Source organism: Chrysemys picta, chromosome 22, assembly GCF_011386835.1.
Source record: "Chrysemys picta bellii isolate R12L10 chromosome 22, ASM1138683v2, whole genome shotgun sequence".
In the NCBI taxonomy this organism is placed as follows: domain Eukaryota; kingdom Metazoa; phylum Chordata; order Testudines; family Emydidae; genus Chrysemys; species Chrysemys picta.
Window position 1 is genome coordinate 5,540,669 of NC_088812.1, and position 60,948 is coordinate 5,601,616.

The window sequence follows — 60,948 nt, forward strand, 5'->3', positions numbered from 1 at the left end:
GCAGGGGGACCAAGGAATCATCTTACAGTCCCTGTTAAGTCCCATTCTGCACCCTGGTTACTGGGGGAGCCTTAAATCCAGAACTGAAGACGGGATAGTGAAATAGACACACAATGAGCTGTAGTGCTCGTGAGTCAGATTTAGGTTCTGGTGACTCCAGATTCACACCAGTATCTTGCCCACCTCTGCACTACATGGGCATCCTCCCAGCACCAACTAGTCTCTCAAATCCTGTTCCCAGCAGGCACCAGGCTCAATTTAAAACTTAAGGTGGATTCTGCCTCAGGGCAGGATTCCTTCTGCAATGTCTTGATGAGGAAACTGAAGTGGGGTCATCCCCAGAATATCAAAAGACCTTTCATAGTGAGCTGCTGTGAAAATCATTTTACCTCAGGGTCAGCAGCTGAAATCCTGCCCAGGTCCGTAGCAATCAAATGTTATTTTTAGGTCCCCATTAGACTCTGTGATTTGGATTCACACGGGATTATAACTGCCCCCTCACCCCACAAACACACATCAATTTTGATTCACATCAAACCATCCACATCTGACACTGAGATTTCTGTTTACAAAGCTCAATCGACATTTTTCAAATGACTGTAAGTATCGAGTTCCCCTCAATCCCTCTTGAACAGCAAGCAACATCCAACAATATTTCTAAATTCCTGGAGAACTTGGGCCAGACTGTGATCTCAGTTACGCTGGGGTAAATCTAGAGTAACTCCAGATTCACCCTGGTGGAACAGCAGAGAATCTGGCCCCTTGAGCTTAATTCCTTCCATTCTGCATGATTCAGGATAGGAATCTGAGTGGAACTCGTCCTGCACCCTGCTCAAGACCTCCTGGAGTCTGTCATGGTCCCTTCTCACCTCAGCCAGGTCCTTCGACATACTGTGCGTTAGGTTCCTTTTCTCTGTCAGGGAAGGCAGGGGATAGAAAAATGCCACTGGAATCAACAGATTGATATTTCTGGGCTGGCTCAGACCTTCCTTCACAGCAGCTGGAAATTTCTATGTGTCCATCCATCCGCAAACACACTCTCCGTCTGCATTCACAGCCTTCGACTTATCTATGCTCTGATACTGGAGTCCACTATTATATTATCTAAGCATCTCATTGATTTTCCTTCAAGCCAACTGTTGTATTCAGTGAGTGAATTTTTACCTCAGTAGGCTCACAATCAGGTAGCCCACACTCCACTTTTGCATCACAGGCCTCTTCTATGGAAGTCTAAATCCATAGTCATGGCACTGACACCAGCATAACTAAACTAAAATGGGATTATCCATACATGATTACCTGCTCCATCCTCATACTTCCCCTTTCTCATCCTCCTTTTCTCCTTCCATTTCAGCTTGCCCTCCACACGTGAAGATCAGACCCTGGAGTCCCTCTACAAGGAAGTAGCAGTGATCAGGCGTTGGAACGAAAAGGATGTTTCTTACCTATAGCGTCCTGGAGATGTGATTGGTCTTTCACATGATCAGCTTGGATCTCCTCAATCCCCAGCCTAACCCCAGCCAGCTCCTTGGACACTGCAAAGAACAGGGGCAGAAATCAACTTCTGCATCGAAGGGAGAGACCCCACCCATGTGCAACCCGCACAATTCTATTTCATCTGTTTCTTCAAGTCCCAGCTCCAGGATTTATGCAGTTAGGAGAGAGTCTCAACTTTCATTAAAAAAATTAATTTCTACTCTTCATGGTATCAGAGAACCGCTTAATAAAGTGATGCAAGTGTGACCCTAAAGGCTCAGAAACCAGAACAGAAATAAATCAAGCCCAACATTTATTGTATTTCAAAAAATTTAATGATTTTTAAGCCAGTCTCATGGGCTTCACTCATGATTTTTGAATGCTGGGGTTGGCAGTACAATGGGTACTGTTAGTGTTATATGTTGAGGATTGCATGATTAAAAGTGTTCCTACTCTCAGTCGCAGTAAGTCTGAGAACCAGAGAAGGGTTTAGCATTCCTCTCTCCACCCTGGTTGACCAGGAAGTGTGTCAGGTGGATCTACCCCCAGTTGTAGCAGGACTGGGCAATAGAGAAGTTGGAGAAAGGGGAAGAGTTGTGTACTTGATAACTAGAATCGAGCAATTAAGAGCATAGATCATGAACCAGGCAGCAACTCAAACCTACACCCGTGGCAAGTTAAAAGCCTTGAGACAGGACTTCCAGGCAGAAAAGGAAGCACTGGCTAAGCAAGTAGCGATCCATCAGGGACTTGTCAAAATTTAACCATTTGTGCTCAGCATATGCCGTAACAGCAGTGTGTTTTCCACAAGAGAAAACTGAATAGTTAAACGCCAATGGGCCATGCGTTTTAGCCCAGGTGGCAAGTCTCATGAGGGAGGGCTCGGGTAGCCTTGTGAGTAAGACTGTTTAAGGGAAGAGACCAGGAAGGGTGGGGACTAGTTGATAAGCCCACCCTCCTAGCTAAATTGGTAGTGGTAGTCAAAGCCAGGAGAATAAAATATTTTAATTTGGTTTTGGGTAGCAAAATAGCAGAGAAAAGATCTGGTAAAGAGAGAGAAGGACAATGCCCCTGGGTCTGTGTGGTTGAGCTGTCACTTTACTAGGGGTGCATGGAGATTTTGTAAGCACAAAAGAAACAGTTTCACCTTGTGTAGAAATGAATGTGACTAGTGTTGTGGAAGTTGAATTATGGAGGAAATGGGCATTTTCCCAGAACGTGTGCAGTGTATATTGTAGCAGGGGTAAAAGAAATGCAAACCGACCATGCTCTTTAATTAAAATCATATTGGAACTCCAAAGGGAGCCACAATAGGTTGTGTTGTCTTTTTCAGATCACTGTATGTTTGAAAACAGGAGTTAAAAGTTAATTGTGTCCCTTTTTAAGTAAGAATCTTTGAGCTGTGGATAGCTTTGGATCCAGAAGCAAGCCAGAAAGCATCTGTATTAATGCAAATTATCTAACTGATAAGGTAGAAGCCACTGAAACCTGGGCTGCCTATAAAACAAATACAAAGAAATATGGGGTAATTCCTCTGTTTTGCCTGAAATCAACAAGATTATTTGTATATAAAGGAAATATTTTAAGCAATGACTGACTACCCAGAAGGGGTAGACCTCTGTTCTTTTGTCTTTCAGATCATCAGAGAAAACTGATGCCAGCTGAACAGCATTCAACATGCCATGCATTTACTGGCACAAAAGGAATTATTTCTGTGTTCTATGTTCTGTCTTGTGGTATTTGTCTCGTGGCCAGAATTGTTGTGTTTAATATTTTCATAAGACAGTCAGTCTAGTTCAAAATTAAATAGAAGGGTTAAATCAAAAAGCAGATAGTCAAGTTGGAATACAAAGTGTTTGGATAAATCAGGAAAATGTGATATACTAAAGTCTAATACATTTGCTTAAGTAAGAAAAAAGAAACTTCATTGGCCAGACCTTGTCATAGAAAAATTGTTGTTAAAATTTGCATACCAATAGTCTTTGGAAGCAAGGACACGAAAGGTTAACCCACTCCCCATATTGCACATGGGATCCTTCTGGCTACCCCAGATTTCTAGCCGGAGAGCTGGGGAGGGAGGAAAGCTATTGGACACCAGCGGTTGTACTGAGTGGACTCCTCAAAAGTGGGTGTGCTTGTCCTGGTTTGTTGCTCCAAAGCTCTGTAATAAAGTTATTTTACTGGAAGGGTGTACATGGCATACATTGAATAATAAGACTAATGTACTGTATAATGGCAATGTGTAAGTGTTCATTGTTGAGAAAAGGTGTATGAGTGAAGAGTGGATGTTTCCTTTGTAGGTTAAAAGAAGCCAAGAAGGGGAGAAGGAAAAAGAACAGAACGAGTTAACTGGAAAACTATAGCTAGCAACCTCAGTCCAAAGATAAGACGCTGGCCCCAATTCAAGGACACTGCTCACAGCTAAGACTTGGCTGACAACCAAGAAAAAGGGAGGCTTGAATGAGCCCAAGCAGCTGTAAAATCTGCAAAACACTGCCAGGCATTGATGAAATGTGTTAGGTTTTTTCCACAGGTAAAGAAGCACTACCTAAAGACGGTAGCAGTCCTGCCATTCACTGAAACCAGGAGACTGAGTCTACGTAAAGTCCATCAACGAAAGACTGCTTTGGCTCCACACTGGAAAGGCCCTTTCCAAGTCCTGTTAACCACCAACACCGCTGTGAAGTGCCAAGGACTGCCTGCCTGGACCCATGCTTCTCACTGTAAAAAGACTCCTCCACCTTGGGAGGACTCTCCGACTGATGATAAGCCTATTTCTCCTTCTAGCTCTGCTGTGCCTTTTGGGCAGCAGGGAAAAAAAGACAAGGTGAAGTGCTAGTAACCTCTCCCTTGTCCACTGACAGACCTACTGTGCCTTTGGATTTTTCTAGAAGAAGCAAAACCATTACAGGGTGATGTGCTAGTAACCTCTCCCCTGTATGATGCTGAACCACGACTGTTTCAGGAAAAGAGAAGAAGGAACACTCGCTCCATAGAAACCACCAAAGTCCAGGGATTCCTGCCTACAAAAGACATTAAGAACTGACGTGGGTGAAGAAGCAAAGAATTATACACTGGCAGGAAGAAACTTGTGGGACCCATGCTTGGGAACGTGGTATTGATTGGATTTTGGGGGTTATTCTACAGGCTGCGCCCTGTGTTTTGGATAAATCCTTCAGCATGTATTGCCCTCCCTAATTGGATTTTAAATGACAAGTACCAAAGGCACCTTGTTGCCACTGCCCCTGCCATCTCCTCCATTACACTATTACCCCTGTAACACATCCAAATAGAGACACTGCCATATATCTGATAAAACCAATGGCCAAGGCCTTCACACTTTAGTGATTTATTTAAATATAATTTGAAGAAAAAAGACTGGACAGAGGAGATAAAAGTATATAATATCACGACAAATGAGCTTCAAGAATTTGAAATTAAAGTTTTATAATGGAGTTAATATAATGGCCATTCCAAGGGTCTGTATTGTTATTGGTTACCCAATTAGTAAATAATCAGACTCGTACTCAGAGAGTGTGTTCTGCCACTGGAAATTTTATTTGTATTGAGATGGTCCCAGTAATTAATAATCTAACCTGTACCATATTACAATATACCCCTCCTATGCTATTAATGTTAATGCCTCTTGAAAGTACCTGAGAATAGTTAAATAACTGCTATGATATAGTACTACATCAAAGAGAGATTTATTAGGATACCGATGGACTGTGATTAATACTACACTGGGGACTGTTAAATTTACATTGCCCTTATCCAGTTTCCAGATCACCTCTACATACCCAAATTGCTCACAGGGAGCTACCATTAGATTAACACAACAGAGGGCCTGGGTTATTTCCTCTAGAAAGAAGAGGGACTTGACTGGATCCCTATGAGATGGGGCCAATAGTGCAGCAGCAATTTGGAATATTTTTAAAAGCCAAGAACATGATGAGAAATTGGGACAACTAGAGAAGGCCACTGGCCTTATTTCTAGGGCACAGCTAACCCAGGTACAGGCTGGAGTTGGTGAGTTACATGTTATTTCAGCCCTTAGTTCTATGACCCAGAAGTTGCTGACGGAGATGGTATTGAATATCACTGAGGCTGGGAAGACATTGCAGTGGGATCTAGCATGTTCAGAAATCCAAGATTTCCTGAATGACCAGCTAATGGCCATTCAGGATGATCTTGAGCACAAGGCTTGGCCCACTGCTCTTAGAGACACATCAGGAGTACCATCTGATCTGTGGCCATGGAGACATACTTGGAGATTTTCTGGGTGGAAGTGCGGAGGTTCATAATGCTCCTTCCAAGCATATGGACCGGTTAGGGGCGTGTGGGCTCCCATGTACCGAATCCTACCGGGTCCATGGAGAGGATGCATGTGGGTTTGGGTAATTCACCGAGACATCTGGGAAATTAGACTACCTGGTATGCCCAATCGATTTTTAGTCAGTGCTCCTGGGATTACACCTGACATTTGGATGGGGTTAGGGAATCAATGGACATTTTTGGCCGTTAGAACCCTCACAGCTTCAGGGTATCCGTAAACTGAAGCCAGGAGAAGTTGACACTGTTCATGACTATGTTTGCTGGGAAGGTAGGGGACAAGGAACTACCCTGACAGGACACTTACTTTTTCAAGCTAATGATAGCTGTGTGTGTGTTAAAGTCACCACATTGCGAGATATACATTTTAATCTTACTACTGCTGCAGGCAATCATATTATTTACTGGCCAGCGGATAGAATCTTACAAGTAGTCCTTAGGTTTCAGATACCCTTTAATTGAACTAGTTTAGTACTTGGTCGGTTTCAAAATTTGCTTTCATTGTTACCAGAGGTTCAGAGAATCTCTGAAGTACAAGGGCAAATCCACATGCTTCAAAATATGTATCAAGTTGAAAAGAATGCTTTTTATACAGCTTATAGAGTGTCTACTTTATGTACTAAGTATGATGTATTGTGCTTTGTGACTAAACTGTACAACAACCCCATTATATTATTACTGTGGGAATGATACTGCTTTAATTGTTGTTATTGGTTTAGGATTATGTCGTTGTTGTAAAGAACGTGATAATAGTAATAACTTTCATGTCCATGCTAATCATGCATTGTCATTGCATCCTGTCAAAACCCCTAAGGTGGAAGTATTTGATGGAGAATCTGAAATCCAAGGCTTAATGCAAATGGAGGTTTAAGGATGTTAGTTGTACTAGAAATACAAAACGGGCAGGGGGTGGAGGGTGTTGTGGAAGCAGAGCAAGGCCTGACAGGGATTTGAAGGGATTTCAAATGCAAACAGTCTTTGTTAGCAAGAGTCAGGCTAACTGTAACCCTAATAACGTGAGACCTGTAGAAGCGAGGATTGTGTGAGGCGAGTGGGAAAGAACTGTGTGAGAAGTTGTTGCAACCTTGTGTAGATAAGATGGAATGTGGACTAGAGTCTAAATAAGTGAGAAAAATAAGATATCAGGATGACCTATGTATAAACAAAATGCAGCTGTTGCTTATTATTGTCTGTAACAAAAGGTATAAATGCTTGCTGTAATTGTTTACCTGTAGAGAGACCTGCCTAGGAGGGGGAAACCATGTGTCCTAGTGCATTCTCTCCCTCCACGCAATTGCTTGAGGTAATAAAGTATCTGACTTTGCTGCACCCCAAAAGAGAGTGAGAACTGTGTTTTTCTCCGACACAGTGTTTAGTGTCCCAGAGGAAAATTAGGAAATCAATGTCCTGCGTAGGGGGACTGTGGTAGAAAGAACAGGTCAGACTCAGGACTGCATTGAGGTAATCCGGGGGCATCAGGGACACCCAGCATGGTCATTCCCATTGGCCCTGCCCCTGTAGAATGGTTTCAACTGTAGGTGGATTGGCAGGGACCATCTGCTGGATGATTGGGGACCCACCACCACACTTCTCCCCCATCCAGATTACTGCTTCCTTACTTCATTTAAACTGGGATCTGTCCTGGAGGACACAGGTCTCTGTTCCCACTCACCCAAGCAGTGGCTATTTATGGGAGCCCCAGGGACATGCCTACTCCTGGAACAGTCCAATTCCATCTATGCCAAGGCTTCCCCAGCAGGACAACACTCTCAGCCAATGAGACACTGGTAGAAATGTGACTTCATCAGAACAAAATCTCACTGAACAATCAGTGATCCTAGGAGCAGGACAATGTTGTCCAGCAACTTCTAAGAGCTGCTTCCACTTCCTGTGGTTGTCCCACTCCTCACAATAATCTACAGTCCTGTTTTAGTGATGGTCAGATCCCCAGCTGATGTATGTCTGCTCAGCTCCACTGAAGTCCAAGGAGCTACATCAACTTTCACCAGCCCGACTCTCCCCTCCCTTGAGGCGTAAAACCAAAAAAGATCAGTCAAGTCAGACGAGGAATAGAAACATTTCCTTTATCCTCTTGCCTAGATTGTCATGGCAATCAGATTTCTCTTGGAATCTCTTCTTATCATATCTTGATCCAGCTGGGTTTCGGCGAAACCCCGGGACATTGTAGACATGAGAGTTTTGATTGCAGAGTAAAATTTGTCAGGAGGGGAAACCCATATCTGTGGGGACAGCCGTGCTGCTGTAAAATGCACTTTCCTCCCCATTACTACCCCAGACTTCTGATGTCCAAATCCCACCGCTTTGAAAATCCTGTCACCTTAATTCAGCGGTGAGTGAATGTTACCTCGCAATGGCAACTGCTCCATAAATAACATTGCAGCTGAGCCTCTATTCGCTTTCCAATTTTGTGCTCCACTGCTAAAATCCACCAAAACTAGTCAGAGCAGCCTCACTCTTGGCAGGTGAGATCTGAGGCCGAGGTAGAAACGAACAGGAGACTTTCATTTCCCAAGATTCACTATGATGAGAGCTGTGGCCGCTGCAATGCAAATCGCCAGCAGGAGATACGGGATCACAATGGCCTTCCCTTGGGCGGAGTTGGAGAGGCAAAGAGCTGTAGGAAGCAACACTGGTTAGAACTCTCAATGCAGGATCAACCCCACCTAACATTTACTTTGAGGGGAGACTCCAGGCACTGAACATGGTTTCCTAAAAGAGATGATAACTGGACAAGGGGAAGGGAGGGATTCATCATAGGGTAAATACCTTGAAATAGTTCTCAATTTTCCCTGTGTTCCATTTTCCATGTTGGGAATCGCTCTCTCTTTTGGCAATATGGGGAGGGCAGGGTGAGTGTTACCTCCAGATTGAGAAGCCCCTGCCTTAAAGGCAAAATGAGAACCCTCTCAGGCTCTAGTGGGAAGATATGGGCAGGCTCACAGGACCAGTTTTGTCCCTGGAATAGTAACACTGAAAGCACTGGAGTGACCCAGGGATGAGTTTGCCCCATGATAAAAATTGATTTTATGTGGATGATGGGAATATCCAGATTTAACCAAGATGCGAATTGGGAGAGAGATAGAGAAACTATCCTGATTGTTGGCACCGGCCAACCTCAAATTAGCAAAGCCAGGAATCGGACCCAAGCCTCCTGACTCCCAGGGTAGCTCCTTAATCACAAGCCCACCCTTCCTCGGTCCAGCTCACCTTTACCGCCTCTCCCAGGTGCACTGCTCTGAATTGTCCCATTTGTGGTAGGAGCAGTCCAGATGCATGGCTGTGGATGTCTCTGTTCTGCTCCTCTCGTCGGTGCAGTTTATATTGATAGGAGCCGTCATCATGCCTTTCCGGGGGAACGGATGCCTGTGGTCACACTTCCCATTTTCACAATTGTCAGGTCAGGGACCTTGGCCCAACCATTTCCTCTCCATGTCAGTACAGAATCATAGTGTTGTTGGGATATGTATCATTGAGGCCTGGTATGAATGACGCAACCGAAGCACAGACTTAGGTCAAGGACTATTAAAACTCTTTGTGCAAAAACAGTCTTACGTTCCAAGAAAAATATAGAAAATCATCAGATAAGGAAATAACACCAGCTGGACTGATATAAAATTGTATAAGAATTGCAGGAAATGGCATGCCTTTGGTCATGGAGGCCTGCCCAGGATTATTTCTCTGGAATTTTGCGGGTAGAAGGCCTAGTAAACAAAGGCAAAGAACCCATGACGCGACTGAATGGACCATAAATGGATGCCTGTGATTTCTGCAAGTCGGAGTTGTTTATTGATCCAGAGTCCCGTGTGGATATAGATGTGGCTTTGCCGGCTCCCCGCATCTTATGATCCTATCCTGATGGAAGGAAACTAGACTGGCAACTGGGACCATTCTCACCTTTGGACTCTGGTATAGTATGTTTTGGGTGTGAATGTGAAGTGAGCGAGGTTTGTTTTGTAATCCATAAAGAGTATTTAGAGTATTATATACCAACACTGTGTCCAGTATCTGCTTGCTCCCCATCCCGTAGGGAGACCTCTATTGTGGGTCTAACAAGTGGTGGAGAATAATAATAATGCGGAGTGGGGGGATTTATTAAGTAGTGCTGGATTTCGAGATGGGGTCTTACAGTATTGGGGGAGTCCTTATTTAAGACTAATAAGGGTGACTCCTTTTTGTGAAATTTGTAAGAAATTTGTGAGGAAAAAAAATGTGTGGGGAGATACCGCGTGCTATTAGTGTAATGATGTTTAAAACACTGTTTAAGAAATGAAGTAAAGGGGGGGAAGAAGAAACCCAGTGGACCAAAGTTAAAGTCCCTTCTCTGTTAGAGAAGGAGATTAATGCATTTGGGACATGCACTTGGATGAAAGGTGCAGTGGAACCGGATGTAACATTTGATACCTTAGAAAACAGATTTGAGAAAGATGTACAGATGTACAAGCCGAATGCAAGTAAAAAGCAAACTGCCGTAGTATGGCTGTTGTGGCAAGCTGTAAAAAGGTAATTGCATGTAAGGGGGAAATACATGCAGAGTTGCAAACATTACAAGAGAATTTTAAAACTTGCCAGGAAAATTTGGAGTGGGAAGTGAGGCAGGCACAGATAATGCAAACTCAGTTAGAACCAATGGGGAAACAAAATAGGGAACTGGAGAAAAGAATGATGGATTGGGAAAAGATTAAAGCAGACAAAGATAAATTAGATCATCAAGTGGTAGGAATGAAACAGTTATTTTGAGATTTGACTAATGGAAAGGAAGAGGAGATCACAAGCGTTTCTCACAGTTGGTGCCAGAAAACTATAGCAGGACTGAAAAAGCAAGTGAAAATACAGGAGCTGCAAGTTGCGGATGTGTGTCAAAAAGAGAGAGATTTGGATTCGGATTTGGATTCTAATGATATTTGGTATGCAGAGGATCTGCGAGGCGGTTATGAGAAAAGGGAACCAACCGTCGAGAGGGGCTTTATACTAAATTGAGGTAAGAGATTAGACAGGCAGCAGATCAAATGAAAAATGTTTTGGACAGGCAGCCAGAAGCACATCAACTGATACCATGATTTATTATGCTGTTAGGGAAAGATAAAGATTAAAGACCCATGAAGATGTTATCCAGTGCAGATCACATGGAGCCTGGAGATTCACCCAGGGATTACCTGTTAAGGAGAATACCATTGAGATTCTTGGCTGGAGAAATACAACCAGTGACTAATCCCAGGGCGGAGGTCACCAGACATGTCACACCTGATTTTTTGATGGCAGTTGATTTGACTCAGGGAATTATGGAATGATACGTTTGAAGGATTGGACAGAAATTTATTAGTGATGTCTACTAATTTGGTGAACCAAGCAGCCCAGGATGAGGGGTTAACTGTTAAGGATGCATTGCAGCACTGGATAGTATGCCAACAATTGATGAAAGGTGGAAGCCAGGTCAAAGGACTGAAACCCAGAGTACCTTTTGTTGAAGCAATAACATATTTAGATGAGAGTGTTCATAGATCAAGATACCGTGAGAGAGGAAAAGGCCGTGGTAGAGGACAAAACACCCCACCCCAAGAAGGTAGAGGGTGGAATAATCAAATGAGCCCCAGAAGGGAGTAGATGTGATTCAGAATATCGCTTGGAGGTATTGAAATTGAGGGGAGTAGATATGGATAAGTGGGATGGGAGACGTGCTGATGAATTGATGAAAGAAATGCAAAGGATGGAAGAAGAAATGTTTAAGGAGCAGAAAAAGGTTGCAGCTATGCAAACTGAGGGTTCAGAGAACCCTGGTCTATAGGGAAGCCCTGATGATGGGTCCTCAAGAGTGGGAGATGGTAACTAGATTAAGATGGGATTCAAATGGAAGGCCTAGGACAACTGTCACTGTGGAGATAATGAACCCAACGATGCCCTATTGGATCCTAGAATCATAGAATATCAGGGTTGTAAGGGACCTCAGGAGGTATCTAGTCCAACCCCCTGCTCAAAGCAGGACCAATCCCCAACTAAATCATCCCAGCCAGGGCTTTGTCAAGCCGGGCCTTAAAAACCTCTAAGGAAGGAGATTCTACCATCTTCCCAGGTAACCCATTCCAGTGCTTCACCACCCTCCTAGTGATTTTTTTTCCCTAATATCCAGTCGTGGATAGTGGGGCATGTGTAAATATTGTAACTATAAGTTGTGATTTGACTCAATATGTGTCCGAGATTATTACAGCAGCCTCCTTTATTGGGCAATGAGTGACAGGAACAATGGATCATTCAGCAGAAATAGCTATACCCAGAGAGAGAGTGGGGGATTTTTGTTGGAAAGAACAAATGCTTCAGATAGATCAGGTGGCTGAGCCAGTAATACAGGGGACTCCTTTTTCGAAGAGGAATCAGTTAGTTTGGGATTTAACCAATGGAGTTCTGTGGCATGTGCCCGGCTGGATGGAAAGCGTCCTGACAGCAGGGACATTCCAAGAATATGTGTTGCAGAAGCAGTGGAGGAGATTATACTAGATCAATGGGATATGTGGGTAAAGGAGTTTCCCAATGTATGGATTAAGGAAAAAGCAGAATGTGGTAAAATGGAAGCATGTGTTAAAATCGTGGGGCACGAAGTGCCACCGCAGAGACAATATAAATACCCTGTGCAAGCAGAGGCAGGAATTGAGAAAATAATTGAATCATTAGAAGAGGGGTGGCTAACCTGAGCCTGAGAAGGAGCCAGAATTTACCAATGTGCATTGCCAAAGAGCCACAGTAATACGTCAGCAGCCCCACATCTGCTCTCTCCCCCCCAGTGCCTCCTGCCCACCGGCAGCCTCACCAATCAGTGACTCCCCCTCCCTCCCTGTACCTCCCAATCAGCTGTTTTGTGGCGTGCAGGAGGTTCTGGAGGGGAAGGGGAAGGCGTGAGGGCACGGCAGGCTCAGGGGAGAGGGCGGGAAGGAGTGGAGTGGGGGCAGAGCCAGGGATTGAACATTGAGCCCCTCCCCGGCACATTGGAAAGTTGGCACCTGTAGCTCCAGCCCTGGAGTCGGTGCCTAGACAAGGAGCCGTATATTAATTTCTGAAGAGCCGCGTGTGGCTCCAGAGCCACAGATTGGCCAACCCTGCATTAGAACAACAGGGAATGATTGAAAAGGGGAATTCTGCATACAATAGCCCAATTTGGCCCCTATTAATAGCCTCAGGAGATTGGAGATTGACAGTGGATTTTAGACAAATTAATAAAGCTACCCCCGCATGGCACCAATAGTAGCAGATCTACCTCACGTAATGGCAAGAATACAGGGGGCCCCTAGATTTGGCAAATTGTTTTTTCACTATCCCATTGCATCCCCATTTTTGGGCCTGCTTTGCGTTTACTTTTAAGGGACAACAGTACTTATTTAAAATAATTCCCTGTTGCCTACACTGCACTCCGGCTATTGCGTACCAATATGTGGTGCAAATGCTGGATCAATTATCCAAAGAGGATCAGGAGAATGTCACCTCATATGTAGACGACATATTAGTGTGGGGAGACACTGAAGAGGAGGTGACTGAGCGGACTAGAAAAGTGTTGAGACTCATCCAGGAAACGGGTTTCAAGGCTAATAAAGAGAAAGCCCAACTAGTGCAGAGGAGAGTGAATTTTTGGGGGTGACCCTAGAGGAACAAGGAATTCAGGTAGATCAACAAAAAGTGAAATCACTAATGAATTTACCAAGGCCAGAGGAGTCTCACGCATTGAGGGTGATGTTAGGAGGGTGTGACGTTATTGATTTGAACTGGGACCATATAGAACATGGTTGCAACCAAAGTCCTGTAGTGGCACTAAATCTTGTATAAAGGGGGTCAAATGAAGTGTCTAAGACAAGGTTATGGTTGGCAGTTTTTGATTATGCTGTCTATATGTGCGTATCAATTTTGTAGTTGAAGTTATAAATATTGACTCTGTACTGTCTGTATTTCAAACTTATGCTATGCTTCTGGGAAACTTCCCAGACAAGTTGGTGTTAGCTCTGCCTAGCCTGCTTGATGGCCCATTAAGGACCATCAGCTATACAATTGACCCGTTGAGAGGAGGCAAATACACCTTGGAACTCAGCAAAGTATGCAGGGACTGGCCCATGTGACTCCAGACTCCATTTTGCTGTAATTTTCCACAGTAAGGACAAAGAAATGTTCTTACACCTGGAGGAGACTATAAAAGGCTGATGCAACTCCTCCATCTTGTCTTCAATCCTGCTTCTTACCTCTGGAGGGACTTTGCTACAAACAGAAGCTCTGAACAAAGGACTGATGACCCATCCCAGCTGGGGATGTACTCCAGAGACTTGATTTGAACCTGCAGTTTATGCTATCACTGCTACAAGCCTGATCCAAGAACTTTGCCAGTACTGTATGTAATTGATTCCATTTAACCAATTCTAGCTCTCATTTATATCTTTTTCCTTTTATGAATAAACCTTTAGATTTTAGATTCTAAAGGATTGGCAACAGCGTGATTTGTAGGTAAGATCTGATTTGTATATTGACCTGGGTCTGGGGCTTGGTCCTTTGGGATCAGGAGAACCTTTTTTCTTTTACTGGGGTATTGGTTTTCATAACCATTTGTCCCCATAACGAGTGGCACTGGTGGTGATACCGGGAAACTGGAGTGTCTAAGTAAATTGCTTGTGTGACTTGTGGTTAGCCAGTGGGGTAAGACCAAAGTCTTTGTCTGGCTGGTTTGGTTTGCCTTCAGAGGGTTTAACTATTTAAGGAAACACATCTGGAATTTTACCTCTATAACTGGACACTTCTGGTGTTTACTAAAAAAGAAAGTAGAATGGGAGTGGGGGTCTGAACAAGAAAAAAGTTTCTGTAATTTAAAACAAGCCTTGATGCCAACTCCAACATTGAAATTCCCAGAGATATGCAAGCCATTTGTGAGTAAGTTGGCAGCAACCCAACAAAGTCTAGTTGCGATATTGATGCTGGAAACTGACAGGAAGTTAATACCGGTAGCATACGAGTCTAGAAGATTAACCCCTAAGGAGCAGCAGTTTTGAATCTGTGAAAGAGAATGTTTAGCTGCTGTGTGGGCCATTGAAGTTTTTGCTTTGACTACTGGCACAGCCCCTATTATAATACAAACAACTCACTCTCCCCTGAAGTATATTTTATCAGGGAAAGTGCAGGGGAAAGGAGTATCAAATACCAGGATAGCCCAATGGACCTTGATGTTAACTAGCAGAGATGTTACTTATGAGAATAACAAACCAGCAGTGATGTTACCATATGCCCTTCTGATGGAAGGAGAGGAGCATGAATGCCCACTTCCAGAAACTAAACCGAAGTTACTTGAAGAAGCACCCCCAGTGGATGAAGTGTTAAGCCTTGAAGAAAAAGAGGTTTGCTTTACAGATGGTGGTTCATACCATGAGAACTCTAAGAAATATACGGGATATGCAGCTGTACAAATTGATGGGGAAACTATTTCTGGTTCTATGAGTATGACTTCAGCTCAGGGAGCAGAGGTCAGAGGTCTTGGTGATCTGCGTAAGCAGAAAAATAATGTTGCTGACTGTCTTTATGTCTATATGGATTCAGATTTTGTGGTACAAGGACTCTGATACTGGATTGGGATTTGGAAAAAGAATCCTTGGAAAACAGCTGAGAGGAAAAAATTGGTCCAAAAGGAGGATTGGAAATGTATCTATGATTGGTTGAAAAAACACCCAGGAAAATTGAGAGTAAGACATATTAAAGGTCATCAAAAACAAGAAGGGAATGAAACATATTGTTATGATAAAGCGGATGCTTTAGCTAAATTAGCAGCAAAGGAACCTTTGGGAGTTACTACAGCTCAAGCCATAAAAGAGGAGGTTAAACCTGAGGAAAGATGGGGAAACTGGACTATACAAGGTGGATAGGTGGTGAATAAGAAAACAGGAGAGGTAAAGTGGGTACCTGACAAACATCAAAGAGAAGAGATTATTAACCTGTGTCACTCTATGGCCCACCAAGGAATAGAGAATACTCTCTTTAAGGTAAAACAAATTGGAACATGTCCTAAGGTACGAAAGGACGTGGAAAACTTAGTTAAAAACTGCATAAGGTGTGCAGCAGATGAGAATAGATCACCGAATTCGGGATCCTTGTTGCACCAAAGAATTGTGGGGCCATGGAGTAGACTACAGGTTGATTTCATTGATAAATTGCCTAAGACCCAAAGGGGGAGTCAGTATTTATTAGTGATAGTAGCTTCCTTTTCTGAATGGGTGGAGGCCATTCCCACCAAAAGTCATACTGCAGAGACCACTTGTGCGAAGTAGTGTTTAGTAGATATGGAACTCCAAAAGTAATTGATTCAGATAATGGGCCACATTTTGTAGGAGAAGTAATTAAACGTTTATTAAAAGCTTTAGGAATAAAGCAACAACGACATATCCCCTATCATCCTCAATCGTCAGGGACAGTAGAAAGGATGAATCAAACTATTAAACAAGCTCTCCACAAAGTAGTGCAAGAAACTGGCAAAGATTGGGATGACAAATTGCCAATAGCGTGGCAGCCGTCTGAAGTAGCGATCGGTTGGGTACTGGCTACCAGCCTATCAAATTCTGCTTGGAAGGCCTATGAGAGTGTGGAGCCCTTTATTGTACCCAGAAGAAGGAGGAAAAGAAGAAGAGGAGGCATCTGTTGGGATATGTTAGGTTAAGTAAAGACCTGGGAAGCTGCTGGAGTGCTGAGATGGCATTAGGGAATAAGGGCACAGGCAAGGAATATTAATCCATTTGATAAATAAGTGGCCATCCTTTTCCCTTCCCTTTTGCTTGTTAAGAATTGATAAGCATTGCAGCTGCATAAGGAATGTAGTTGGCTAAAGAATACCCTCAGGGCTATCCCTACCTATACGCAAAATACGCAGCTGCTTGGGCACCAGGAAATTTGGGGCACCAAATTTCCTGGTGCCCTATGCAGCTGCACGTCACTGCTCTGTCTCGTCCCCATGCCCCCCACTGCTCTGCCCCAGCGCCGCCCCCATCCCAACCCTTCCCCACCAGACCTGTTCTGTCCTTCCGATATATTTTGTACCCTGATATTACTGTGTCCCATGGATTATCCTCATTCCACCAAGTTTCTGTGATGACTATTATATCCATAACCTCATTTAATACAACACACTCTAGTTCACCTATCTTATTATTTAGACTCCTGGCATTGTCACTTTTTAGCTGTCTGCCATGACATGATGTAATTGAATGGGACTTTTTTTTCATTTGACTGTTTCTCATCAGAGCCTACTCGTATTTTATCATCTTCCATCTCTTCTTATTACTAGGACATAGATAATCTGCATTAATAGATCCTCCCCTAAGGGATGTTTCTGTCTGAACCAGCACATGTCAGCTTTCCCTCAGCCCTTAATTTAAAAACTGTTCTATGAACTCTTTAATTTTAAGTGCCAGCAATCCAATTCCATTTTGGTTTAGATTGAGCCTATCCTTCCTGTATAGACTCCCCCTTTCCCAAAAGGTTCCCCAGTTCCTAATAAATCTAACCCCCTCCTCCCTACGCCATCGTCTCATCCATGCATTGAGACCCTGCAGTTCGGCCTGTCTAACTGGCCATACGCGTGGAACTGGAAGCATTTCAAAGAATGCTACCATAGAGGTCCTAGACTTCAATCTTTTACCTAGCAGCCTAAATTTGGCCTCCAGGACCTCTCTCCCATCCTTCCCTATGTCATTGGTGCCTACATGTACCATGACCACCGGTTTCTCTCCATCATTACACATAAGCCTATCTAGATCAGTGGTTCTCAAACTTTTGTACTAGTGACCCCTTTCACATAGCAAGCCTCTGAGTGCGACCACCCCCTTATAAATTAAAAATGCGTTTTTATATATTTAACACCATTATAAATTCTGGAGACAAAGCTGCATTTGGGGTGGAGCTTGACAGCCAGCGACCTCCCCATGTAATAACCTCGCAATCCTCTGAGGAGTCCCAACCCCCAGTTTGAGAACCCCTGATCTAGATATCTTGAGAGATCCGCAACCTTCGCACCAGACAGGGAAGTCACCATGCAGTTCTCCTGGTCATCACAAACACAGATAATTATGTTTCTAATGATTGAATCCCCCTTACTATTACCTGCTTCTTCCTAATAACTGGAGATCGCTCCCATGGAGAGGTATCCTCGGTGTAAGAGGATACCATGGCATCCTCTGGAAGGAGGGTCCCAACTATGGGATCGTTTCCCTCTGATCTAGTTTGATGTTCTCCTTCCCTGAGACTTTCATCCTCCTCAGTAACACAGAGGCTGTTGGACCGGGGGTGAGACCGTTCTATCGTGTCCCTGGAATCCTCCAACAGCCTAAGGACCCCAATAAACAGACAGCTGCATACAAATGGCTGAGATTCTTGTCAGACCAAAGTGAGTATTTCCCCATGACCAATGTGTAAATCTAATCTCATTGCTTTGTTTCCATTGCTCGGTTGCTTGGGAGCCGACTAGAGCATTTATCCAGATTTGAAACTCTTGGGAAATTTCAGGTTGAAATGTAATTAACCAGCTTTGGCCCCCATTCTCTGCTGTGCCCCACCTGGGAATGGGGCCCTCAGGGAACCTCATTGGCAGGTACTACACCAGCCTTGTTGGGGGCTGGAGCAGCCTGCTGGGGGGGCTGATTTAAACCTCAACAGCTGATAATGGTCCCTACAGTCCGTCCCTGCCCTGCCTCCTATGCTGGAGCTGTAGGAGAGGCTGGGTCGGGGGCTAGGTACACTCAGCACACCCTCCTGGGGCCTCCCCTCGCTCGGGGACATGCAGTCAGTGTCTGTACAAAGGGAGCTGAGTGGGTCAGAGGCTCAGACCGTCAGGGCATATTGCAAATAGCACAGTTGCTATTCCCTGTTCACTCTCACTGGCTGTAAGAGGATCTGTGCAAGGAAACCGTATGGATGGAGGCCAGGCTGCACAAACGTCACTGGGTGATTGGAGGCTGGGTGCTCAAAACCTGATTGATGGGGGGCGCAGATTCACCCAAGACTGATTGTGGGTGTGGGAGAGTAAAATCTTCTTTGTTCAGGGCTGTTTTTGTACCAGGGTGTCTCCTCCAGCAGAGAAGAGCTCGTGCAGCTGCTGGATCAAACATTCTCCATCAACAGCTGTTCTTCTCCCCCTCCCCCACTGCAACCTCCAGCGAAACATGAAAAACACTGAGGAAATGAAACACACAAAGGAAAGGAAATAAAAAGTTCAGCCAGCGACCAGCACATGCCCTCAACGTCTCCACTGCAGGCAGGCTGCACTGTCACCCTCGCTACTGCGCCACACACTGCAAGCTTAGCGCTGCCCCCCAGGAACACCAGCCTTTCCTCAGCCGTGTGCGCTCAGCCCTTCGCCAAGTGACTCTGCCAACAGCATCAGCTACTGCCCCAAACAGCCACAGCCACTAGAGGTGGGGAAGAACTGAGCTGGGGAGGGGAGCAGAGGTCAGGTCGCAGGTCGCAGTCTGTGGCGTATGGGGATGTGTAACTCAGCCAGGGGTAAGCAGGGAGCCTCACTAGCTCTTGGTGTCTGGGATTTGCCTCCCACCTTGGCTTGGTAGTCTGGTTCCAGCAGCCTCCGCACTGAGTCTGAGCTTAATTTCCTCAGTGTAGATGAAGGGTCATTTCTGACGAGCTTCCTCATTCTTGATAAACTCCCCATTTCTAATCCATGGGCTAGTTTTCTGCATGACTCCACCCGTGAGCAGGTGGCTGTTCATAATATAAGGCCGGATCCTCAGTTGGTGTAAATGGGGGTGTGGACTCCTTTGGACCGATGCCGATTTGCACCAGTTGGGGATCTGGGAATATCTGTAGTTCTGCACTGGTAACTTGTGTTTGTGAATCTAACCCTTAAGGGCACTGCTCAGAACAGCTTTGCCGATGCTCATTCAGGCAGGGACAGCTGAGTTTACGCTCGTCTTCAGGAAGGCACTCGAATGAGGAAGCTTTGGAGAATGAAGTCTTCATTGGCTGGACAACATAATGGGGCCCCAGTTCATGACTCCAGCACACATCCCATCATAGACTCTGCGGGCCAATAGCAAACAGGAGAACAAAGAAATTTTTTAGCCACAGGGAACGTGTTGTTCTAATGGAGACAGAGGAGGAAATAAGGCAGGTGAACCATACCCCACTGCTCACCACAATCCAGACAGGACAGAGCGAACCACCAGGAAACACCTGACAAAGGGGAATTCACTGAGCAGAAACTGACTTTATATGGGTAAAACCCACATGTGTGTGCAGTGTTTTTTCTCAGTGGAAGGTTGATCTATTTGGAGGAAGCATGTTTGTGACGCTGATTGGACCAGAGCTGTTCCTCTAGGAGGGGGCCACAAGAAAAAGGGATGTGGTAAGACCCACACATGAGAGTGATCATAGGAGGAGGAGCTTGAATATATTTCTTTTCCTCTATTTACCTTGAGCTTATGGACACCTGGATAGGAGGACTAGAGAGCCCCAAGTCCTGAGGAGTCACTCTGTTGAAGACTTGGCCGTATGCCACCATCGACAAGGACCATCTGTCAGGAATCAGGGACTGCAGCAGAACCAATCTCCAGGCAACCTGTTTTTGCCTGCTAGATCCTGCTCTGACCAGTAGACCCAACACCCACGTCCCACTCTCTAACAACATCAAGCATGGATAGTCATTAGTTGCCTCTTTCATCTTCTTCCTGTGTTAACCCTGTTACTATGGCAACACCTGGAACAGGACTGATGTTCTGTCTGCGTCTCCAAGACAACAGCTGCAGACGAGCTATAATCACAGCTGAGACTTGGACAGCACCATCTCACGCATAGGGAGCCGCACTGTGAGCTGGATGAAGATCTGTTCTTCTGTTTGGTTTTTGTTAAGAAGAGCTACTGCTCAGAAAGTGACTTAGGCATTATAGCCGCACCACCTTAGATGACTACTTACAGCAAGACTCATGAACAACCCCAGGCCACTGACATCTCTGGCCATTATGTTAGCAACCAACCACTCAGTATGGGCACCTCTTAAATTTTACTGAATGCAGGATTAAAAAAGTTAGTTGTGACCAGATACTTCACACCAGTTAATTTTAACGAGAAGGAAGGAACACTGCCCAGAATATGGAAATAACAGAAAAGTTAACAGATGAAGAATATTTAGCTAAGTTAGATCTCAGCAACTCGTCAGGGCCTGATGAAATTCACCCTAGAGTATGTAAGAAACTAGCTGAAGCAATCTCTGAAGCATTAACAATTATCTTCCAGAACTCAAGGAGGATGGATGAGGTTCGTAACAAGGGCAAACTTCAAAAAAAGGTAAAAAGGAGCTCTTAGGGAAGTATAGACCACACAGCCTAACTTCAATACCCAGAAAGATACTGGAACAAATGATTAAACTACCAATTTATTAAAACCTAGAGGATAATAGGTGATAAGGAATAACCAACATGGATTTGTCAAAAACAAGTCATGAGAAACAAACATAATTTCCTTCTTTGATTGGGTACCCAGTCTAGTGGATGTGGGGAAGAGGTGGAAGTGACGTATCTTGAATTTAGTGAGTCTTTTGACACAGTCCCACATGACATTTTCCTACTCAAACTAAGGAAATATGGAGTAGATGAAACTACCACAAGGAGGATGCAAATAGGTGGAAGTTCTTACTCACAGGGGAGGGATGGGGACTCACTGTTTTGGCAGCAGCACTGTAGAAAAGAGCATGAGGTTTCTGATGGACCACAAATGGAATGTAAGTCTACAGTGTGATGCTCTTGAAAAAAGGAAAATGTCATTCTGGGATATATTAACAGGAGTGGGGTGGGTCAGAGATGGGAGGTGACTGTTCTCCTCTATTCAGAGCGGGAGAGCCGTGTCCAGGTTCGGGTGCTGCACTTCAAGAAGGATGAAGACAAATTTTACAGGGTCCAGAGGTGACCAACAGAAATGACAGAGGTTTAGAAAACATGACCTGTGAGGAAAGGTTGAAAGAATTGGGCATGTTTTGTCCAGACAAGAGATGGCTGAGAGGAGACATAACAATCTGCAAATATGCAAAAGGTTGTTATAAAGAGGACTGTCATTAATTGGTGATCATGTCCACAAGGGTAGGACAATATGGAATGGGCTTAGTTAGCAGCAAGGGAGATTTAGGTTAGATATTTATAAAAACTTTCTAACTCTAAGGATGGTTCAGCACAGGAACAGGTGACCTAGGGAGGCTGTGGAATCGCTGTTATTGGGAGTTTTAAGGACAGGTTGGAAAAACACCTGCCAGGGATAGTCTAGGTGCACTTGGTCCTGCTTCAATGCACGGGGATGGATTGTTTGACCTTCTGAGGTCCCTTCAACTCCACATTTCTGCGATTCTGTGAAGTGATGCTAGGCCCTCTGCCCTGTGGTCAGTTTCCCCCATAGGTACTCAGCAAAGTAAATGCTTATGGGTGTGGGAGAAGTGGTAGGGCAGAAGGAAGGAGAGCAGGGCATGCTGAGAAGACGGTGCTTTCCTGTGTGTAGTGCTGTTGGTTGATATAATATAATGCAAGAGGACATGAGTCGACTCCACTTCTTGTCTAATTTCTCCAAGATAAGGAGGCTGCAAAGCTCAGAATCCTCAGAACTCGACCTGCCCTGATAGCATCTGAGCCACCATGGGAACCCGAGGAGACGTGTATGCATTGGGTGAGTGGAACAAAGTCCATGCGCTGAACTCAGATAGGGTAAGGAGAGTTTGCACTGGGGCTAGAAGGTGAATGTTTCAGCTCGAGAAGATATAATCATGCTAGCTCTCATCTAGCTAGAAACAGAAGTGTTGCCATGGGGGAAGAGGGGTTGGCCACCCTGAGTGCATACCTGTGCTCTTGGACGGGATCATAGTCGGGGCAGGGAGCCTCTCCTGTTACTTGCCCAAATGCAGCCACGCTTCTACTTTTAGCATGCCAGCTGGGTCAGAGCAAGCCTGGGTATGTCTCTTTGAGCTAGAATTTACACCTAGGCCTACGCTACATTGGTGTCACGTGCAATTTCCTCTGCTCCCTCCAATGCTCACGTTGCACCAGCTGAGACTCCCTCCAGACTCACTGAAACGCCCTTAGATTTACTGGGCCAGATTCCCGGGGCTGGCTGTGATGGGCTCATCTGAGATGAGCTCACTAGGAGACCAGAGCATGGAGGGGTCCCAGCTGGCTTTCCACCACTTTCACAGCTACTGAATCCCAGGGGATAACTGCGGAGCAGTCTGGTCCCTGGAAGCAGAGCAACCCAAAACCTTCCCTGGTTCATCCTCAACTGTCTGTAGCCCCAAGGGACCATTCCAGCAGCTGGCAATAGCCAGAGTGGAGGAGTACATTGGCCAGACCGCTCACCTCTGGGAATGCCCACTGTGCCTGGGGCTGTAACATAGAGCCAGTGCACCAGGGGAATTTCCAGGTAGCTGGTTGAGCCAGATTTCTGTAGGGGCACAAAGCTGGGGTTCCGAAATATTACTACAGTAATAATAGTTCTTAATGAAAGAATTGACTTCATTGGATTTACACCAGAATCACAATGGGGTAAATAAGCAAAATTTGGTCCATAGATGGGGCTAGTAGACATCTCTCTCTCTCTCTTTCTCTGTTGCTCATCTCTGTGTATAACATTTTTAAAATATATGTTTAGTTTTTATTTCTCTCAAGTATTTCTCCTCCTTGTCCTGTTCCCCCCTCTACCACCAGGGAGCACTCAAGTGTCAACTGTGAAGTTCCCAGGCTGGCAGAACATAATGCTGTATGTGCCACGTTTGTGCCCATCATGAGAATCCCACACAGAATGAGTCTATGCCATTAAGCCTACCCAAGATCGACAGCTCTCAAAGGGGTTATCGGCATTGTAATGAGGGGTGGGGTCATTGGATCTGGGTTATTAGGCCTAGTTGAATTTTTAGGTGGGGGTTAAATCTATTTCTGAAGTGTTCGCCAACATGATTCACATTACATATATTAATATGGATAATATGTGCTTAATGCATATAACATTATATTATATATACACGTCTAGCAGTTACATGGCCTGGAATGGTGGCCTGTGTCTTTCTATAGTCTTATTCACCTATGCTAAGTATCCCATAACACCTTGCATTAGCCAGGAAAACTGTCAGGATCAGCAAATATGGGTGTTCTACTGTAGTAACAGGCAGGAAGTTACTCTCACTGAAATGACCCAAAGATAAGGACAATACATATGGGACAAGCCTAGGAGGTGATGTCATACTCTTTGTACCTGGAATTCGTGTGTCCAAAACAAAGATCTAAGGGGTTGTGACATTCCCCTCTGGTGTTATCCAGACCGGTGATCTGCTAGGTCACTCCAATCCTTAACTCTGGGAGCCAGCCTTACCCCGCTCTGCTGTGAGAACCTCCATTCCTGGGCTGTTCACGCACAGCCTCTGGCATGTAAGCTGTTCCTTGGATTGTGCACTAGCCAATACTGAATGACACTAGCCAATATCTCTAGTCCCAGACATAACCCTAGGAACCTCCCTCTTGCGGTGTCCAGTTATGCCTGCTGGTCTCTGCAAGCTTATATGAGTTTGTTAATTTAACAAAGAAATTGATATGTACCAGGCTTGTTACCCAAGGGGAGTCTCTGACCCGCTTCAAACCAAACACACTGCTCCAGGTAGAATAAACAAACAGATTTATTAACTATAAGGGTAGATTTTAAGTGATTATAAGTCAAAGCAGAACAAGTCAGATTTGGTCAAATGATATAAAAGCAAAATTCATTCTAAGCTGATCTTAACACTTTCAGTGCCCTTACAAACTTAGCTACTTCTCACCACAGGCTGGCTGATTGCCCTTCAGCCAGGCTCTCCCCTTTGATCAGCACTTCAGTCATGATCTCTGTAGGTGTAGGTGGAAGAGAGAGGAAGAGCATGGCAAACAACTCTCCTTTTTATCACGTTCTTTCTTCCATCTTGGCTTTCCCCCCCACCCCCCGCTCCCCTTCAGAGTCAGGTGAGCATTACCTCATCGCAGTCCCAAACTGACCAAAGAAAGGGGGGTGACTCACTCTAGAGTCCAACAGATCCGTTGTTGTTGCCTAGGCCAGTGTCCTTTGTTCCTGTAAGGCTGGGCTGGGTTTGTCCCATACATGCCCTGATGAGGTGTTAACTACCCCTCCACTTCTGGAGACTTTTTGCCTGGGCTTGCTTTAAGCCATGAGGACACATTTTCAGCCTCATAACTATATACATGAAATTACAACCAATAACATTACTATAACATTAGAATAACAACAATGCTCAGTACATCATGAGCCTTCGGAAGGACATCCAACATGACAAACTTTGCATTAGTGTCACATGGCCCAGGACCCCTGCTGGTGCTGGGGGGAGGGTTGGCAGGGCTGGCTGGAGGTGTCCCTTCAGCTCCTAGGGGGAGGGAAGGACAGGTGGGCTCCGTGCACTGCCCCTGCCATTAGCATTGGCTCCACAGCTTCTCTTGCCAGGGGTACAGCGCCACAGTGCCAGCGTAGACACCCTGGTCGATTACAGTGCTGTGATTGGCCTCCGGGAGGTGTCCCACAATCCCTGTTCTCACCTCTCTGATCATTGGTTTGAACTCTACTGCCCTGCTCTCAGGTGACCAACCGTCATCCTCACCCTGTAAATTCCTTTGGAATTTTGAAAGTCCACTTCCTGTCTGGTTTGTGACACGTGTAGTGGTCTCAGAGCATCTTTTCAGGTGGCCATGCCTGCTCCATGCACCAGGCAATCTCCTGCTTGGAGCAATGCCGAGCTTCTGGCCTTCATAAATATTTGGGGAGAGGAGGCTGTCCAGTCCCAGCTGCACTCCATCCATAGGAATTATGACATCTACAGACAGATTTCACGATGCATAACAGAAAGGGGCCATGATCAGGACACATTGCAGTGCAGGGTCAGAGTGAAGGAGCTGTGGAATACCAACCACAAGGTGGAGGAGGCAAACCACTGCTCTGGTGCTGCCCCCACGAGCTGCTGGTTCTACAAAGAACTGGACGCGATACTCGACGGCGACCCCACCTCCACTGCAAAGACCACTGTGGATACTTTGGTGGCTCACATGGCATTAGAAAGTGGACTGAGCCAGGAGGAGGAAATCTTGGATGAGGAGGTGGAGACGGAGTGGTAGCCAGAGGCAGAGGATGACTCAGAGGTCAGAGATGCATACAGCCAGGAGCTCTTCTCTACCCAGGTTCTTTGGCAGAGCTGCTTTGTTTCTTGCCCCATTAACGGTAACTTTCCCATGCCCTTGTGCTGTCACGGGGTGGCGGGGACCATTGCTGCACACAGACGAGCTGCATACGGGCCAGGGCAAAAGCTGCAGTCTTGGAGAAGACCCTCCCTTGATTCCCTGCTGACCCTCAGCAGCGAGATATCTTCCATAATGATCACATCCTGTGGAAAGTGTGGGGACAGAAATTATTATCAGGCCCTCCATACAGTGCTGACACTCTCCAAGAGCCACGTGCCCAGTGTACAGCAGGGTCTGAGAAGAGTGATTTACCCTGCCCAAGTGGTTACTCACCATTTTGGGGATCTTGTGGCTCACGTGTGCTTGTCTGGGGTCAGCCAGTTAGTGCCAGGTGTGTGAGTACTGGCTGTGTTTAAAGCACTGAATCAGTGCTCTCTGTGTTGCAAACAATCCTGCTTCTGTAAAACGTTGTGTTAAAACTTCACAGCGATGACCTTGGGAGCCCAGCCTCCCTCTTTGTTATCGGCGGCTGAACAGCTGCGCAGAATTAGAAAGCAGCCAAGAAGCACTAAGGAGGACTTTCTCTGTGATGTTATGATGCACTCTGCTGCCGACACACTCTTATCAACCTCCTGGCTCCAGTCTATACCTGCGGCATTCCACTCCTCCCCCCTCACAATCCAGCACTGTGGACTCTCACTATCCCCTGCACTCAGCACCCATCCCTCTGCAGTTTGGCCCTGCTGAAGTACAGTACCCGCTGCATGGTACTCCAAGTTGAAGGTTAGATATGATTCCTGGACATGAACAAATCTTTAGTCCTCCCAGGACCCCTCCTCCTCCTGGGACCTTCCCTTCCCCCACCCCCATCACTGCTGATGTTCTTTCTTTGACTCTCTCCTCTGGTTGTTGTTTTTCTTTAAATAAAAGAATTGTGTTGGTTTGCAAGCAATCTTTATTCTATTAATTGAAAGCAAAAAGGGCCCTGCAAAGCAACATAGAATTACGTTAAACCCACATATTGCATCGTCTGCACCAGTCGCCTTCTAGCATTACAAGCACTGCACTCCTGAGCATAGCAACACATCTTAGTGGCTTTCAGCTTCAAATTGCTGCCTCAAGGCATCCCTGAGCCTTATGGCTCCACGTTGCGCCCCTCTAATAGCCCTGGTCTCTGGCTGTTCAAGCGAAGCCTCCAGGCACTGAGCCTCTGCTATCCATCCCTAAGTGAAGTTTTCACCCTTCCCTTCACAAATATTATGGAACATACAGCATGTGGCTATAAGCATAGGAATATTGTCATGGGGCAGGTCCAGCTTCCTATAGAGGCAGCACCAGCGGGCTTTTAAATGGCCAAAAGGAATTCTGCACTTGCTCAGCCTGTTGTTGAACCACTCCTTGCTGCTGTCAAGTTGCCCTGTGTATGTCTTCATACGCCACAGCATTAAGGGGTAGGTAGGGTCTCCCAGGATCACAATGGGCATTTCAACTTCCCCTACAGTGATCTTCTGGTCTGGTAAGAAAGTCCCTGCTTGCAGCTTCGTGAACAGGCCAGTGTTCCGAAAGATGCGTGTGTCATGCACCTTTCCAGACCAGCCTGTGTCTGTGAAATGCCCACGGTGATCCACAAGCGCCTGGAGAACCATTGAGAAATACCCCTTGAGATTAATGTACTCAGTGACTAGGTAGTCTGGTGCCAGAACTGGAATAGTCATGCCGTCTATCGCCCCTCCATAGTTAGGGAAGCCCATTTGTGCAAAGCCATCCACAATGTCATACGCGTTGCCCAGAGTCATGGTCTTTTGGAGCAGGATGCGATTAATGGCCCTGCCAACTTCCATCAACACGAGTCGAACGGTCGACTTTCCCACTCTGAACTGGTTAGCGACCGAACGGTAGCAGTCTGGAGTAGCCAGCTTCCACAGTGCAATCACCACATGCTTCTCCAATGGAAGGGCAGGTTTAATTCTTGTTTCCTTGCGCCGCAGGGCTGAAGTGAGCTCATCACACAGTCCCATGACTGTGGCTTTCCTCATCCGAAAGTTCTGCAGTCACTGCTCATCATCCCAGATGTGCATCACGATATGATCCCAACATTCAGTGCATGTTTCCTGAGCCCCAAAGTGGCATTCCACTGTAGTCAGCACCTCCGTGAATGCCAGAAACAATCTCGTATCGTAGCTACTACGCGTGGCGAGATCAATGTCGCACTCCTCTTGCCTTGGTAGTTTAAGGAATAACTCCACTGCCACTTGTGACGTGTGGTCAGAGCGAGCAGCATACTGGTCAACAGTTCGGGATCCATTCCTGCAGCCTGAAGAAGCAGGGTGCACAAAACACAAACCATTAAAAGATGGCGCCAAATGCGGACAAAAGCACAGGGATTGCTGGGATGTGAAGCAATCCATCATGGGGTACTGGAACAGAATCCAGGATGACCCATGACCCCTTCCACCTTCCCACAACTCTGAGCGGCAGAAGAGAAAGAGGTGCTCTGTGGGATAGCTGCCCAGAGTGCACCGCTCCGAATACCGCTGCAAGTGCCGCAAGTGTGAACACGCTATTGTGCAGGCAGCTGACAGTGTGAACACACAACAGCGGTTTCCATCACGTGGAGTGGAACAGACGGGCTGTCCTCTCTCAAGCTCTGCGCTAGCTCCATCCCCAGCTATGGGCTGGATGCAGGAATCCCTCAGTCATTCTTTAGCCCATGCAGTGCGAGAGGCCGGATCAGCCTGCTCCCTTCCTGGCCTTAGAATCTCTGAATTAATGGCTCTGCCTTTGCTCCAAGGGGAACTGTGATGCCGTCATCTCCCCAGCTCCCTCATCCTCCATAGAGTCTCCCGGGAGGAGATCGACCGGAGCTGAATTTCAAAGAAGCGCCCCCTTTTTAGCTCCCTGATGAGGAAAGCAGAATGGGGTTCCACAGCCCGCTGTGCTTCCCTTTTTCACATCACTTCGGGCACTCGGCTCATGGGTCCTTTATCATCTGGTTCTTCGCACCGGTGTAATGCCTCTGGGCTGATACCTGAGTGAAAATCACATCAAAAGCAGCCTGTGTTGTCTTTTTCTGTTGTCATTGCATAGACACACTGGCTGACCTTGGTAAGTCATTACCCCTCCCCGTGCCTCAGTTTCCCCATCTGTAAAGTGGAGGGAATGCTCCTCCCTTTGCCTATTGCCATGAGCCTTTTGGGTCACAGACTGGCTCACTGTGTGGCTACATCTACACTACAGGGGGGGGTCGATTTAAGATACACAAATTCAGCTACGCGAATAGCGTAGCTGAATTTGACGTATCACAGCAGACTTACCCCGCTGTAGGGACGGCGGCAAAATCGACCTCTGCGGCTTCCTGTCGACGGCGCTTACTCCCACCTCCGCTGGTGAAGTAAGAGCGTCGATTCGGGGATCAATTGATCCCCGAGAGGTCGATTTCTACCCGCCGATTCAGGCGGGTAGTGTAGACCCAGCCTGTGTCTGTGCAGCGCCGAGCGTGATGTGGCCCTGATCTCAGTTGGCTCTGGGCAGCACCTGGCACAATGGCGGCCCTGATCTTGGTGGGCTCTGGGTGCCACCAGCACAATGGGCAGGACTGGATTTCCAATTATGCATGTGCCTACGGACACCGGCATTCTATGGGGCACCTAAAAATTTTGCCACTCTCAGGTTCCTGCAGGGGGCATGGCTGACTGAGGAGGAGACGGCCCCACAGAGGCATGCTGCTGGAGCGCTCCTCGCTCCACTCGGCAGACAGCGTCACCTCCCGGGGGGCCAGTGAGGGTGGGCCATGGGGCAGGGCTTGGGAGAGTGGGTCTCTGCAGGAGTTCATGGGGCAGCTCTGGGCAGAGGGGGTGGGGGGCACTGGGCAGTGGGCGGAGGGGTGCTGGGCGGCAAGGCACCTAAAACTTAAAAGTGGTGGGTTTACCCCACAACCCGTGGTGGTTAAGAGCTTCCGGGGTACACTGCCGCTCCCCGCTGCCTCCAGGCAGTGGGATCCCCAGAGCTCCAAGCTGGACGGGGGGACAACTGCTGAGCCCCTGTGCCTAGGGGTGCCCAAAGTGTAAATCTGGCATTGACAACGGGGGCTCCTGGGCTTTGTTGCTAATACACACAGTAAAAGACCCAGTTGTTCTGGCCAAACATCCAGTTCCCAACTGGAATCAGTTAAAAATATTAGCAGGGATCCCAGCTGGGGCTGATTTCCCAGAGCACCAGGTTTCTGCATTTTTAATTCCACCATTGGCAGGGCACCGACTGGCCCATTGGCCCAGGATTGGCAGGACGGGGGCGGCTGGGTGTGTGTGCAGCTGAGTGGTGGTTTCCATCTGCCCATGGTGCCTTACCCTGTCTCTGCCTTCCAGGGCTCTGCATCGCCCTGTGCCTGTGGGGCACCGTGGCCCAGAATAATGGCGTACAAGGTAAGGCTGACTCCTCCTGGCTAACCTTCTCCAGCGCTCCCGGCTGCCTGGAGTCTCTGGCCTCCGCCCCCTCCGGTCCCTTTCCCTTGTGGGAGGAGAGCAGAGTCAGGGGTCTGGCGAGCTGGGAGCAGCCCCTTGGTGTAGGTGTCTTGTGGTGGGTTTATAGAGTATGGTGGGTGCGTGCAGGGGAGAGGAGAAGTGGGGGGCGTTTGGGATCTGGACTCTGTACCCTGAGCCCAGTTCTGCTGCAAATCCCAAGGTGGGAGATGAAATAATTTATAAAATGAAAAAATCCCGTTTCCGGTTCAAAGGGAGTTTTTGGTTTGAAATTGACACTAATCAGAGTAATGACAACAGCAACAAAAAGGAGAAAAATTGATTGAGATCGAAAACATTTCATTTGAACCGATGCCCGGCTATCAGATGCTATCAGGGCAGGTCGAGTTCTGAGGATTCTGAGCTTTGCAGCCTCCTTATCTTGGAGAAATTAGACAGGAAGCCCAGTCGACTCATGTCCTGTTGCATTATATTGTATCAACCAACAGCACTGCACACAGGAAAGCACAGTCTTCTCAGCATGCCCTGCTCTCCTTCCTTCTGCCCTACCACTTCTCCCAGCCCCATAATAATTTACTTTGCTGAGTACCTATGGGGGAAACTAACCACAGTGCAGAGGGCCTAACACCATTTCACAGAATCACAGAAATGTGGAGTTGAAGGGACCTCAGAAGGTCAAACAATCCATCCCCATGCGCTGAGGCAGGTCCAAGTGCACCTAGACCATCCCTGGCAGGTGTTTATCCAACCTGTCCTTAAACCCCCAGTAACAGGGATTCACTTGAACCGACGCCCGGCTCTGGCGGCTCTGCCTGTCTGTGCCGGGGGCTCCCCGGGGAGCCAAGGCCCCTGTGCAGCCGAGGGCAGGTTGTTGCCAGGCGGTGGATGGCGTCGAAGCTGTTTGCCAGGCGCCCAGGGATGAGACTCAGCGAATGGGGCGTGTGAAAGCAGTTGATCCCACTGTGTGTGTCTGGGGGCGGGGGGTGGGGGGAGCTGCTCTGCACTGGCTGACCCTGCCCAGCTGTTCCCGCCCCTGCAGGTACCACTGAGGACTGCAACAGCCATGTGCTGTGCCCAGCAAACGCCAAGTGTGTGAACAACACCCACTGCACCTGCCTGGATGGATACCAGACACATGGGAATCGCTTCTTCACCGACACAACGGAGATCTGTGACGGTAATGGGGCTCCCACGTTGTCCTGGGGGGGCTGGGACAGAGCAGGGCATTAAGTGCCGGAGCAGCCAACTCCACTGACTGCAGGGCCTGTTGGGGGGGCTCAGCCCGGCTGGGGAATGAGGGGGGGCAGCAGCACGGGTGAGCGCCGCCCTCCTGGGGATCGAACCGGGGCCTCCAGAGTGAACAGCAGGAGCGACTGCAGCAGGAACCAGGAGGGTTGGGCTCTGTGGATTGGGCACAGGGTGGGGGGGCCCATCACACTGACCCGTCTGAATCCCAACCTGGGCCGTAATCAGCCCTTGGGTGTCCAGGGGCAGAAGGGCCCCACGGATCCCTGCCCAGAGGAGCAGAATGGGACAGCCCTGGCTATACTTCCCCCCTCCAACCCACAGGGATCCAAGGAGGAAGGGGGCAGAGGAGAGGCTTTGTCACCCCCCCAACACACAGGGAGCCTGGAGCCCCAGGGGGACGTCTCCCCCCCCCACATGGGGGATCTGGGTGTTTGTGGGGCTGAACCGCCCCGTACCTGGGACAGGATGTTCGGGGGGCTGTTTACGACATTCCAGCAGCAGAATTGGGTAACTGAGGATCAGGGCCTTAATCACTAACTGCTCAGGGCCCCGGTCGCCTGGGTCCCGTCACCCAGCTCAGTGCGGGGGTTGGGGGGCGTGATACGGGGAACATCTTCCTGCCAGGACTGTACAGAGCGTCCCCTCTTGCATTACAGATATTAACGAGTGTCTGGGGCCGAGCCAGCCAGACTGCGGACCCAACGCAAACTGCAACAATACGCCTGGGAGTTACTACTGCACCTGCATCGATGGCTACGAGTCCAGCTCTGGGAAAGCCAACTTCACGCACGCGAGTGAGAACACCTGCCAGGGTGAGCTCTCCCCTGGCCCCCACCTGTTGAGACCCCCACCCCTCATACACACAAATCCTCATTCCAGCCTGAAGCTGCTCCGCGGCTGCTGCTGGCTTTGGCAGTGGCCCGATGCCGTCAGCGAGGCTGTGATGAGACGTGACCCTCACCTGCTCCCGCAGAGCATGGGGCCGGGCTCACCCCTGTGCCCGGCGCTTGGACAGGGAATAAATCCCCGGGGTTAGAAACAGACCCACGGAGCAAACTCCTTGTGCTGCAGAGATGCGCTGGGGAGAGCGGAGGGGACCCTCGCTGGCCCCAGCACGCAGCATCTGAGCTGCTAGTGCCCCACGGAGCCTGGGAAGTGGCCCCGGGAATGACTCTGGTAATTGGGCTAAAGTGTTCTTGAATTTGCCCCCGTCCCCTATGGCTTGAGCTTCCGCTGGGGGCGGGCAGCCATGCTCTCCTCTGGCCTCTAGGGGGCACAGCTGCTACTTCGAGGGACCCTCCCACTGCCCCAAGCTCCCTGCGTGGGCAGTGGTGTCAGGGGCCATGTGCTGTGACTGGCATTGCCAGCCCAGCCCCAGGCTTCCCTGAGGCACCCCCAGTTCCAGCAGTCTGGGGCGGGGACATGGGGTTGGCGTTCGTTGGCTCCGTGTGCTGTCCCGGCTCTGGGCGGGTCGCCAGCCCGGCAGACCTCCATCGAAGTGCCCAGACAACCCACAGAGTCGGATCAGTGGCCAAGGCGCTCGGCCGGGTTTATCGCCAATGAAGCCCAGTGCCAGCGCCCAGAGATGCCTCAGGGACACGGCCACACGTCTGCCTCTGACAATGGACCCCGACAGTTACAGACTGAGACAAACAATCCGGGATAAACAACCTACGTACCAGCTTGTGTGTTTCACAACATGCTTGTTACCCCCCTTGTGCCTTTCTCCTGCTGCTTCAGACAAAACATCCCTTATTCCCACCTGGCTTTGTACTTTACTTCTGATGCTTCAGTCAAACCATCTTATCATGCGCTAGGCAGGGGAATCTCGTGCTGGAATGTGGTTACACAGTCACTGGGTTTTGGCAATGCCGGCAATATCGGTGCCGAGTTCATGCACCAGACGGTGAACTTGCAGACAACCCTCTGCTTTGTGACAGGATGTGACTGTTGGTGCCTGGGGGGGCCACACTGAGATTGCTCCATCAGGGCAAACTGCAGAGTGGGGCCGACAATCCCCCAATCTGCTGGTTAGTTCTGAAACTTCGATTCACAAAACCAGCAACAAAACAGCTGCTCCGATACCGTGCTGCTCACCCAGAAGCCAGAAACACAGCTCCCGGCTCCTTTTCTAGAATGGCTTTAAACAGGGCCGGCTCTGGCTTTCTGGCCGCCCCAAGCAAAAAAAAAAAAAAAAAAAACCCGCGGTGGCCAGAACAGCACCTGCGGCACAGCCGGAGCGTAACTCCCTGCCTTGCAGATGTGCCCCGGCTAGCGGGGGGGAGAGGGAGGGAGCGGGGGAAGAGAGAGAATGGGGGCGGCCAGGGCTTCAGCGGGGCGCTGCCGCGCGGCCCCTCCCACCATGCCCCCTGCCAGGAGGGCTCCACACTGCTCCGGTCGGCTGGGAGGGAAGGACGCGGGCTGCCCTGCCAAGCTTGCTGCAGGGCGCTCCCGTCCTCCACACCGCTGCCCCCTACAGGGCGTCCGGAGTGGAACAACAACAACAAAAAGTGGCCGTGCCGCCCTAGGATTGGGCGTAATGCCGCCTCCTACAAGCTGCCGCCCCAAGCACCAGCTTGCTCGGCTGGTGCCTGGAGCCGGCCCTGGCTTTAAAGGTAGAATTTGGGTCATTTAGCCGGCAAGTTGCTTAACCCTTTCTGTCTCAGTGTCCCACAGGGCCGGACTTTGCTCAGAGCATCACTTCTGCTGACTTTGGTTCTGGCCTTGTACCAGGCCCCTGCTCCAGGCTCTCTCTGCTCCAGCTCCATGTCGCTCCCCCAGGGCAGCGCTGGGAGGGGGCATGTGTTGGGACTGGCATTGCCAGCCCAGCCCCAGGCTTCCCTGAGACAGCTGCTTCCAGTGGCATGGCGGGGGACACACGGGCTGGCCAGCTCCGCATCGCTCCCCAGGGCAGGGAGTTTGCCCAGGACACAGACCGAGAGGTCTCTCTGGGCTCGCAGTGCAGTGGATTGGGAGACCCCTTTGCGCTGGTGAAGCTGACGCATGTACCAATGCCAGTCCCCTGGCAGGGGATACCCACATGCTGGTGTCTCCACCGGGGGACGCTGGAAGGTGCCAACTGCTAAATCGCTTTGTGCTGGTCCCTGTCTGTGCTCCCTGAGCCCCCCGAGTCAGCAAAGCACATGCTTGGCTCCAGCCCTGCCCAGATACGCACTTAACTTGGCTGCAGTGGGTCTCAAGTGCATGGCTGAGCTCGTGACGACAATCCCAGGAATTAAAAAAAATAAAAAACCAGCTTAGCTTAGAAAATCATGAGCTTTAGAAAGTCCAATGAGCCAGGGGCAGTGTCTGGATTGAATTCAATTGAAAAGGGGCAAATTCAAAGCAGACACAGGGAAATACTCCTCCACCCGGGGCAGCAGTAGCCTCTGGAACTCACTGCTACCGCGGCCTGGAGGCTGTGAACGTGTCGAGTTTTATAGAGGGACTGGCTGTTTCTATGGGGAACGACAATGCCTGGAGCTGTGCTAGGTAATGGACAATAATTCTGGGAGGGAGGGAAAAGCTCCCACTTCAGGGCTTAAGCTGCCCTCTGACTATTAGAAACCAGGAGGAGACTTTCATGGGGGCAGATTATCCGCCCCCCCTGCTGCTGCAGGACTCTTACACCTTCCTCTGTAGCACCCATCGCAGACGGGATACCAGGGTAGATGGGCCTTGGGGCTGACCATGCCTGTGTGTTCCTCTGTGATTGGAACCTGAGGGGGATTTCTGCCAAGTCCCAGTGTTCCCACATGTTTGAAGCAATGCAGCTTCAAACGAACTCATAAATCTCCCCAAATCTTGGCCCCATTGGGGTTTGGCCCATAGAGGCCACAGTGGTTGTTCTGAGGTCTGAAGGTCCGCTTCCCTCTGTTATGTTCACAGCACACACACAGTTAGAAACAAAGCAACACATCCTCTCACTGGCAGGCTGCAGCTCAACACAGGGTTTAAATTTCAATTAAATTAAATTAAATTAATGGAGATATCCTATCGCCTAGAACTGGAAGGGACCTTGAAATATCATGGAGTCCAGCTCCCTGCCTTTACTAGGAGGACCAAGTACTGATTTTGCCCCAGATTCCTAAATGGCCCCCTCAAGGATTAAGCTCACAACCCTGGGTTTAGCAGGCCAATGCTCAAACCACTGAGCTATTCCTCCCCCAACACATGATTGTCACCCGAGCCCCCTAGCCCTCAAGCAGGTCCAGGGACGCCCCTTGGAGATATAAAGTGAGAGCTTGTGATAATAACACAGTTTTCAATACACCATATTCTTGAGTGCCCATTCCGCTGCCAGAGCAACCTAGTGTGGCCTGAGTGTAGCTGAGAATCAGGCCTGTGATTGTTAAGCTCCCAGAGGCCTGGTCACCTGGGTCCCATCACCCAGCTCAGCACAGGTGGGTGATACAGGAACGTCTCCCTGCCAGGACTGTCCAGAACATCCCCTCTTGTGTTGCAGATATTGACGAGTGTCAGGGCCCGAGCCCGGCAGACTGCGGACCCCACGCAAACTGCACCAACGTGCCTGGGAATTACTCCTGCACCTGCATCGATGGCTACGAGCCCAGCTCTGGGAAACCCAACTTCACACACGCGAGTGAGAGCACCTGCCAGGGTGAGCTCTCCCCTGGCCCCCACCTGCTCAGACATGCACCCCACAAACTCATTCCCAGCAAGGAGCCGCACCAGGGCTGTTGCCGGCTTTGGCAGTGGCCTGAGGCCATCGGCGAGGCTGTGATGAGACGTGACCTTTATCTGCTCCTGGAGACCATGGGGCTGGGCTCACCCCTGAGCCCGGCGCTTGGATGGGGAATAAACAGACCCACAGAGGAAACTCCTTATGCTGCAGAGATGTGCTGGGGAGAGGGGAGGGGACCCTCGCTGGCCCCAGCACGCAGCATCTGGGCTGCTAGTGTCCCCCTGAGCCTGGGCAGGGGCCTCGTGTCTGGGCCATGGAAATAGCTCAGTGCGCTCTGCCCCCTATGGGCCCTGGGGAGGAGAGAATAGCCACAGCACAGTGTGCCCCAGGCACACCCCTAATCTTACCGCTTTGGGTCCTGGGAGGCAGGGAATAGCTGCAGTGCTGGGCACCCCAACCTCGGCCCCCTACATCAGGGGCTAGGAGCAGGGTGGGTGCAGGACCCCGACAGCAGCTCCACACCAGCTGGGGTGGCCCCTTTTGCAGGGTGGGGGATTCTCGAGTGGTCGTTCCGGTGCCAGAGCAGCCTAGTGCCGCCTGAGCGTAGCTGAGAATCAGGCCTGTGATTATTAAGCTGCCAGGGGCTCGGTTGCCTGGGGCCTTTCACTAGGGCCGGCTCTAGGCACCAGCGTCCCAAACATGTGCTTGGGGCGGCTCTTTTCAAGGGGCGGCATTCCGGCTTTTTTTTTTTTTTTTTTTTGCTTAGGGTGGCAAAAAACCTGAAGCCAGCCCTGCCTGTCACCCCGCTCGGTGCAGGGGCTGGGGGGATGATACGGGGAACATCTCCCTGCCAGGACTGTACAGAACATCCTCTCTTGTGCTGCAGATATTGACGAGTGTCTGGGACTCGCTGGAGTAAACTGCGGACCCCACACAAACTGCACCAACGTGGCTGGGAGTTACTACTGCACCTGCGTCGATGGCTACGAGCTCAGCTCTGGGAAAGCCAAGTTCATGCATGCGAGTGAGAACACCTGTCAGGGTGAGCTCTCCCCTGGCCCCCACCTCACTCTGCTCGGTCCTCCCCCGCACTCATACACACACCCCTGTACACATTCCAGGCCTGGTGCTGCGTCAGGGGATGCAGCAGCAAAGGCACCCAATCTACTCACTGGGGCTGTGATCAGCTGTGACCATCAACTCCTGGGGGCCAGGATCTCCCCTGCCTCGGTGTTTGGATTGGGAATAATCCCCTGGGTTTGCAGGGAGGCGCCGGGGAGACGGGTGGGGCCCTCGCTGTCCCCAGCACACAGAATCCAGGATGCTAGTGCCCCGAGCCTGGGAAGGGGCCTCGTGGATGGTCCACAGACAGCACAGTGCGCTCTGCCCCCTATGGGCCTGGGGAGCAGGGAATAGCCCCAGCGCAGGGCACCCCGGCCACGCCCCCAATCTGCCCCCTCCCTCAGGGCTGGGAGCAGAGCCTTTTCCACCCCACACTGACAGGGAGCCCCCTGGATGGGAGGGTGTTTCCCAAGGGGGCCATTACGTCCCCTTAAGCAGCCAGGGCAGCCTGACCGGAGAAGGGGCCGGGGCGTTCCAGGCCCTTGTTTGAGACGTTCAGCTGGTAGTTAGAGCTTGTATCAAGTCCTACCCGTCCGTTCCCATGGAAACCGCCCTTTACACCCCCGTTTGGGGTGAAGAACACTGGGCCCATCGAACTGGGAGAACTCAGGAGCCCATTTGTTCAAACGCTTCCCCTGGCAGAGACCTCGCCCAGCCGTTCCTGCGCCCAGCCCCCGGCCGCGTGGGATAACCCCAGCCAGTGTCCTGGGGCAGGTCTAGGCACAAGAAGAAATCAGCGCTGCGGTTATCTCAGCCAGCGTCCCGGGGATTGTCCGGTGTAACAGGTTCTGGCCAGGCCCCTGTTAGCCCAGCTCCAATTAAAGGATATTAATTGGTGCTGGCTGGGTGTGGCTCACCAAAGGGCTTAAGGAAAAACACCGAGCTGGCTGAAGGAGCTGGCTGGAATGGACTCTATATAAACGGTGGTGGGAACTGACACAGGGAATAAAAGGGTCCTGGTGCTTGCATAACAAGTGGTCTCCGACTGATTTTTGGGACGAGCAGCGAAGCGCTCCGTTACATATGGAGATAGCTGGTATCGGGAGCCGTGCGGAGAATCCCTAGGGCTTGCCCCCGGGGGAATTGATGGCGATCGCTGTTCTCTTCGGAAGCGCACTGATTATTCCAGACCAGAGTGTCCGGATGGGGAGCTATTCCACAGGAGTTGTTACCATCAATTTCCCCATGCACTTAAGCCCCTAGAGACACCCAATCTCAGAGCTCCCTGCAACTTGGAGCGAGTTTGGAAGCCTCAGGACACCCGTTTGCCCAAGGGAAGGGAGAGCTCTGGCCGTACCACCAAGAACCCAGCACATGGTGCCCCTGCTTCAGCAGACAGAGTGTCGGAGCTGGGAAAGCGCTTTGGAGCAGCGGCTGTGCTGTGGCTGGATGTGTGTTCAGTACCTGGCACCACAGGGGCCCTGGCTGTAGCACTACCCACTATAAAGATCTCAATCGAACCAGGATGGGGTGGATAAGGCCACTGGAAGCTCTGTTTCCATCCCGCATGGATTCTTGGAAGCCTTTGGGGGCGGAACCCGATTGTACGTCATTTCTGGAATAAAGCAAGTTCTGGAAAGGTGGAGCTGCCTTGGTGCTTTCAGAAGAACCCGCGAGTGTCGCAGGGTCGAGGGGCGGAGGAGGCAGCACTTGGCAGGATGCAGCTGGTCGGTTCTTACAGGGTTCAGTCTGCCCCGGGAGGAGCTCAGCCTCTCAAGAGGCAAAACGGTGGCCCCGGCCAGGCTGAGACACAAGTCACGCTGGCACTTGCACAGCACAGACGGGATCAGAGCTGGGGCCCATCTAGCCTGGTATCCCGGCTCCAACGGGCCAGAGCCAGATGCTACAGAGGACGGTGGAAGAGCCCTGCAGTGGCAGCCGGGGGATAATCTGCCCTCACTTCCTGGTCTCTAATACTCAGATGAGCTGAAACCCCACAGCAGGAGGTTTTCTCTCTCTTCCCAAACGTTTGTGCCCTTTAACTATGATCACTCTGGCTGTTCTCATCATCCGTAGGAATGTCCAGTCGCTCCTTGAATCTTGCTAAATTCTTGGCCTCAGTGACTCCTGTGGTGGGGAGTTCCACAGGCTAATCGCACATTGCGTGAAACAGCCTTTCCTGGGCTCAGTTTCAAATTTCCCCTCTTCTCACTTCCCCGACGGCCCTTGCTCTCGTGTTATGAGGTGGGGAGAACAGAAGCTCCCCATCTCCCTTCTCTATCCCGGTCAGTCATTTATAGACTCTTAACACGTCCCCTCTTACGTTCACTCTAAGGTAACAGTCGCAGTCTTTTCAATCTTGTTAGAAGAAAAAGGAGCAGGTTGACTCAGAGGTGGATATGAGTACAGGCTTCTTTATTGCAATACTTGTTCCCCTCGACCCAATTGTCGAGTAAGCGCTGGATTCGTTATGTCTTTTTATTTGTTAGTATGTAAACGCCTACATCCGTTACAACACTCCAAAAGTTGTTATTAAGTAATAGAAACACTCATACTGTGAGTATGCCCATCCCTCTCTATTGTTCACAGCATTACGCATATTATACAGGAATTTTTACCTTGAAAATACATTTCTTTGCAACAATCTGTTGCCATAAATTTTCCTCACCAGCAATTCTCAGGGGAGGGAGGAAGGGGCCTCAGGGCTTGTTTATGCAGCTGGGAAAGGAAGGGAGGGGAAGATAACATTTTTTAACCTTCTTTCACACAAAGGGCATTTATTTGACAACTACATTTCTCCTACAGCTGCATCCTTATCAGCTCATGGGTTGCAGAGGAGGTCACCCCATTGACTGATATTATTTTCTATACCCTTCCTCTAAAGCAGCTCCCCATTTGTCCCTTCCAGGGGCGGATGGCTCATTCAGGCATTGCCGTCTGCACTGATATTGCGGCACTGGGCATCACCAGATCCGCTTGGTAGCTTTAGCAAGCAGCTGGCGCGTGTCCTGGCAGGGCTGCTTTTCCCTTCCCAGCTGGAGCGGCTCATTCCGGACAATAGCCAACTCGCTCCCGGTCGCTGACCCAGTAACTGAACTCCTGGCTCTAACCAGCCCCATCTCCCCAGAGCATGGTGTATTTCGGATGCCTGGATTATCCCCCAGCAGCGTCACCCCAGTGCCCAAGGTACAGCTCCTAGATCAGTCTGACCTAGCGCTTTCTCCCTCCTTGTAGACATTGACGTTACATGTGTAAATGCAGTTGAGGATTTGGGAGGAGTCAAAAGGATCCGTCTAAGCTCTGCACAGGTACAAAAGGAGCTGGAAACAGTCATGGCAAAGGCATGATGTTTCTGGCTTCTCAGCTGAAGGATCAGAAATGGACACCGTGTAGAGTCAAGCACAGGAGTTTATTACGCACAGTGCCGGCGGAGTGTCACTTTGCTTATTAGGCTCAGAGACACTGCAGAACAATTGATTACAATAGATTATATAGGGTGCTCATTGGGTGGAAATAAGCGATGGGGATGGGATTTCCCAAGCCCCTGGATAGGTTCTAGCAGCAAGACAAGATAAGCACAATAAGCCAATGGTCTAAAAGTTTACATAATGGCTCCGCCCATGGTTCAAATTAACATATTACTAACATACAGGTAATTATTCTTAAACTATTTCTATTAAAGTCTATAGGTTAAATCTTAATTTTGGGGTCCAGGGGGATGAGGTCGCCACTCTCCCAGTTGACCAACAGGTACATTGCTGGTGATTTAAAGCAAAAAAGCAGTTGTTACTATTTAAAAATAACAATTGTTTATAGTTTTACCCTTGCATTTTTGTGAACTGGGATTGGCATACATCTATGAGGGGAGGGTGTCATTACTCACGTCAATCATGTTAGGCCTCTCCCTGAATTCTGTTCTGGCACCTGTACCACAGAGTTAACTTGGAGGCCCTTCTCAGTGCTTCGTGTGTCTATAACTTGCGATGAGGACACCCAGTTCCAACTCACCATCTGGAGTTATGCTGACTCCGCTCATTGACTTGAAACACACAAGGTTGTCTGTTTACTCCAGGTTTTCTTAGCCATGTATTGTCCTTTGTTAGCTAGCCCTCATCCGGGTCTATATGAAAAGTTCTTAACAGAAGCAGTAGTTAAGATTTTATATTCACATTACATGGATTATGGCCCTTCATCTGCAATGTTCCTACCATGTGGCGTTGCCTTAAAGCCCCACCTCCTGGAATCACATGATTCCGCTTTTAGCTAAAATCAAAATTAGGACCTGGCCCTCATGGTGGAGGAAAAATTGCCAAACTTTATGCTGGGTTGACCGACAGTTCCTAAACCAGAGACAAACATGGATTTAAAAAAAAATCTCTGGATTTTTAAACCAATCTCATGACTTTTTTGCAGCCTGGTGAACGGTTTGGGGCTTTTATTGATTGCTTGGTGTTGGCAATGCTGTTAATGCACGGCCACTGAGCTTACCCAGGATCTCTGAAAGTAATCCACTTGCCTGGATGGGGAAACTAACCAGGTTGCCCTGAGGTCTCGCTCTTTCTCTGCGCCACACCCGGGCAAAGTGTCTGTTCTGACTCCCAGCCTGTCTTACAAAATGGAAACTGAGCCCAGGGACTGAACGTCGCCATGTCTCTTGCCATGGTGCTTAATTCCCCTGAGGCAGGAGCGTAGGGCGCTGGGGATGTCATTAGGAGCTGCAACATCCCCCCAAACCTGCCGCTGCAATCAGAGCCCAAGATGCTCTTTCGTAGCAGAGCTTTGAGGTGGGGGCAGTTCAGGTCTTTGCAAAGCAAACTGGGCTGAGACGGAGCCGAGGACTCTGTGTTGGATCAACCTTTAATACAGCTTGGGCTCAACAAGCCCATTAGTTTCTGGAACCCCATTAACCGAACCCTCAGCAGCTGCTAAGGAGTTGGCATCACAAAGGAACCAGCTTGGGTCATCAGCAGGAATCAAACCCAGGACGTGCCTGCTGAAAGCACACATCTCCGCTGCTGGAGCTAAGGGAGTAACTCCAGTAACAAGTCATTGTAGCAGGCTGTTATCTACTTATGGGAACCAGCCACTGGAACAGGACAAACTTGCTCGCTCCTTGTTCCATGGCTCAGCGGCCTTCGCTAGAGGCTGGCCCATACCAGCCCCTCACAGGCATGACATAGGCATGTTCCTTTCCAAGAGGTTTAACAAAGTTGAGTTCCCTGTCAAAGGAACAAGAGATTTTTTCCAGCCCTGGTGCACTCCCGGCCATGAGCCATGGAGACATAAAGCTCTTCTCAGTGAGGGGAAGCAGAGGGTACAATCTGGATGGTGAGGCAGGGGAGACACATTCTTGGCCTTCTATGGAAGAAACAAGCGGAAAGAGACAGGTCTACTGGGTCGGGTGTGAGACTGGGACTCAGGAGAGTTGGGTTCCAGTCCCAGCTCTGTTACTGCTGGGTGTCCTTGGGCAATTCTGTTCCTCAGTTTTCTCTCCCACCTCTTGTCCATTTAGACGAGAAGCTCTTTATGGCAGTATGTGTGCAGCACTTTGGAACACAATCCAAGGGAAGGATACGGGAGCTCTTGTCTCTCCCCGCTGATTGACTTGATGTCCAGGCGAAGGGGATTTTAGCCACAAGGATTTCTGTGAGAAGCAAAAGCATTATGAATAAATATCGGGGAGAGCTTAGCTTTCTTCTGTGGCTCTGTACCTACTTCCTCAGGAAGGAGCATTACCTATCTGCCTGCTCGTACACTGGCCGACCATTAGACTGTTTGGGTGAATAAATGTCCGTGATTTTATTGGAAAACTGTTGGCTCTGAAAACTTGTCACTGGTGTTGTACAATTGGTTAACTGAGTCCCATGGTCTTTCTCTGCTTCCTGATTGGACGGCTGAAATGTTGGGTTAATAAGAGGTGAATGTCGAATTCCAGCACTTGTTCCTGGCTGGGATTTCCAACCCACAGGAATGACTGACGATGCGCCCATCCCCCATGCGTCGCCACCAACTCAGTGCTGCTGTATGTGAAATGGTCACAAAGCGGGGGCCAGAGCCCCAGTGGTGTCAATTGGTGCAGCATCACTGGCTTCAGTGGGTTTTTGTCCCAGCTCTGCTTCTCCATCTCTCATTGCCCCAGACAGGACGGCAGGCTGTCTCTTTTAAGACTTCTCTTTTAAGTTTTTTTCTGAAGTTTTTTCGTTTAACTATGCCTACTTTTAAATCCGCAAAAGAATGTCCAGGAAGATGGAAGTGTTCTCCTACTGGTGTTTCTATGTTACCATTCCTGATGTATGATTTGTCTCCATTTATTCTTTTATGTAGAGACTGTCCGGTTTGGAGGGGAGGAGGGAGGAGAACAGAGATGCCTTGAGTTGCTTGGCTCGCTCTGCCCCCTCCCCTGTCAAAAATCTCTCCAGTCCTAAAGAAGAGTTCTCCCGTCTCCTACAGCAGCCCTGATTGGCTGCAATTCCCCAGGAGGTGGGGAATTCAGGAAGGCAGCCAGTCACAGGAGGACTCTCCCCAGGCTGATCTAGAAATCACAGGAAGGCTGGAGTTTCTCCTGTGTTGCTAGACTGGCTGAGAGATATTCCAGCGTCCATTGGGCAGTATCTAAGATAGCAAAGTCCTGAGATGGAGAGTAACCAGGCACAGGGCTCATCTTGGGAAGGAGACTGATGTCCCGCTCCAGTATCTGGTCCATCAAGAGGATAACAGCTTACTATTGCTGCCTGGCAATGGATTATTCCTTTAACATACACCTCACTGTGGTGCTGGAAGTTCCAGGTTCAAAACCCTGCTGACCACATTTCCATTGTGAGAGATTCAAAACAACTTCTCAATGGGGCCTCTGATTTCTCTTCCCAGATGTTAATGAATGTCTCAGATCCCCTGACATCTGCGGCCAAGGAGCCCAGTGCAACAACACCAACGGGAGTTACCAGTGTGCCTGCCCAGCCGGCCACATCCCTTCCACCGGGAGCTGGGTCCAGAACCAAACCACGTGTAAAGGTGGGTTCTCCGAGCAAGCAGAGGCGTCTGTACCCAGCAGGTCACTTTGCAGAGTAGATGGAAACATAACAAGAAGTCTGGGAGGCAGGCAGGGGGCAACCAGCTTATCCCCCTGCCCTCACACTCACGGTACCCTCTAGTGCTGATGTACATACTTGGGGCTGCCAACATCCCTGTGTCTGTAGGAGGAATGCCTGCAAACTCATCTGGTCACCTTGGGACACACTTAGGTCAGCTGGAGGGTGGCAGAATGGAGTGGAGGGGGGAAAGCAGGGGACAGGAGCAGGAGGGACAGGCAAAGTGAAGTGTAATTGGAGGGGAGAGAGACAGAGTGAGACGGGGAGGAAGGGAGGGAGTTTTGTAGCAGCCGCATGTTAAACTCTTGGCAGCGCAGGACTGGCATGTGGAGAGAGCAGCCATCGGGCCTGGGAAAAGAAGGGGTTTTTCCACCAGGCAGGAGTGAAAATCTGATATGAAAGCTCTAACGTCTGCTCCTCTCTTCCCATCGCTCCAAGTCCCCAGCATTAACTCCAGCGCTGAGTTCGAGGGAATCAAAGAGACGTGCAGGAATTTCTCTCTGCAGGTACGTTTGAACCCATCATTCATTTGTTGGGGATTTTGCCCTGTGTTTTGTACCAACAATATGGAAATTCCCAGACAAAAACCTTTGCTGTTGGTATTACAGGGACCCCTGTAAACCCCATCCAAGATTAGGATACTGTGTTTGTTCTTTTCAGCGCTGGGACTCGATCCTCCTCATCCTTGTAGACTGGTCCCAGCTACATGCGATCAGCTGTTCAAGTCCATCTCCATTCCAGTTTGTCTTGAAGCAGTTCCTTAGAAACTCCAAAGCTCATCAAATCCTTTTGTAGGCCTGTCACCCATCTAGTCTGGAGTCTCCCAAAATCCTCTTATCTTCCACATCTACGTTTAGCACCTTGTTTCCTGTTTGTTCTTCTGACCTTCTTCTCACAGCCCACACCATCTGAGCCTGGTTCCCTCAGCTCCTCTATCATTGGTCCTACTTTCACTCTTGCCATAATTCGCTCATTTCAAACATGATCCATCCTTGTAACTCCAAGCATCCATCTTAACATTTTCACTTCCTCTGTCTTCAAGAATAGCTCCTGGCTCTTCCTCAGTCCCCGGCTTTCAGAGCCATACAAAAGCGGAGGCCTGATCAATGTCCTCTAGATCTTACTTTTCTGTTTGATAGGCATTCTCCTATCGCAGAGCACACCCTCATTTCTGTCCCTTTACTCCAGGCCTTTCCCAGTCGGCTTATAATCTTGTTGCTGAGTTCATCATTTTCCTGTACTATCATAGAATCATAGGACTGGAAGGTCGTTGAGAGGCCATCTAGTCCAGTTCTCTTGTACTCATGGCAGGATTAAGTATTATCTAGACCATCCCTGACAGGTGTTTGTCCGCCCTTGCTGCAATTTAAGACCATTGTTTCTTGTCCTATTGTCAGAGTTAAGGAGAACAGTTCTTTTCCTTCCTCCTTGAAACAACTTTTTATCTACTTGAAAACGGTTACCATGTCTCTTCTCAGTCTTCTCTTTTTCAGACTAAACAAACCCAATTTTTCGATCTTCCTTCCTAGCTCATATTTTCTAGACTGTTAATGATTTATGTCGCTCTTCTCTGGACTCACTCCAATTTGTCCACATCCTTCCTGAAATGAGGCGCCAGTTGAGGCCTAATCAGAGCGGAGTAGAGCGGAAGAATTACTTTTCGTGTCTTGCTTATAACACTCCTGCTAATACATCCCAGAATTAGGTTCGCTTTTTTTGCAACTGCATTACACGGTTGACTCATATTTAGCTTGTGGTCCACTATGACCCATAGATCCTTTTCCGCAGTACTCCTTCCTAGGCATTCATTTCCCATTTTATATGTGTGCAAGTGATTGTTCCTTCCTAAATGGAGAACTTTGCATTTGTCCTTGTTGAATTTAATCCTATTTACTTCAGACCATTTCTCCTGTTTGTCCAGATAATTTTTAATTTTAATCTTACCCCCAAACCACTTACAAGCCCTCCCAGCTCAGTATCATCCTCAAACTTTATAAGCGTACTCTGTATGCCATTATCTAAATCATTCATGAAGATATTGAACAGAACCGGACCCAAAACTGATCCCTCTGGGACCCCACTCGGTATGCCCTTCCACCGTGACTGAACCACTGATAACTACTCTCTGGGAATGAAGTATCAGAGGGGTAGCCATGTTAGTCTGAATCTGTAAAAAGCAACAGAGGGTCCTGTGGCACCTTTAAGACTATGTGTGCAAGAGATTGTTCCTTCCTAAATGGAGAACTTTGCATTTGTCCTTGTTGAATTTCATCCTATTTACTTCAGACTATTTCTCCAGTTTGTCCAGATCATTTTGAATTTTAATGCTATCCTCCAAAGCACTTGCAACCCCTCCCAGCTTGGTATCATCTGCTCACTTTATAAATGTACTCTGTATGCCATTATCTAAATCATTGATGAAGATATTGAACCAAACCAGACCCAGAACTGATCACTGCGGGACCCCACTCGATATGCCCTTCCAGTTTGACTGTCAACCACTGATAACTACTCTCTGGGAATGGTTTTCCAACTAGTTATGCACCCACCTTAGAGTGGCTGCATATAGGTTGTATTTCCTTAGTGTGTTTATGATGTCAGGTGAGAAAATATCAAAAGCCTCACTAAAATCAAGATATACCACGTCTACCACTTCCCCCCTATCCACAAGAAAAGCTATCAGGTTGATTTGGTAGGATTTGTTCTTGACAAATCCATGCTGACTGTTACTTATCACCTTATAATCTTCTAGGTGTTTGCAAATTGTTATCAAACCTTCTAAAACTTTTGTAGTTTTCCTAGTGGCTGGTCCCCAGACTTACACGCCCATTGTCTTCCTGCAGGAGAGCATTGAATCTACAGACCATATACTCTGATTTCTTCTGCTGATTTTCATGCCGTTACTTTCCAATATGCACCTCCATGTCTCTCTGCATCTTCCTTCATTTCCTCTTTCCTCTCCCCCCACAAGCACTACGTCATCTGCAAAAGGCATATGCCAGGGGGCCACTCTCTGGCTGCTTTCTGTCAATGCCTCCAGCGCCGACGTGAACAAAAAGGGGCTTAGTCCCAAGCCTTGATCTATTCCAGCTGTTACTAGAAACTGTTCCCTTTCTCCACATGAACCTCGCTCTGTGGCAACAGCACCATCGTACATGTCCTGGACACGTCTGGTAGAAAAGTTTTATTCACTCAATGAGGGGTGTCAGGATCAGGCCCCTGCATAAGTCAAACACCAATGTCGGTCGCCCGTCAGTGCCTGCAGAACTCACCCTCTGCCCTGGGTCTCTCTGCAGGGAAAGCGGAGCGGCGAAAGCAGCAGTTGTTGCTCTTTCTTTAATTCGACCTTAGACATTTTGATGTCCGTGTTTGGAGACGAGGGTACGGAGTTATCACTGGAGGTGAGAGGCTTCGTCCCTTGAATGTGCCCTGCAAACTAGTGCCCCTGTGTGTGCCCCAGAGCCCTGCGTGCTGCTCTGCCGGATTAGGAGTCTCGCTGGGTTGCGGGAGAGGGAGACATGTAGATGCTCTTCAGAAAAGATCTGTGCCCTCCATTGCTGTGGGGAGGGGGGTGCTCCCTCTAGTGATGTTTGTCTGTGTCTGCGTGCACATGCCCTGTAGTGGTGTGAGTGCACGTTTGTGTTTATCCACCCATCTGCACCCACTAGTGTTCAGAACTCTTGTTGTTCATCAGAGGTGCTATACTGCTAACAGTTAATGGGGATTCTCCTTCAGCTCATCTGTCAGTGACCTGGGTTTTTCAGGCAGCAGGATCTGGGCTCTATCCCTGCCCTGACAGACATTTCTGAGCAGCTGCCGGATGGAGCATAGAGACAGCCTAGGAAGCCGTGGGCTTGTGACAATGTTGTTCCCTGGCATCTGTAACAGAGGGATGGGGGAGCAGGAGCAAAGATGGAAGGACAAAGGGTTCTAGCCCCAGTTAGCTTCAGATCCCAGTGGGGCCCCGAGTCAGCCTCAGTGGACCCCCTTTGTAAAAGGCTCCCACTCTGAGAGCACTGCAGGCCCCTCAACTGGGAGAGGCTGTGATGCCCGATGCACCCTGGGAACACACGGGACGTGGCACCTAAACCCCCGGACTTCTCGCTCCCAGGGCTTTTCCTTTCCTGTCACCAGGATGCGACTCGCTCTTTCAACTCCATCCTGAACAGCACCTCCCTCTGGGATGGCGGAGACAAGGGGGACGTGGGGTCGTGCGTGACAGTCCTGCTGCAGAGCGTGGAACTGGCCGCACTGGCCACTGCGCTCCGGTCTCCAGAGAGGACAACACAGAACGTGACAACAGAGTCTATGGGTGAGGGGGGATGTGTGGCTCTCACTGTCACCTGCTGGCTGCCGTGAGATATGGGGTTATATACTGTGCCCCAAAACCACTGGAAGTTAGAGCCTATATACCATTGTGGATGTGAGCCTGTGTTCAGTACAGACACAGAACACCACTGCCCCTGCACCAGGAAATATAACCCAGCCCTGCCAGTGCCCCCAGGAGCAACAGCAATGCCTGAGAAGGCATTAAAGGTAATATTTGGCATTCAACCACTAGGGGCTGCCACGCTGAGCCAGGCGCCTCCCCCCACCCCCACTACTGCCCCTGCTGGGGACGCAGCATCCACAGGGAGACAGAGCCAGAATGGGTGGAGGGGATACAGAGGGGTGATCAATGGAACTTGGTGGGGGGTCTCCAAACGTCCCCCTCCCACAGGGCAGAAGATCCCTGAAGCCCCCCGGCTCCAAGCGGAGTGGGAGGGGGTGGATCTGGCCCAGAATGGACAGATTCCCAGGGAAGTGGTTTCACAGTGAGAGGCTCTGTCACTCCTCACCCCCACCCCCTGCAGCTGTTGAGACGCGGCTTGTCACAGGGGCCTGCAGCCAGCACAGTGAGGTCTTCACGCTGAGAGCTTACGAGGAGATGATGGACGTGCACTGTGATACAGTCACCGGGGCAGCCACACAAGGTACTCTCCTGGGGATGGAGACACCCAGGGACCAAACCATGGCACAGAGCAGTTCCCGGGCACTGAATCACAGTCTGGGTTCCCCCGTTCCTACCTACATACCCATGGATCCCCAGGCCAGGCCCTGGCCTCTGTCTCTCGCCTTGGAGTGCTCCTTGCTGGCTGAGCCAGTGGTTCTCAGGCTGTGGGTCATGGAGCTGACACCTTCGTTCCTGCCTGTCCCACAGCTTGAGCCCTGAGCAGTGAGGAGTTGGGGGCAGAGGGGAGACGGCTCATGAGAGGGTCTCTGGTATGAAGTGGGCCCAGAGAATGGAAAGGGCAGGGACGGCCTAGTCTAGCCAGACCCCCAAATGGAGATGTGGGGACCAGGGTAACGTGTACCTCAGCTGCCATATTCAGGTACTCCAGCACCAGGGGAAGCTCATCCCTGGCCAGCCCCTCTCCTGGTCTCGCTGAGAAAAACTGAATCTTCATCTCAGCATCCTGCAGCTCGACGTTTCCAGCCGGACGCGTTCCTGGGGGCTCCGAGGGAGGAGGTAGCACAGTCCAGTGGCTAAACCTTAAGAGTTGTGGCCAGGATCCTGGGTTCCATTCCCAGATCTGCCACAGACTCACTGTGACCCCTGGGCACCCGGCCGGCTCCTTCTTTGCCATAGCGTCCCCAGCTCCCTAACGAGGGATCATCTCCTCTCCCAGCAGGTTTGGGGGCTGCTGCTTTTATTTCCTACTCCACCCTGGACTCCATCATCAGTGCGAGACGTCTCAGCGAGGGAAATCTACCGGCTGGTGGGAAGCTGGAGAAGAGTCATCTCAACTCCAGGGTGGTGAGTGGGGCCGTCGGAGACGGGAGACCCATTCACCTCTCCAGACCCGCAAACTTCACCCTGCGCCACAGACAGGTGCGTGAAGGAAGAGCCTCTCGCTTTGCTCCATATCTGGGGCTCCAGAGGGGCCTATAGAAGGCACCATCTCCTGCCGGGCATTTGGACCGTGCTGCCTTTCTGGCTATCGATGGTCCTGAGAAGAGGAGGCCTCCTTATTCCTGATGAGTTGGGGCTGTTTTCCTGGAGGAGGTTACCGGGAGTCACACCACGACACATGGCTGTGCAAAGTGCTCTAGGGTAACAGCTCCGCTTAGCTCACCCCTGAGCCAGAATAATTGGAAAGCCACTTTCTATTGATAGTGGAGTTCAGGAAATCAGCATGAAACACTGATTTGGTAATGAAGTTTTTACGGTGCATATGTGTATGTGTGAACAGAGCACTGCCCTCTGTTGGATGCAGTCAGAACTGCTCAGCCATGTGCCACGTTCCTTATAGTGCTAACAGCTAGCAAGGGTTTATTTCCCTTTTGCTCCAATAGCAGGGCCTGTGCTTTTGGAGCAGTGGGTTCTCCGTTCTCTCTCTTCTGTCACCGGGATGGCCCCAGTGGGCACTGGGGGCTGCGTGGGGAGAGCCGTGGAGCTGTAGGTGACCCCAGGTTTGCTATAGACTTGTGATAACAGAAATGATGTTCTGTGGTCCTGTGAGATGATTCTGTTGTGTTTCTAGGCCAAAAAAGAGGAGGACGAGGCTCTCTGTGTCTACTGGAAAGTAGTGGCTGAGAACGGGAGCTGGTCTCCAGACGGCTGCACTGCCGTGCACACGAACAGCACTCACACCACCTGCAGCTGTGACCTTCTCTCCAGTGTGGCCGTCCTAATGGCTCCCACCACAGTGACGGTATCTCACCGTGAGACTCGGATCACAGGGCTGGAGCTTGAGCTCCGTTTTCAGCCATGAGCAAAGCTCTCCCTGGAGCGACTTGGGGCTTTGCTGGGGAAAAGGCTCAGTTAGAACCGAGAGGGCTGGGCTGGGGTCACTGGTGATTCTCCCTTTGCTGTTTTACAGGAGAATTACCCACTGACCATCATCACCTACGTGGGACTGACCCTCTCCCTGCTGTGCCTCTTCCTCGCCATCCTCACCTTCCTCCTGTGCCGCTCCATCCGCAACGTCAGCACCTCCCTCCACCTGCAGCTCTGCCTCTGCCTTTTCATGGCTGACCTGCTCTTCCCCACAACGGAGACCCAGATCTGCAGTGAGGTAGGGCCTGATTCTCCCCTGCTCTGTTCCTCCACTCGCAGCAGGGCTGGGGTGTGTGGCTTTGAACCCCTTTGTGATCCCTGGATTCTGGGCTGTGCAGGAAACTGTAGGGATTACTGGAGGGATATTTCCACCCCGTTTGCCCCCTTCACACTGGGCACAGTTGCCTGAGTGTCGCCAACCCCTGGAGTTCAGCCAGTTCTATCCCTATGTCACAGTCTCCCTGTGCCTCGATTCCTCTCCTACGTGACTTGCCCATGGTCACCCAGGGACTCTGTGGCAGGGCTGGGAATAGAACCTGGATCCCCTGAGCCCTTCTCCCCTGCTCTAACCACTAATCTCTGCTCCCTTCCTGCATCAGCAATGTGCACCCACAGGACCCTCCATAGACTGAGGAACCTGCCGTCTCTGGGTCATGGAGATCTATAACTGGAGACCTGTCCTAGCAAGAATCCCGGTGTGACCCCCCCGCAACAAGTCTCCCCCATTACTCAGCATTTCCCTTCCCCACCGCAGTGTCCCTGGGCTCTCTGTCTACCCCAGGTTGCATGTGCTGTCATTGCTGGGCTCCTACACTACCTCTTCCTGGCCTGCTTCTCCTGGATGTTCCTGGAGGGGCTGCACCTCTTCCTCACCTCCTGGAACCTGAAGGTTGTGAATTACACCAGCGCCAGCTGGTTCAAGAAGAGATTCATGTACCCGTTCGGCTACGGATTCCCAGCCCTGGTGGTGGCTATTTCTGCAGTGGTGAATCCTGAAGGCTACGGAACTTCCAAACAGTACGTGTAGCGTCCATCCCAAAGGGGAGCTGGGATGTGACTCCCATACTGTTGTCCAGCTCACCCCAGGTCTGACTGAACCTAAATTTCCCTGCTCAGTCTGCCTGGTAGCTGAATGTCCCCCTGGGACCCTTCCCATCCCCAAGGACACTAAGCTGCCCCAAGCGCTGTAGTTGAGTTGCCCACCTGACATCTGCACTCCTCACCCCACTGAGGTTGCAGAAGAACAAGCCAGAAAGATCCCAGCTTGACTCCCAGCTCCCAGGCTGGGTTGTGGGGCTGGTGGGCAGGAAACAAATGCACCTTCTTCCTGTGTGCAAATCCCCGAGGATCCCCTCTCTAAAGTGAGCGACTCACTAAAACAGGGCGTGGCGTGTTCTAGACACCCCAGGCTAGATCCTCAGCTGGTGTAAATCAGGGTAGCTCCACTTCCTTCAGTGCAGCCAGGCCAATGTCCATCTGCCACATGTCTGGCCCTCCAGCAATACTGCGCCCATCCACCAGAAAGGGTCATTTGAGGAGGTGGAAGAGGAAGTGGTGGCTGAAAGCAGGAGATGCTGAGGTTCATGGCGAGGGCTGTTTACCTGCTGCCCACAAGAGAGTCGGCCATGTCACAGGCAGGCTGAGATCCATCTCGCTTTTGAGAGCCAGCTGCCCTGTGATCCCCCCTCTCTGCCCCCGGGGCTGAAAAAGGGCAGTGATCCCATTAACGTCACCTTCTTCTTCCTCCCTCCCTCTAGCTGCTGGCTAAGCCTGGAGAGAGGCTTTCGTTGGAGCTTCCTGGGTCCAGTCTGTGCCATAATCCTGGTGGGTACCTCCCAGAACCACAGGGCCCCATTCTCCTCTCACCTCTGCCACCCCATTGATTTCAGTGGAGAGGAGGAGAACGTGGCCCATAAAACACAAGGAAAGACCCAGTTATGTCCCACCTGGCTCATCTGCTGTGGTCAGTCCTGGGATGAGTCCCTGTGCTGTATCCCCCGGCCTACAGCCTTTACTCGGGCACAGCTCCCATGGACGTCAGTAGGAGTTTTGCCAAGTGAAGACAGCAAGAGTTTGATCCAGTCTAGTTAATGACCCAAGGAATGAGGACGGGAGAGGGCTACACTCTGAAGTGGCTTTTATAGGGGTGGAAACAAGTGTCCCTACATATTCCTCCCTACCCCCTGGGGAATTTGGTGGGACAGGGAATTTGTTACAGCCTGAAAGTGGCAGGAAGTATTCTAGAGGCAGGACCTGGAATCTCTGAGCCAGATCCTGCTCTCAGTTACACCAGTGTAAACCCAAAATAACTACTAACTCCACTGGAGAGGCTCCATATTTAACTGTGAGCAGCATCTGGGCTCTGTGATCCCATTGATCCATCTCAGCCCTGGCTGTGCTGTCAATTCCATGCCTGGGGAGGGACCGAGAGCTGCCAGGGGATATTACAGGAGAGGGGATGATTCCCACCAGAAATGAGCAGTCACCGGTTCTGCAGTGTTCAGATCTGTCTCCTGGGATCGTTCTCTGCCTCAGCTGGAGTTACCGGCCCTGGATGGGATGTTTTACAGGAAATATTTCCCACTGTACCCACAGATAAATATAACGTTCTTTGCCTTGACCCTGTGGATCCTGAGAAACAGACTCTCCTCCCTCAATGCAGATGTGTCCACCCTCAGAGACCACAGGTGAGAAGTCAATGAAAAAATCCGGGAGGGTCAGATGCCTTGGTTTGGAAGGTCCTTGGCACCGGGAGATTGAGAGGTATTGCAGGAGGGGAACAGTATATCTAGGATCCATGGGGATGAATTCCCAGTGTGTTTGCATTGACAATAACCCTGTCCCACATAGGAAAGCCAGGGACAATAGCTCCACCCTACTCTGCCCGGATCCTTCTGACCCAATTGCTCTCCATAGGGTTATTGTAACGGGATCTCTCCATATGCCTTTACCCAGGTTACTGACCTTTAAAGCCATCGCCCAGCTCTTCCTTCTGGGCTGCACATGGAGCCTTGGTCTCCTCCAAGTCGACCCAGCAGCCACAGTCATGGCATATTTATTCACCATCGTCAACAGCCTGCAGGGAGCCTTCATCTTCCTGGTGCACTGTCTCCTCAATCGCCAGGTAATGCCTGTGCCTGTCAGCGCCCACCCAGCACCTTCACCGGCCTCGCGGTGGCCATGTCTGATCTTCTCCGAGTTAGTTACATAGTGCAGTGACCATGTCCCTCACTCTCCAGGTGAGAGAGGAGTACAGGAGATGGATCAAGAGATTCCGAATGTTCAGCACAAACTCTCAGACATACGATCTATCCATGTCTGCTATCCCCACCACCAGCACCAACACGGTAAGAGGTCCTCTGCTCTGTTCCAGTATCAGCCTGTGAAACAGTCATCTCTAGCTGGGTCTCATCACTGCTGTAAAGGTGCTTTGCCCCTCCAAATGATGCAGGATTGGTTATGAGCCAGCTGGGAATATCCCTGCAAGTGTTAGTGAGAGTTGGTCCCGATCGAGGAGTATCCTAGATGTCTTAGGCACCAGAACAGAATGCCCTGTCCTGGCACCTCCACGTTCCCTTCCCTTGGCTCTCCTGGGAGCTCCAGGAGTCACTCACTCTGGGCTAGGCAGGCATTGGCTCTTGCAGTGTAATGATCTGAATAGATCAGATTGTCCCCTGGGATTGAAACCTTGTCAGTGCAGACAGATCATCTCCAATGAGCAGTCAGCACCGTGAAGAATTTCCCTTGGCTCCATTATCCCTATGGGTCAGGCTCCAGGGGCTGTGTGTGTCTCCTCCCAGAGACAACCCACCATTACACTCTCAGTGGCTTTGGAATCTATTGTTATTTTTCTGCTTTTCTTGCCAGCTTGCCTTCTGCCAGGGGGAGTTGGCTAAGACATTTTTAGTAAAAATCACGGAGAGATCACGTTCAATAAACAAAAATTCACTGAAGGCTGAGACCTGTCCTGGGTTTGACTAAAAATATGCTGACAAAATTAGGAGGCGGGTTCAGCTCAGCACCCAGTGCTGAAGGCGCTCCGCAGTACCCCACCACTGCTGCAGTGAGTGGGAGCTTTGAGGTCCTGCACTCCCCATGGTGGCTGAACAGCTGTGGGGGGTCCTCCCACCTGTGGCAGCAGGGAGCTCTGGGGAATTCCCCACCACCTGCATCAAGTGGGAGCTCTAGGGTCCCCCATTGCCCAAGGGGGATGGTCTGCTATGTGGTCACCTCACACCCCGCAGCAGCTGAGAGCTCCAGGAGGTTCCTCCCTCTGCCCACCATGGCTGCGCAATTGCAGTGTCCCCCCGTCCAGGGCGGAGATTGGGAGCTGAGGGGAAGGCCAGATGGGAGCTCCAGCCCCAGGGCAGAAAATGTCATGGGCCACTTGGACCGGTCTGGGAAGGGCACAGCCAGGGGGGAGCTTTACATCGATATCCTGGAGGAGGAAGGGGGCGGAGACAGTGGGATCGGTGGGAAGGGGGTCACCTCTCCGCTGTGGGAGAGCCAGAGGCCGGATTCGGGGCGCGGCAGATTCAGGGGGTGGCATGGAGGGCTCAGCCCCTCTGAGCCCCCAGCCAGTGGCAGAGGAAGAAGGTGAATGTGGTAGGTGTGGGGATGTCGGGAGGAGAATGGGGGGACAGGTGGAGTGGAGGATGGGGGTGAGTGAGCAGGAACTGGCACACGCCCTATTGGCCCAGATCACCATGCTGGAGAAGCAGTTGCAGAAGGCCCATGGGAGCTGCAGTTCCCCCAGCAGGAGGGGGCTGCGGGGCAGCAGCGGGCGGAGGGATGTCCCAGCTGATAGCAGCTGGAGGTGCCTATCAAGGCAGACATGGTCAAGGTGATCCAGGTGCAGTGGGAGCCAGAGAATGCCGCCAGAATGGCCATGGGTGTGGTCCACCGGCCCCAGTGGGTGTAGAGCCTGGATACCAAGGAGCCCTACTCCACTCTCCTGTGGCCTGAAGCTGGGGGAGCTGGGGATGCTTGGTAGTGGAGATGGCCTTCCCTGTCCATGCCGCCATGCTCTATGCCACCCCCTTCCATGGTGTCAAGAAGATCAGCATCATGGCCGAACACCATGGGGAGGATACGGGCCCTAGCAGCAGAGCCTCGCCAGATAGGGCCCAGTGCAGGGGTGAGGGTGGGGCGCCCCATGGCTTTCCTCCCCCATCAGGCTAGGGAGCTCCTTGCTCCCTCATCAGTCTGGCGTGGGAATTATTGGGGAGCAGAGCTAATTGGAGGGGAAAGGCCTCCTTTCCGTGACCTCCGTGACATAATCATAGCCGTATCCATGAGCAAACTCCTACCCCAGAATATATTGGGCAGTGTCCTTTGCCTCAGTTTCTCCCCTTGTGGTGTGAAAGTCCAATAAATTCTCCTTTAACCTGCCTTTGCCCTTTCCCTCCCCTATACCCCACTCACAGTTGCTGTCCTTGGTCGGCGAAGGCCCAGAGTTATGAGCGTTCACGTGAGTTCAACTCCCACTGGAGGGGTGGGAGGTATGGAGATGGCGTCAAAAAATGCCTCGGCTCCTGCTGCCACAACCACATATACAACTGAAGTCTGGCCTGAACTACAGACCTATATCGGTATTGTGACGTTGCACTCCATATGTTTATGGAAATATGCTTATGAGTGTAAATATAATGTTACTGGAATATGCTTCATGCGAAAGGTCTCTTGTATCATTACAAAGCTTATAATCTACTGAATGTGTTCATCCTATTTGTATGAATGTAACAATCCTGTATCTGAAGCTAGAAATATGAAGTATTACTCTGAAGTCCTATTGTAACTATGCAAAGTGTGGGCCATTAATGGTGACTCCCATTAATGAGGTTGTGAATGGCTCTGTTTACTCACAAACCTTCCTCGGTATGTGCAGGCCAGCCCTGAAAGAATGGAGAATGAGGTCTTACAGTGACATGTGATCATGTCACTGGTACTGGAATCCATCTTAAACCTGGTGTTTTTCCATTTAGAAGGAAGGGTGGGGACCCAGAGAGACAAAAGATTCTCGCCTTGTGCCAAAGCTATAAAAGGGGATGGAACAGAACAAAGGGGGCTGCCAGTCATGAGAAGTCCCCCAGTTACCACATGAGCTGGAACTAACAAGGACTATACCAGGGGAAAGGATTGGGCCCAGACTAGAAAGGAGTCTAGTCTGTGAAAGAAGCTTATTGGAATATTGCTGATGGTGAGATTTACCTGTATTCAGTTTCCTAATGTATTAGGTAAAGACTTGCGTGTTTTGATTTATTTTGCTTGGTAACTTACTTTGTTCTGTCAGTTATTATTTAAAACAAATTAAATCCTACTTTTTATACTTAATAAAATCACTTTTGTTTATTAATGAACCCAGAGTAAGTGATTAAAACCTGGGGGAGCAAAGAGCTGTGAATATCTCTCTATCAGTGTTAAGGAGGGCAGACAATTTATGAATTTACCCTGTTTAAGCTTTATACCAAGTAAAATGGATTTATTGGGGGTTTGGATCCCATTGAGAGTTGGGTGTCTGGGTGCTGAAGACAGGAGTACTTGCTGAGCTGTTTTCAGTTAAGTCTACAGCTTTGGGGACGTGGCTCAGACGCTGGATTTGTGTTGCAAGCAGGCTAGTGTGTCTGGCTCAACAAGAAAGGGTTCTGCAGTCCCAAGCTGGCAGGGAAAACAGGCTTAGAGGCATAGCTCAGTGGTTTGAGCATTGGCCTGCTAAATCCAGGGTTGTGAGTTCAATCCTTGAGGGGGCCATTTAGGGAACTGGGGTAAAAATCTGTCTGGTGATTGGTCCTGCTTTAAGCAGGGGGTTGGACTAGATGACCTCCTGAGGTCCCTTCCAACCCTGATATTCTATGATTTCAGCACATCAGGTGACAGTCCCAAGGAGGTCTCTGTGACCAAACCCATCACAGGTTGTCATAACTATAAAGGGAAGGGTAACAGCTGTCCTGTGTACAGTACTATAAAATCCCTCCTGGCCAGAGACTCCAAAATCCTTTTCCCTGTAAAGGGTTAAGAAGCTCAGGTAACCTGGCTGGCATCTGACCTAAAGGACCAATAAGGGGACAAGATACTTTCAAATCTTGGGGGGGGGGAAGGCTTTTGTTTGTGTTCTTTGTTTTGTGAGGTGTTTGCTCTCGGGACTGAGAGGGACCAGACATCAATCCAGGTTCTCCACATCTTTCTAAACAAGTCTCTCCTATTTCAAACTTGTAAGTAAATAGCCAGGCAAGGCGTGTTAGTTTTCCTTTGTTTTCTCAACTTGTAAATGTACCTTTTACTAGAGTGTTTATCTTTGTTTGCTGTACTTTGAACCTGAGACTAGAGGGGAGTCCTCTGAGCTCTTTAAGTTTGATTACCCTGTAAGGTTAATTTCCATACTGATTTTACAGAGATGATTTTTACCTTTTTTTCTTTAATTAAAAGCTTTCTTTTTAGAACCTGATTGATTTTTCCTTGTTTTAAGATCCAAGGGGTTTGGATCTTGATTCACCAGGAGTTGGTGGGAGGAAGGAGGGGGGATGGTTAATTTCTCCCTGTTGTAGATCCCAGGGGGGTTGGAACTGTATTCACCAGGAGTTGGTGGGAGGAAGGAGGGGGAATGGTTAATTTCTCCTTGTTTTAAAATCCAAGGGGTTTGGATCTGTATTCACCAGGGAATTGGTGAAGGTTTTTCAAGGTTTCCCAGGAATGGAATCCGTTGAAATGGTGGCAGCAGAACCAGAGCTAAGCTGGTAGTTAAGCTTAGAAGTTTTCATGCAGGCCCCTACATTTGTACCCTAAAGTTCAAAGTGGGGATCCACAGGTATGACTACGTCGCTCAGGGGGGTGAAAAATCTCATCATCTTAGGGCATCTCCATTAAAGTGCCACAGTAGCACAGTTGCCTTGGTGCAAGTGTGCCGATGCAGCATGTTAAGTGTAGACGTGCCCTAAGACTCAGCGGCTAGACCTGGTTCTCAGTGATTTCAGCTCTAGCGATCACTTAACAAAACAAGGACTCTCCAGTGTGTCTGATCAGCTCTGCCTTTACACAGAGACAAGGGAGAGGGTCAAATGGCAACTAGGACACTTTAGGCAGAGCCCACACCCCAGGATACAGACACCTGTCCCCACCCTCTTTCTCTCTCACTGGGATTTGTCATCCCCACCCCTCTGCTTAGTGATTGAGCATCAGTCAGGGCAGGCTATGCACAGTTCTGATCACAGAATATCAGTTGGAAGGGACCTAAGGAGGTCATCTAGTCCAACCCCCTGCTGAAAGCAGGACCAATCCCCAAACACATTTTTGCCCCAGATCCCTAAATGGTCCCCTGCAGGATTGAACTCACAACCTGGGGTTTAGCAAACCAATGCTCAAACCACTGAGCTATCCCTCCCCCCTACCCTCACACAGTCAGGGTGACAACATGCCATTCCCGTGCATTCCCTACTAAAGTGATTTGTAACCAAACACCAGCCAAAAGGGATCACTTTGGCAAAGCAGTTCCCTTCGCTGAGTTCCTAGGCAGAGTAGGGTGTTTATGCAAACACAGTCTGCTCCTGGAGTCTGTTTCCCCAGCTCATCACTCCACATCAGCAGGTTTGTGTAATTTTGGTGGTGCCCACAATGGTTCCGAGTCCCCCCTCACACACACCTGCCTTGTAAAACAATATATAACTTTTAAAATAATGTAAAAATGGACTGGAAACAGTAAGTGTTTAACAGTATCCCTATATTCCACATTGTGGGGAGTGTGGAGGAATGTGGGCTCTGGCTGGGTGTGCAGGCTCTGGGGTGGGGCTGGGGATGCAGGTGTGGGAGGAGGCTCAGGGCTAGGGCAGAGGTTTGGGGTATGGGGGGATGAGGGCTCTGGCTGGGGCTGGAGATGAGGGTTTTGGGGTGTGGGAAGGGGCTCAGGGCTCTGGAAGACAGTTGATGTGCAGGGGGATGAGGGCTGCATGGCGGGGCCAGGGATGAGGGGTTCACGGTGCAGGAGGGGGCTCAGGGTGTGGCAGAGGGTTGGGGTGTGGGAGGGTGAGGGCTCTGGCTGGGGGTGCAGGCTCTGGGGTGCAGTGGGGCTGGGGATTAGGAGTTTGGGGTGCAGGCAGGCTGCCTTGGGACTGAGGCCACAGAAGAGGAGGCCACAGTCCCCCCAGGCATATCCCCCCCTGGCAGAACGCTCACCCGGCACCGTCACTGCACATGCTCCTAGGGTCCGGATCTCTCTAAGATCCAGGAAAACCCCTCGCCTCCCCTGTGGTGTGTGCTGGGGGGAGGGGGCTACCATCGCCTGTGGCCTCCTCCCCTGCTGCAGCCTACTTCCCCTCACCATAGGCTCATAGGGGATGGGGCTGCCCCTCGCCCAACGTGGGGCAAGGGTAGTGGCTGTGGTCGCAGTGGGGGAGGAGCGGATCACATGGTTGGACACTCACCGAAGCCCCAGCAGCTGCTCAGATGAAGTCAAGTCTCAATCTCCCGGCAGCCCCTCAGCATTTCCCCCAGTGGATGCCAGGGGAGGGGAGAGCTGCCAATCGTGTGTGCGTCTCCTCCCCTCCTCAGGTGTAGCAGCCGCTTCAGCCTGCCGCCGGTGCCACTCTTTAAATGTGTA

General features: G+C 49.8%; 1 protein-coding gene across 7 annotated transcripts; it reads left to right on the forward strand.

Moving 5' to 3' along the window:
• Positions 1-9,539: 9,539 nt before the first annotated feature.
• LOC101951586 (adhesion G protein-coupled receptor E3-like) lies at positions 9,540-57,718 on the forward strand. 7 transcript variants are annotated; one of them, XM_065576100.1, is made up of 21 exons: positions 9,540-9,740; positions 22,391-22,485; positions 30,383-30,439; positions 31,518-31,673; positions 32,401-32,556; positions 36,210-36,365; positions 37,276-37,431; positions 44,319-44,462; positions 44,978-45,045; positions 47,836-47,940; positions 48,674-48,851; positions 49,393-49,512; positions 50,209-50,411; positions 51,064-51,234; positions 51,403-51,597; positions 52,141-52,376; positions 53,117-53,183; positions 53,955-54,046; positions 54,315-54,483; positions 54,599-54,706; positions 56,786-57,718. In XM_065576100.1, exons 2-21 carry the CDS (start codon positions 22,455-22,457, stop codon positions 56,819-56,821), a joined length of 2,604 nt encoding a protein of 867 aa, XP_065432172.1. In that variant the 5' UTR covers positions 9,540-9,740; positions 22,391-22,454; the 3' UTR covers positions 56,822-57,718. The 7 variants fall into 7 exon arrangements, with proteins under 7 accessions (XP_065432172.1, XP_065432173.1, XP_065432170.1 ...); XM_065576101.1 differs by having other exon boundaries at positions 9,540-9,735; positions 50,212-50,411; XM_065576098.1 differs by having other exon boundaries at positions 9,541-9,735.
• The last annotated feature ends 3,230 nt before the right edge of the window (positions 57,719-60,948 follow it).

Excerpts from the sequence above, each read along its gene's own strand:
- LOC101951586 (XM_065576100.1), top strand. The coding sequence starts at position 22,455 with ATGGGAACCCGAGGAGACGTGTATGCATTGG. Across the intron at positions 50,412-51,063 it reads TCACCCTGCGCCACAGACAG|GCCAAAAAAGAGGAGGACGA; the intron begins GTGCGTGAAGGA and ends TTGTGTTTCTAG. Across the intron at positions 54,707-56,785 it reads CCACCACCAGCACCAACACG|TTGCTGTCCTTGGTCGGCGA; the intron begins GTAAGAGGTCCT and ends CCCCACTCACAG.